The sequence below is a fragment of the Vombatus ursinus genome, unplaced genomic scaffold, assembly GCF_900497805.2.
Source record: "Vombatus ursinus unplaced genomic scaffold, bare-nosed wombat genome assembly UNPS02014847.1, whole genome shotgun sequence".
NCBI lineage: Eukaryota > Metazoa > Chordata > Mammalia > Diprotodontia > Vombatidae > Vombatus > Vombatus ursinus.
Genome location: NW_020954625.1, coordinates 12,486,751 through 12,558,839, shown reverse-complemented (window position 1 = coordinate 12,558,839; position 72,089 = coordinate 12,486,751). Strand labels below are relative to the sequence as shown.

Genomic DNA, 72,089 nt, shown 5'->3' with positions numbered 1-72,089 from the left:
CAGAGACAGTTTTCCATTTTTGTCTTCATATCCCCAAGTTAGCACAGCAGCCTCTAGTGGGGCCTAAATAAATGGCTGTTGAATGGAACATAAAGTAATAAGAACGAACCTAGCCCTCCAGTGATCTAAGATAAATAAAAAGATCCTCTCTTAAAAGCAAACCAGGAAGCCAAGATAAACCGTTTCTAAGAAGGTAGAGTAATCTGTCTCCTGAATGGCTAAGGCTGATTCTCAAAAAGGAGCAGCATTTTTGTGAATTTTTTTCCCCTTGATACCATTTCTGGATTACCAAGCCAGAAAAACAAAATGGTGGCCATTCCTATTTATTTTCCAGTTTGGGGACAACTGGTGGGGTCAACTCCACTAATTTTGTACTTTATGGTATCAAACACTGGGTCCAATATTTACCATACCAGATCCTAACAGATAAGGAATTTAAACATTAAATTAGATGAGACCATGATAGTTATTTTTGAGTTTGGATGGCTTCCTGGGAAAGCTGACACTGAAAAAAAAAAGAAAAAAGAAAAAAGATTCTGTTCCAGAGACACTTTCTCATCAGAACCTGAACATGAAGTATTATTCTAATCAGTGTATGGTCATTTCACTTGAAAAGTGAGCTTTACTCATTAAATTACTATTATGTTGATTTTTTTCTGCCCCACTCATGAACTACATTCTATTAAAAACTAAAAAAAAAAAAAAAAAAAAAATCAAATTACCTTTCCAAAATCAATTTTTTTTTTAACTTTCAATAGAAACCACCTAAGGAAAGGATCAGGGCTATACAGCACACCTTCTGTAAAGCCTCCTAAATTCCCATGCTTCTCTTCCTTCCTCCATTTTCCTCCAAAGTTGAGCAGATGTGAGACGATGGATACTTCTCTCTACTCAGCTTTCCCCTTCCATCTTTCTTTTGCTACTGCCTAGAAGATCCTCAAGTACTAGGATAGGAAGGTTTGACTCAGCCCCACCCTCTTGCATTATCTGCTTCCTACCACCAGAGGGGGTGGATGCCTCAATTTCAAGTCTGTTAGTTGTTCGTCTCCAGCTGCCCCTCAAGCTGCCCAGGAGAACTGCAATGGACTTGTCTATTTCACAAGAGGGGAAATGGATCCATAACATCCTCCTCTTGGCTCACACTGTGATGGACAAACACTCCCATCCTTTCCCACCCCATTCCTCAATTACTCTGTCCCTAGAAAAGTGCAAAGAGAAAAGAAATTCTCAAGTGTAAAGACCAGTTTGAGAGGTCACATCAATAGTGCTCATGAACACAAATCCATTGACAGACTGAAGACAACAGATGCATCTTTGAGAGAAACATGTTAAAATGTAAGCATTGTATTTAGTCATCTGCATGTTTTATGGAACTAAATAGACTTACCATTTCCGGTAATAGTAAGAGTATGGGTCCTGAAGCTGTCATCGGTATTCTCCAGGGTCAAAGTAGCATGGGCTAGCAAACTGTACTTTACACCCCTAACAGCAAAAAACAAATTCTAATAAGTATTTCAGAACAGCTCAATATACAAAGATAAAACATTTGGCTATGTGGAAAGCTGAATAGCAGGGGAACAGGGTGGTGTGGGGCGGTGCCTGATCTCATGCCAGTCAATACATGTTAACAACCAAACTGTAGTATGTTTATTTCCCTTCTGTGTTTTTAAGTAATGTTTACAAATTATTTGGGAAATTCTCTATAAAAATAGATATACAAACAACCACACAGATAGATCCGTTTCTTTGAAACATTTACTCTAGACAACTGATATTTTTTCTTTTTCTTAGGTTTAATTAGTTCAAAAGTTTTGGGCTTTCCTCCATGGCATAAGATGGTTAACTTGTTTTTAAATCCAATAGTTGTTTTCCTAATTTTTGTCTTCTGCATTTTGCTATGTGCTAAAATAGCACCCTTGTTAAAGCTTTTTAGGAATTACAGCAATCAATTTCATCATATTGCACTGAGTACACTCATATAAAATTGATGAGAAGTTAATTTTCCTGCTTTTTATTTGCACCAATTTTCAAAAATAATCAAGTTGTAATGGAGAAGCTGGCATCAGCATCAGAAAGACCCAGGTCCAGGTTCTGCTCATGTTACATTCTGGATGTGTGACCCTGGGCAAGTCATTGAATTTAGCTGCCACCAGCGACTAAGACCGTATGTTGTGGAGTAGGTATTGAAATGCATCAGTGGATAGAATTTCTTCACAATTTTCCCAAAACACACTTATTAGTCCTTCATGAACAGTGACATTTGGTATTACCTTTGACTTAAGAATCAAAGGTATAAGGGGTAGCTAGGTGGCGCAGTGGATAGAGCACCAGCCCTGAAGTCAGGAGGACCTGAGTTCAAATCCGGCCTCAGACCAAACACTTGACACGTACTAGCTGTGTGACCCTGGGCAAGTCACTTAACCCCAATTGCCTAAAAAAATGAACTGGAGAAGGAAATGGCAAGTCACTCCAGTATCTCTGCCAAGAAAACCCCAAATGAGCAATTAATGTTTTCCCAATTGTTTAGATCTGACTTTATTTGTGTGAATGGTGTTTTGATTATTTTGATGAAAAATAAGGATAATAAAATCTTCTGAAATCTTTTAGAAATCTCAAAAGTTATGCCAGAACACTTACTATGCAATTTCTAATGTAAACCTTCAGTCTTTATTTCATTTCTTAATCTGAAAGTAGCATATGATGAAAAGAGGAGGAGGCACAGATATTGATATACCACAGGTGGAGCTGTGACTTTCTGGGAAAGAAAAGCCATTAAACTGTTCATTCTTTGACCTAGTGATCTCACTTCTGAGAATATGGGGAGGAGGGGGGAAATAAGCAATTATTAAGTGCCTACTATGTGCCAGGCATTGTGCTAAGCGCTTTCGAAATATCATCTAATCCCCCAAAGAAGTCAAAGACAGGAGACAAGATCCCATATAAAGCAAAATTATTTACAGCAACACTTTTTGTGGTAGATAAAAAAACTATAAGTGGGTACCCGTCAGCTGGCAAATGGATGGATAAACTGTAGCCTATGAATGATTATAGTAAAGATAAGGAATTCAGAGAAACACAGCAAGACTCACCTGCGTGGATGTAGTTCGATATAAATGGAACCAGAAGAATATTCTATCCAATGACTAAAATAATTTAAACATAAACACTGAGAGGCAGCAGAACTATGATTAATTATAATGACCAATCTAGAGAACTGAGTAGGAAACACATAGAATCACAGGATGATAGAATTTGAGAGTCAGAAGGATCTCACAGCCACCGGTCCAAGGCATTTTGGAAAAACCCAACAAGCAGCAATCTAGCCTTTCCCACCGCCTCCTCAGGCAGTCCAATGGAAGCTTTCCTTCACATTAAACCTAAATATGCCTTGTTGCTTTTTAACCAGGTGTCCTAGCGTTGCCCACCGGGGCTAAACAGAACCAGCTTGCTCTTTCATCCATTTGATAGTTTCTCAGATACTTGAAGACAACAATCCATTCTCTCCTGAGTCTTCTTTTCTCCAAGCTAAACATCCCCAGCCCCATACCAATCCTCATGGCATGAATGCAAGGTCCTTCCCCTTCCTGGTCAGCCTTCTTTGGACATACCATCTTATCAACGTCCTTCATGTGATTTGCTTAGAATTGAACACAGTACTCCAGATGTGACAGCCTGGATGAGGTAGAGAACAGAGGACCTGTGACCTCTAACTTCTCTCCATAGAGAGAGCTCAAGATCATATGTCATCTTGATGACTCACAGACCAAGTGCTATTGATCCACACATCTCCTCCATCTTACATTTATAAAGTCAATTTCCTAATTCAAGTGTTAGGCTTTACAGTTTTCCCTATTAACTTTCATCTCACTAGGTCTATTAGGATCCAAACTCTGTCATTCCTTATATTAACTATTATTGCTAGCTTTGTGCCCTTCAAATTTAATAAGAATGCTGTCTGTGCCTTCATATAATAGTACAAGGTTAAGCACAGGTCCTTGGAGTAATTCCACTATAGATATCTTTCTAAGCTGCCATTGAAGTGGTAATGATTAGTCTCTGGGTCTATCCATTCAACCAGCCCACATGTCTCCATCTTTTCCATGAGAACAGTATGAGATATCTACCCCTACCCCTCATCTACTGATTGGGTAACCCTAGAAAGAAAAAAAAAGAAAGGAAAAGAATGAAGGGAGAGAGGGAGGGAGAAAAGGAAGGAAGGAGGGAAGAGAAAAGAAGGAAAGGATGGAAACAGAAGGGGAGAGGGAAGAAAAGGAAAGGAAAAGATTAGCCTGGCTTGTTTTGAGGAAGTTGTGGTGGCTATTTTTAGGATTGCCACTTCCTTTTATAGAGGCTTACTAAGAAGATCTTTAATAATACACTTTCCGGTGCAGCTACGTGGCTCAGTGGATAGAGCACCAGTCCTGAAGTCAGGAGTACCTGAGTTCAAATCCAGCCTCAGTCCAAACACTTGATACTTACTAGCTGTGTGACCCTGGGCAAGTCACTTAACCCCAATTACCTAAAAATAAAATAAAAGAAAAAGAAAAAAAATAATACACTTTCCCCGAAATTGAAGTTAAGCTCACGGATCTCTAGTTTACAGATTCCATTCTCATCCATTTTTTGAAAATTGGGACGTTTTTCCCTCCCCAGGCCTTCAGTCCATCTCCTATTTCCTGCCATGATCCCTCAAACAGTAGACAGTTGTTTAACACACCTGCCATCCCTTCCAATCTCTAATCACGGACACCTAAATAGCCTTTTACTATCTCCTTTTGTTTACCAACTACCAATTAACCATTTTTAGTTATCATTTAGACAAATCAAAAAGTTACTGGCTTCTCTGCTTTGAACAAAGCCCTCCAGCTAAGGTCTGGATAACTGAAGTCACCTATCGTTACTACAGCATGCCAGTGAACCAACCTTGTCATCTGTTTCCTGACCAGGTGATCTGTAATAGTCTGAGACAAAATTGCTTCCACATATTGTCCCATTAGTTGACATCCAGTCAAATGCCCTCCATATTCTCTCTCTGGTTCCTAGAATTCCTGACATAACCAGACCTGCATAATCTACAATGCCACTGCTCCCCCTTTCACCTGTCCTGTTAAGGAATGCCTAATAGAGCTACATTCCTGTCAAGGGTCTCATCCTCCCAAGCTCTGTGATACCCATTTCTTCCTGGTGCTTGTCAAGGTTTCATCTTGGAATCCTTTTGAGGATTGTTATCTCCTGTGAACTTTGGAGTCTCCAACAGCTACTTTTCCTACACTTCTTTCAATGGTCTCTAGACAGTGATTTTCTTCCTCCTTCACTAGTCCTTTGTAGCTAAAAAGTCTTTTGATTACATTTGCAAGATTTCAGCATGTGCATCCTTTCAAGACTTGGGTGCACACCTTTCTCCTCCTAGCAGAGAGGAGGTGGGATTATGTATATAGAAAGAGAATAAGTTTTACTTAAATGTTTTTCTTTGTTCAAGGGAAAGTTCAGTAGATGACAGCTGGGGTTCAGAGGAAAACGATGTAGAAAACTTTATTCTTAAAAAAGAATGAGGCAAAAAACATAAAGGTACTTTAAAATATCAGGAAAATATTTTTAATCTATGATATTGCTTTTACTTAAAGATTCTGGATATTTATATGGACACTTTCAGGCTTATAAAGCACCTAATTTTTTGATCATTACATAAGCCCTCTGGGGTGCATGCCGGATATCATCACCCCCATTTTACAGATGAGGAAACTGAATCGCACAGCCTATAAATGTCGGAGGCAATATTTAAGAGTCTCTTGAATCTAAGGCCAACACATTTTCCACTCTAACATTCATGGTGCTTCTCTATGTTAGTGACTCATTATAATTCAGTCCCTTTCAGAAAGCTTCAATGTTTTTCATAGCAGTGAAGTATTTTGATAAAAGTCCATCTCACTCTTCCTCTATGCCTCATCTGGCCTGGAAGTGACCCAAGGGGTCTCCAAAGCTACATCAAGTGAAGCTCTAAAAGGTAACCCCCCCCCAAGGTAGAAAATGGCCACAGACCCAGCCTAGCTGTAGTGGGAGAGGACACTCATGGCATGATGGATGATCTGGGAGGAAGGCACAATAATCATGAAAACCATGAGGAAGGGTCATACCAATGGAGGCAGTGTCCACTTTGACAGAATCACAGATGCTCCAATGGTTCAAGTAAGCGCCTCACTTACACACAATACAGACAATAGCTTCATATGCTTGACAAGTCCTACATAAAACCGCTTTTCCAAATTTAATCTTATTGTTAAAAGTACTAGGGCACTTGCTATTTAAAGGAATCCTAAGGTGACTCATTTTGTAAAATGATCATCTGATTGTAAAATCAGGTTTTCACTCCATGTTTGCTTAAAGCAAGGTATACCTAATACAATGAAGCAATGATTTGTTGAAATCAGACCCAAGGGACATTAACAGATAGCCTACAAAGGCTATCAGTAGGCAGCTAATTGAGGGGCTGAGAACCTAGCTAAAGTTGCGTAAGACCAAACTCCTACGTTTTGCCAATAAAAAGAAATGAATCCAATCAGGAAGCATATTAAAAATTTACCCCTAAATGTTCCATGTCTTCTTTCAAATAAAACAATGCATGTTGATATTTCAAGTTACCTCATTGTTCAAACATGACTAATTATAACAATTCTGCCAAAAATAACAATGACCTCACTTTAAAAATATTCTTGTCAGTATTCTCCTTTCTTTCTAAAACATTACATTCATTCCTTTCAGCCAACCTCAACACTGAGTTTCCAAAAATTTAATCAGTGACTATTTTTCAAACCAAATAGACTAATCAACATGGCAATTTATTGTCCAGAAAAATGTCCAGGCAAACAGAGGGGTACCCAAAAGGCATGCTGGGGAAACAACTGCCACATTTCTAAGATTCACAGAATCCCACAACAGAGCAAGGTGGGACCTCCAATCCCCTTTGGTCCTCCATTGTTTTTCTTCAGATGGGTAAACTCAGGAAGCCCAGGGAGGTGAGAGATTTACTCATGGCTAACCTGCTAGTGAGTGGCAAAAGTGGGGTTGGACTCAGCTGGGTCTGCTGACTACATATAACTCATATTGTTTATGCCTACTCTATTATTAAAAGATGGATCACAAGTTCTCATTCTAAGGAGTTCTGTCTCAGCTGTTTGTTTCCCACCTTGGATTCTGATAATAGGATGGGTGGTCAAGTAGAATAAATTCCAGGACCTTCTAGGACACCATTTTCACACTTTAGATTCCCACATAAACCATTTCTAATATCAGTAATGTTCCTCCTATACTAGAGAATAGCATTTTAATGCTGGTGTTTTCATTAGTGAAGGAGGAACAAGATGGAATTGTAGAATTTTAAAACCCTATAATTTTAGGAATGAAAAGGATATTAAGTCATCTACTTGAACCCTTTTATTTTACAGAGAGGAAAATTGGGTTTAGAGACATTCTGATTTAAATATTAACAGAAAGAGGGGCAGCGAGGTGGCGCAGAGGATAGAGCACCAATCCTGAAGTCAGGAGGACCTGAGTTCAAATCTGACCTCAGACCAAACACTTGACACTTATTAGCTGTGTGACCCTGGGCAAGTCACTTAACCCCAATTGCCTAAAAAAAAATTATATATATATATATATATATATATACACATATGTATATTAACAGAAAGAATTAAAGGGAACCTGGAGGTTTTACAGATGAGACCACTGAGGCCTACAAAGGTAACTTTCCCAAGGATAATCAGCCAGTTAGTGTCTATGCCAGCACCAGCACTAGAATTCCAGGCTTCCAATCTTTCCACAAACTATACTGCCTTCTTTTCAACTGTTCATGAATGGATCTGGACACACTTCTCCATTCAGGATGGCTGGTTAATGCCATGGCTTGTCCACACCTACTCCAAATTTCCAATATGTGATTTTGCTATAATGCTCCCTCCAGAGATCACTGCTCAGACACTACAAATTCTACTCTTCCTGAATCATGGCCATAACTGTCTCCATGTTTGATTTCATCTGGGAAGGAGTTCCTCTTGTTCTCTGACATCTCTCTTCTTGTTCTATATAAGTAACATTATCGCTAAAAAGCCAAGAAACAAGGTTGTATGCACCTTCTCAAACTGCAATAGGGCTGAGCAGCACAAAGAGGGCCTCCCCTACAGCCAAGTGGATGGTTTACTGCTGGTGCAAGGTCTCTAGTCAAATGACTCTCGGCCAACAGCCTAAGTGGGATCTACCAGAGAAGTAGTCATTTATTGTGCTAAGAAAACAGAAGGGGGGGGGGGCAGCTAGGTGGCGCAGTGGATAGAGCAGCAGGCCTGAAGTCAGGAGGACCTGAGTTCAAATCCGGCCTCAGACCAGACACTTGACACCTACTAGCTGTGTTACCCTGAGTAAGTCACTTAACCCCAATTGCCTCACCAAAAACAAACAAAACAAACAAACAAAAAAAAACAGAAGAAAGGGGATACAGCATGATAACAGCCTTTTTGTGATGCAGAGTTGGAGACAGAGCCCAGACCTGTAATTTCATTGGAATTGACAACTCCTGGATGACGGCAACTCCCCCTAGCAATGACATCTTCTTTGACCCTTATTCTTGGCGTCTTGGAGAGTTGCCTATGCCACTACGAAGTTAAGTGACTCCCCCAGGGTCACACAGCCCATATGTATCAGAGGCACAAAGATCACTCTCAAAGGTTTTTAGTCTGACTGATGAGAAGAAATGATTCCTGCCAAGAATGTATGCTTGGCCTTAACAAATTAACATATAACATATTAACAAATTAACATATAACAAATTATTTAATTCAAGACGTGTTAGTCAATGATGCAACTCTTAAAAATCCCTCTCAAAAGCATATATTGATTCTATTATTTGGTCATCACAAAATGGATTATGAATTAAGATGCAGATTCTCCATTTCTAAACCTGTGCTCAGCATTCTAAACAGTATTGCCTTGGGGTACGTTGAAAAAGTTTCTAAGGAACACTGGGGAACAAGATGGAGCAGTGATTCACCTCAACACAGTAAATGGGTTGGACAATGGGTCAGAGAGATTACAGGCAACATTTGGTGGCACCGAGTGCAGCTGGCACCCACTGGCAACCCTCTTGCCTACATGCAGGTCTGGGTCCCAGTTCCAGGGTGGAGAGGAGTGCTTGTGGTCAATCACAAGGGAGCAGTTCCAAAAGCCAAGAGGAGCAGCAGCGCTTGAGGACTCACTAAAGCAGGGGACCTAGGCACAGGTCCAGGGCCAAGAAGAGCACTAGTCTTTGCGGGTGCAGGGGAACAGGGGTCCTTCCTGGGTAAAGACCAGAGTGCCGAGTGGGAGAGCAGTTACCATAACTATCCCAGGATATCATCACCTTGGAATCACCAAAAATTTGCAGACTTTTCAGAACTCGTTCTGAAAACAGCTGCATAAAAAAGCCAGAAGCTTGGAAAAGTGTCTCTCCACCTACAGGTGAGCAAAGCCCAACTTGAAAGTTCAATGTCAAGAAACAGGTTGTTCAAATGAGCAAACAACAACAACAAAAAAAGAACTGGGGAGCAGAGAAGACCACAGAAGAAAGACAATAATATGAAAGCAGCTACAAGCAAAGCTTTAAAGCAAAATGCTATTTGGATCCATGCCCAACAAGAATTACTGAAGAGTTAAAGAGATAAAAGTGGTAGAGGTAAAAATTGGGGAAAAAAAAATGAGAGTGATGCAAAAAAAATTATGAAAAGAAAACAGTTTGACAAAAGAGGCACAAAAATACTGAGGAAAATAACACCTTAAAAAACAATTGACCTAACGGTAAAAGAGGTACAAAATTTTACTGAAGAAAAGAACTGCTTAAAAAGCAAAATTTTCCAAATGGAAAAAAAGGTACAAAAGCTCATTGAAAAAGATAATTCCTTAAAATTTAGAATTGGGCAAATGGAAGCTAATGATTCCATAAGACATCAAGAAACAATAAAGTCAAAAGAATAAAAAAGATAAGAAAAAATGTGAAATCTCATCAGAAAAAGCAACTAACCTGGAAAAGATCTAAAGGAGAGATAATTTAAAAATTATTGGTCTAACTGAAAGTCATGATTAAAAAATAAAATTTAAAAAAAGTTATAAAGGAAAGCTGTCCTGATATATTAGATCCAGAAGGTAAAATAGAAATTGATCACATCCTGAAAGATAGTCCAAAATGAAAACTCCCAGGAATATTATAGCTAAATTCCACAGTTCCCAGATCCAGGAAAAATGTTGCAAGAGTCCAGAAAGAAACAATTCAAGTTATCATAGAGCCATAGTCAGAATCATATAAGATTTAGCAGCTTCCACTTTAAATGATTAGAGGGTTTGGAATACAATATTCTGGAGGGCAAAGGAGCTAGGATTACAACCAAGAATGATCTACCCAGCAAAATTGACTATATAATCCTTCAGGGGAAAAAATACAGATTTAATGAAATTAAATTCCTGATGAAAAGACCAGAGCTGAACAGAAAATTTTATTTTCAAATACAAGACTGAAGAGAAACATATAAAGGTAAATGGAAAAAAAGAAAACACAAGCTTAAACTTAATATTTAACAAATATTAATTTAACTATTAGTATTGAACAATATTTTTAATGATATTGAGGACTTCCAAGCATTCCTGATGAAAAGACCAGAGCTGAATAGAAAATCTGACATTCAAATTGAAGAAATGAGGTAAACAGAAAAGAGTAATCATAAGGGACTCAATTACTGTTCCTATACGGGAAGATGGTACATCCTCTAGCTCCTAACAACTTCATTATTAGGGCAGTTAGGAGTCTACATAGACAGAAGGTATGAATGTGAATCAATTATGTTGGGATGAGCTCCAAAAGAAAAAAAAAAAGAGTAGGGGTGAGAGAGATGCGCTGGGAAAAATGTAAAGGGAGAGATAGAATGGGAAAAATTCTCACATAAGAGGCCTGCAAGGAAGAGCTTTTATAGTGTGAGGGAGAATGGGAGGGGTTTAGGGAGTTTAGGGAGCGGGGTGGCAGGTACCAGAATCTAACAATGTGGTTTATAGGAAATACACTTGACACAGAGTTAAAATAAAAGGCTAAGGCAGAAAATCTGTGCTTCAGTGGAAGTAAAAAAGGCAGGGGTAGCAATCCTGATCTCAGACAAAGCAAAAGCAGAAAGAAACCTAATTAAGAGATAAGGAAGGAAACAACATCTAAGACAATGAAGCAATGTCAAAAAATTTTACAGCAAGTGTCCCTAATAAAGGCTTCATTTCTCATATAGGGAAGTGAGTCAAACTTATAAAAATAAGAGCCATTCCTCAAGTGATAAATGGTCAAGGACGACGAACAGGCAGTTTTCAGACAAAGAAATCAAAGCTATCTATAGTCACGTGAAAAATGTTCTCAATAGTTATTGATTAGAGAAAGGCAAATTAAAACAACTGAGATGCTACCTCACACCTATCAGAAATGACAAATGGGGATGAGGGAAAATAGGTACATTAAAGAATTGCTGATGGAATAGTGAACTGGTCCAAGCATTCCAGAGAACAATCTGGAACTATGCCCGAAGGGCATACCCTTTGATCCAGCAATGCCACTAACTAGGTCTATACCCCAAAAAGATCAAAGAAAAAGGAAAGGACCTATATGTACAAAAATATAACAGCTCTGTTGGTGAAGCCGTGAGTTGGTTCAACCATTTTGGAGGACAACTAAGCAGATGCTCACCAATTGGGGAATGGCTATAACAGCAATGTTATCATAATGATCTACTGTGAAAGACTTGGTTACTCTGATCAATGCAACGATCCAAGACAATTCCAAAGGACCAGTGAAAAAATGCTATCCACCTCCAGAAAGAGAACTGATGAACTCAGAGTACAAATTGAAGTATAATTTTCTTGCTTGTTTGTTTCTATTCTGCTTTTCTTTTTGTGATATGACTAATACGGAAATGTTCTGCATGACTTGACACGTATAATTGATACCCTATTGTTTGCCTTCTCAGTGGGTAAGGGAAGGGTAGGAAGGAGGGAGAATGTCAAAACAATTTCTTTAAATGAAGAGCAACAGGGAGGCAATATCTGCTCTAATCCCAGCTCCACCATGACCTAGCCACGTATGCTCTTGGGCAGGCTTTCTCGCTTCTTTGGGCCACAATTTTGTCATCTGTAAAATGCCTGCTGGATTAGATGATCCCTGAGGTCCTTCTCAGCTCTCCCATTACATAAGTCCATCATCCTACCTGAAAACACTAGCACATTTAAAGTCTATGAAGTTTAATGAAAATGAAAATTACACTTCCCTTCAGAGAATATGATTCAGGAGTGGAAGGATTAGCATATTTTTCAATGATCTCCTTATTTTTTTCCTGCACTTCACATCGATGGTTTATATTAATAAAGGTTATTAATACTTCTAAGCCTAAAGACCATTTAATGAATGAGTGAAGTGGTTCATACAAAAAGTAGAAGTTGGGGTGGTAGGAACTCACGCAACAGCAGGTTAAAAGGGATTTACCAATGACTTTTGTAAAGTATTACTGGATTAGACATCTAGCTCTCAGTGGTATAAAAATCTATAAAAACCTATCTCCTCCAGGTACTATAACTGTAAGATCATGTGCTGGTATTTTTGTTTTTAACACACCTACTATAATGCACACACACTCCCTTGTCCACTTCAGAATGGTCATCTGGGAGCTTAGACAAGGCCGTTACTCCCAATGCTTTGGATTGCCTCTTTTAGCTTCGCTTTGAGAAGTGGACAGAAGCAGGAGAACACTGTGTGCAGTAACAGCAATCATGTATGAGGATCAGGTGTGAATGCCTTAGCTACTCTCAGTAATAAAATGATCCAAGAATGCCAAATGCTATCCACCTCCAGAGAAAGAACCGATGGTACCTGAATGAAGATTGAAGCGTACTATTTACTTTTTTTATTCATGGTTTTTTGATCTGCATTTTCTTTTGTAACATGGATAATATGGAAATGATTTGCATGACTGCGCATGTATAATCTATATCAAATTGCTTGCCTTTTCAAGGAGGGGGCAGGGGAGGGAAGGAGGCCAAAAATTCTTGGAATTCAAAATTTTAAAAAAAGAATGTTAAAATTTTGTATTTACATGTAATTGAGAAAAAATTTTAAGCCCAAAAATAAAAAATTAAAAAAAAAACTCACTTAAGTAAAACAAAAGATTTGCTTTGAGAATCAGAAAAAATGTTTACTCATGACAGAGAGGCAGTATGATAGAGTAGAAAGAACCCTAAATTTGGAGCCAGAGAACCTGGGCTAAAACTGTGGTCTAAGAGGTAAGTTGGTCAACCTCCCTGGGCACCAGTTTCTTCATCTGGTTGACTTAGAGCTGGAAAGAACTGAAAGGCCATCCAATCCAACTCCTCATTTTATAGATGAGATACAGAGAGATGAAGCAATTGTCCCAGGGTTATACAGCTACTAAAGGTGTGAGCTAGGATTTGAACCCAGGTCTTCCTAATTCTAAGTCCATTATACACATGGCCCCTTGTGGCCTGCCACATTCCTGAGTGCTACAATAGAATGTGGCTAATGTTAATATATGGTTTTCTAAGTCAATATTCACAGAATCCTTAATTAGCAGCCATTGTTCCTACTTGAATTTGACACCACCGCATTCCATCATGCTGCCTGACTCCCCTCTTAGACAGTCAAGTGCCTGTGACATTACATCTGGCACGAAGAGACAGGCTATATTCATGGCGGTTATTCATTTTAGAGAAAACTTGTTAAACATTTTCAGTATTGATAATTCCAGGACCTATGCCTTTAATTTATAGTGAAAGTATTGACTTATGCCAGAGTGCCATTGACATTAAACCCATCCAACTTCGCTAATAGTTTGCCAAAAAATTACAGACCTGATGGCAACTATTTGCTGGTCGACAAAGGAACATTTTCTTGAGTGACCCCCTATTAAGCTGGCTAACGGCATACCTTATAATAAAGAGGAAGCATAACGTACTTACTGCCTACTAGAAGCAGCACAGTCCCCAACCATTAAGACAGATAGCATGTAAACATGTCAACACACAGATAACCCTTATGAGAAAAGCAGACACAAAGATTCCCCAGCCAAGCCCCCTTCAATAAAACAGGCAGCTGCTAAACTTCCTGACTTCAAAGGAAGTTATCATTAGGAGTCCCCCAGTCGATTAATTATTGGGACAACAGTAGCTTCCTTTCTATATCTGGATCTCCCCCCCCCAATTTAAAATACAGATGTATACTAAACAAAGGCAAAAAAAAAAGTGATACTGTGACACACACATATATATATATATATACACACACACACATATATAGCTATATTTAATTAAACTACTTACAATTTTGCTGGATTGAAGTGAAAGTCAGTTTCAAGGTCATTTCCTTGAAGCCGACAATTGATTTTTTTCCCTGTAGCTTTACTGAAAGATGTTCTTAGTCTCTTGGCCAATGTTTTTGGTGCATTTGCTAGAGACGACTCATCAGCACAGCAACTGTAGACCTCTACCTTTACCTGAAAGTCTGGCCTTGCTTCATTACTAAAAACAAACACATGCATAACTTTAGCAGTTTCAGTCAGTTAAAAAAAAAAATGGAAAAATGACATAAAAGGCTATTGATAAGAGCCAAGAAATTTCTCATTGATGTTTTCTTAACAGATACTCTAAATCAACATTTGAGATTGGCTTATGTTAATATATGTTAATGAGTCAGATTCTCAAAGTCCTTATTATTTAGTACCTTAATAACATGAGTTATTGAAATTTTTGGAGTTTCCAAGGAATAGCTTACACAGTGAGTACCTTAGTTCAGAATAGATGCTCAAAAAATAAAAAAAAACCTACAAAATTGTAAATGGTCTGGGTAATTTGTTTTTCCCATGTTATTATTTCTCTTTGTCATTTTTATCACAGACATACTTTTAACGTATTTACATTAAATACATCATTTCCTGAAGTGACTTTATTGCTACAACACACTGTCTTTTGCTGAAAGATCCTGTGTCAATATCCCCCTCACAAGGGCTCATTTGTAGTTTTCTCCCTAAAGCCTGCCATGTTGGCAAGATTGTCCATGCCCAACCCAGCCGGCCCCTGGCCCCTGGCTACAATTCATATTTCATTATTTGGTTTAATTTGGGGTGCTCACAGGGTAGGTATACACATCCTAGAGGATGACATCATAAACCACAGAAATATGCTGAGGCCACTTTGGCCCACTCCAGATAACCTTTTCCATGACACCAGCCCCTTTACAACAGAAAAGTATAGTGTTTATAACCAACAAGAAAATGTACTTAGGACCTAAATAAGTGGATCATCAGCAGCAGATGCTGCCTGCAGATGGAAAAATGAAAAGCCTTAGAGACTTTAAAAATGCAGCTTTAGCCTTTTAAGATTTAAATGAACAATCTATAGTTTGGATAAACCCAAGAAATCACTTCCAGATATTTCTGTAGTTTATTATTTGGCAACTTTTAAACATACAGTATTCCTAGTAATGACTAACAAATGTCAATATTTAGAGGAAAAACAGAGATTCATAAATACTGAATTCTTATTAAAAGAAACAATTATCATAACAAAAAGCACATTCTAAAAAAGCATTTTAAACATTTGTCAGGATTTATTTTTTAAACAATTTAAAATATTTACCAGGATGATTGTTAGTATGCTTTTTTTTTTCCAAAATAACTCTTAATTTGCTTCTTTTCCTACAAAAGATTCTGACTTGAGTTTTCAGAGCAAAAAAAAAAAAAAAGTTTAGTGGCTATCTCACCACATTAGCAAAATATAATGAATCTCAGGATAATTCTGGCCTTAAAAGATGATAAGAAAATAATCTCAGGTAACCTGAAAGAAGATACTTAAGTGCTCCTCAACTTCCAGGCTATTTTTAGGAGAGTATTTTTCAAGGCCTGATCTGTCCAGGTAACGCCTTTGGTATTCACAGACACAACCTGGGTCACACCCATTTTTGCTACTGATTGGCAATAATGTGTTATTTCTGTGTTTTGAATTCTCTGTGTGTAAAATATAATACAGAAAGAGGATTAAAGGCCCTACAAGTTACCATTAGGACACTTGACCTTAGGACCACACATGCTGGGCCGAGTTAGCCCGTGGTCATCTTAAACACAGCAAAATCGCGTGCAATGCACAGAGCTCAAGCAAAACTTGGGTGTCCGTCTTGCCTCTTTCACTGACTATCTCTGCAATCGTAAGGGAACTCCCTTAACCTCTCAGCCTTAGTATATGAATCTGTAAAATGGGGATGATAATGCCTGTAATCAAACAAGATGGTGCCTATCACTTTGGAGAACTGTGAACTATTGTCATTCTCTAGCTCCACAGACAGCAGAGGAGAAGAGCATAAGGCCAGATTGCTAACAGCCTTTTGGGATTCTAGGAATAAATAGGAATCACATAGTGATGGGGGCTAAGAGGATCTAAAAGGGGACAGAAAAGCCTTTTGGTCAACAGTAATTTTTAAGCTTACAAAAGGCAGCCTATCTGGTCTATATTTTGACAACAACAAACCTGTGAAACAAACCTGAGCATCACAATTCTATTTTATTCTTTTGTAGTACTGGAGGCAAAAGGATCGACAGGGAGAAGTCAGTAGATCTCAAGGGGCTGTTGTCCCCCTATTTCGGCATCGTTGTGGAGGCAAGCTTACCTAATAATAATAATGATAGCCTCCTTGTTTGGGATTCAAGATGCACCTCCGTTAGACCAAAGGTGACTTATTTTTATGAACTTCTAAAGAAGGTATAATTTAATTATGGGACTAGATCTAGAAACTGAACCCTTATTAATTTTATAAACACTGGTCCAACTCAATAAAACTTTAAATATTCATTGTTTCCATTCATCCACATAAAGGATTTTACATTCAAATTTTTAAAAATTGTCTTAAATTAAATGTAGAGATGTATTCTCTCTGTAGTCATGTTATTTTCAAATTCACTTCACAGCATGTGTTCTACCTGAAAAGTATTTAAGCAGTTGAAATAAAATGTCTTATTGCCTCCCAAATAATTCAAAATCTGAATTCTTAAGTCACGTGCTATTATGCCTTCTTTAATAAGAGATTAGCCTGTCTTTAGTCTTGGAAGACGAAAAATACTCACAATATAGTTAGATTTTCAAAACATATGTCAGTGATTGTTTTATCAGCAATCACCATGTCAGTGTCAAAAATTTCAGCTCCCATTTTGAACAAACAAAAAATGGCATAGCGCTGTGATCCTAAAAAAAAAAAAAAAAAAAATTTTAGCAAATGAAGCTAAATCCAATAAGCTTGTCCTTTAAGTATGATAAACAATTTAAAGATGCAAGTAGAAATCGAAGGCATTATCCCCAAAAGTTCTTATTTTCATAAATAATACAATACAAGCAAGCCCCCAATTTATGTAAAGGGTGTGTGCTAAAGTTTCTATGTTTGAAACTTAAAGCACATTTTCCCACAGAATCAATGTTATAGGTGGCAGGTAGATTGGAGGAGTACTAAGGTTGAGTCTTTGACAAGGACTCATTGGGAATTCAGGGAAAGATCCAGCTTGTCCTTGGCAGTTATTTCACGGCATGTTCTCCAGGGAAGAATGGAAAGAGGTGGAGTAGAAGGTTGGTGATGCTTCTAGGAAGTAGCAGGGGTGTAGAAGGTAAGAATGAGCAGCAACACTGACATGCTTCCTTCTCACCAGAGCCAGGCCCTCTTCTAGAGCTAAGGGAGAAGTAGTGGGAACAAGGCTGTAGTGAGGGGCAGGTATCAAAGAAGGAAAGGGGAGAAAAGACAATGACAGAAATCAACAGGAGAGAAGTTCCTCTGGTCAGTGGAACTATGTAACGGATGAACGTTCTAAGCATGAGGGGCATATGTAATCTAATTGAATATTGCCTGTATCATATTTCACATTTTATCTTGAATTTGTCTAGCAGCTCCATCAATACATAGAAGCGCCTCACCTTTCTGGAACTTAACTATTCCATAACTTCATCTAACTGGAACACGGCTGAAAATCAGTCAAGTAAACAAGAGATCACTAAGCTGCCAAGATTGATGTTACAAAGTCCATGAACCAATAAAATACTCATGTATTTTACTCCCAGGAGAGTCACTCTGCTAGCACTCTCCTCACTTCAGACCTGTTTATGCTGATTTGGACATAATTTCAACAAGCTGAGTTATCTGGTTTCTAAACACACATAGAGGAGATTTGATGTAGCAAATCAGAAGGGAGATTTTGCTGTAATCATTGGAAAGATGATCTTCCACTTTGACACATGCTTCTTTCTAAAGGTGCCTATAACTGCTTAAAGGGAATAGAAAACTAAGCAAATTTTAGACGTTCCATGCAAAATTAATCACGCTTAATGTGATCCAGTTATTAAAGAAATATCAATCAGTTGAAAAATATGCTAATATAATATAGAAGAAAAAGTGAACTAGATAAAAGATCTTTTTTTTTTTCCTTGTGGGCTTTCTGAACTCATTGACAACAAAGGTGAATGCTACGTTGGATAACAGCTGGAAATGATTTGGGGTTAATCTCCATGACCTTGGAAAGTACATGAATTTGTAAAAACCATCCAAGACGCCATGAAATGTTGAAATTCAGAGACTAAACTGCAGATTCTTTCCCTACCCTGTGCTACATATTCTGAAATATTGGAATGAGTTATAAATAAGTAAAGCGGCAGTAAAGTATTTCTAGCTGCCAGTCCAATTATAAATATCAACTTTCTCCCTTCTCATGACTTCTCTCCTATTTACTTTAACCATAACTATAGCTTTGCACATTTTCTCAGCAACAACCAAAAATATACTAGATATGCATAATCCTAATTGGTGGGAAGTTACAACTGAGAGACAGTATCAGTCTGTTAAATAATTCAGCAAAATTCTTTCAATTAATCAAATGATATCTGCATCTTGTAGAAACAGACTGGCTTTCAATAATCCCACGTTTGATTTAAACTAAGAAAATTTTTACACATACCTTCTTTATTACTGAAATGATCAGAGTCTTTCCACATTAATGGTATTCGAATATCTAGAGGGGAAAAAAAAAAGAAATGACTATGTGTAATAATTTTCTTCCAGACTACATACCTTGAAGTAATCTTAGCCTGTGAATTCCATAATGGATACTGACTACTAATGCCAGAAGAAAGTTTATTATTTAAATATCCCAGTATGAGCTACCATTTTGCTTTTTTAAAGTGTTAAGTTAGAAACTTTAAATCCTATAGGCCTTTAATATTAATGAAAGATTACTAAAAACAACATGTCTCTTATTCAGGAAAGAACTATAATAAATTTACAATGTAACATTTGCATTTTGTGATATTCTATACTCGAAAAGTAGATCAGCTATGGGAAAACCTTTTCACTGAATTTCTATTTTGTGTAGGCATCAATAACATATAATGGAATGTAAAGGGCAGCAATATATGATTTCATAGACTCAATGAAAGCTAGAGCCTTTGAGATCGCTGTGTTCAATTTTTTTTTTACAAACAGGGAAACTGAGTCCCAGAGAGATTAAGTGACTTGAGCATCCAGGACTCTGTTGCTGCACTGTTGTTCTAGTACCCCTGACAATCATAGCACTTCCTTCTATGACTTCACAGTTCTACAGCTTGAAAGGGCCCTTGAGGCCTTCATTTTATAGAGGAAAAAGCTGGGATCCAGAGAGGTTGTGTGCCTTACGCAAGGACACATTTATAGTAACTAACAGTGCTTCTGACTCTCAGTCCAGGAGTGGCTTTGGACCTTCACTCTTCAGACTGCATCTACTTCTATCCCATGGCTCTCACCAATACACAAAATATTGATGAGAGCACCATGGGCAAACTGATAGGGCCAGAATGATGGAAAATGGCCAAAGCTATTCATGAGCAAGTGAAAAGAGGGGCCTTTAAAATAAAAGAGAAAGAATACTGGGTTGGGTATCAGCCAACAGCTGAGCAGAACCTCCTTTAAATTCTAGATATGGGTTTTTTTTTTAAATATTTCTGTCAGAGACCCTAAAACTAGGACAGGGTTTTTAAAAAATACCCCCTCCTATTAACAAGCATCTATCTGCCCCTTCTCTTTCCCACCTCTTCTTCCTATTCCCCACACTGACCCTGCAACAAACACAAATGGACAAGCAAAGCACACCCCCATGTTGGCCATGGCCAAAAATGCTTGTCTATCTCACACTGTCTCTCTGGTTGATCACCTCTCTCTCAGGAGGTAGGCAATATTCAAAGTCGTCAATCCTTTGGAATAATGGGTTGATCAGACTTAATTCTTTCAAAATTATTAGCTTTTACAATGGTGTTATTATAGTATAAATCAGGGGTCGGAAACCTGCAGCCTTAAGGTCACGTGTGGCCCTCTAGGCCCTCAAGTTCAGCTCTTGATTGAATTCAAACTTCACAGAACAAATCCCCTTAATAAAAATATTTGTTCTATAAAACTTGGACTCAGTCAAAAGGCCACACCCAAGGACCTAGTAGGCCACAAGATTCCCCACCTGTGAACTAGGAAATCCCAAATTGTTGAATTATTTGGACAGCCCTCTCAATTTTCCACTTTGCTTTGGAAGAGGGGGCCACCAGTAATTCTCCCTTCCTGCCCTCTCTGTAAGAATAATCACACAAAGTAGAGAAGCCCGTGTGGGAACTGAGTGGATGAAATGGCGCATAGGCCCCAACTTGAAGGATATAGTATTGTCCAACTGTGTCTACAGACAAAGCCAGGTGGAGGGTGAGTTTCGGCTTGAAATACCTGGAGATTTTTGCCTAAATTATCTAGATAATTGCTTCAACCTTCTACTTCAATTTATTTCCTGAGAAACTGCCTAAAGCAGGTCTTAAATCCCTACTTAAAACTTTTTTTCCCTCTATCATCACTTACCAAGTTTACACATGAAATTTTCACACCTATTAATTATGTCAGTTTTAATTAGTTACAAATCTGTATGGATTTAAGCTGGATACATTTATGAAGCGCTTCCCTTTTAGACCCCCGAGACCTTGACTGTTCAATTAGAACTTTATCAGTCTGTCATCACCACCCCCTCCCTATTATGTTGGCTTCATTTCTACTCTTCTGATCTCAACTTAGCATTGGAATTGATATGTAAAAATCGAAACTAGGAAAACAGGTAAACTCAACTAATTATTCACACTAGGAATGGATTTTTCATTTCTGCGAAAAGATTCCAAGGAAAAGCCCTGGAAATAGTAAACTACTGTGGCTCACACAAGCCATGATTCAATTTGTACAAGTGTGATTTACAGACCTATAGGAAACATATTTATTGCCATAAAGCAAGGCACATCTGTTGAATGTCATCAATCTCTGAGAATATCGAATGGCTTTGGGGAAAAAACTCAACAACACTATTCTTATCCAATAGGGAGAGGGCAGCCTTGCCGATCCTTATTGTCTGAAAAGAAAACAGAAGCCAAAACAAGGGAGCGAGTGGACAGTGAGATAGAACGTTTGACTTAAATTAGAAGGATGAATGCTTTAATTATCCATTTTGCTTTGTTAATGGAGAGCTGACTCCCTAAGTGGCAGAACAGGATTAGGAATTTGAGGTTTCCTGAATGATAATCTGAAAAAAAAATTATGAAACCTTATAACAAAATCGTCATGTGCTAATTTAAAATTCACAACATGCCCTATCCAGTGTCAAAAAGTGATTAGGTGAGGGTGAAAAAGACAATCCATTACCTAAGGTCTTTAATACTCAGACTGCAAACTAAACTTTAGATAAAAAGGATGGTGTACAGGGGAAAATATGCTTCTACATTTCACCTCTTTGTTTTTACTAACAGGGAAGTAAAAGAATATTTGCTTCTCAAAAGCCAAGAGAGTTATGTCTTTAAAGTATCTGCAAGGAAAATCCAGGTTCAAAGCAAAGTTTTTCATGAGGGATTTAGTACAACGATACTCAATTGATTGTCATTAGCTATAAATTAGTTATTTCAGAAGGGCATTAATTCTACTGAGTCACTCAAGGCCTGATTGGTAATTTATTACCCTTGTACACTGAAGGGTGCCATTTGGATAAAAGAATTAGCTCACAAGGTACGAGATCTTTCTGAAAATTTCCTTTTAAAGAAATATACATTTTATTGATTAAATATTTATTGAATTCTTATCTGTGAGGCAGCAAGGCGCTACACAGAATACCAAAATTAGCTTCTTCCCTCAAGGAGCTTACTCTCTGCTAGGAAGCTAAAGCATGTATTCAAATAATGACAATAAGAAATCTCTGCTAAAAGCTATAAGAGCAATATGAAAAGGAAGCACTACTTAAACTCAGAAAACAGCTCATTTTATCCTGGAATGATCAAGGAACTTGAGGAACAGGTTATGATTTATCAACTAAAGAAAACTTAATAAAGACATAGATAAAAATGGATGCAAGCTCAAATAATCAAACAAACAACAGTATGACAAGTTCTTTTTTTTTTTTTTTTGGCAAGGCAATTGGGGTTAAGTGACTTGCCCACAGTCACACAGCTAGTTAGCCAGATTTGAATTCAGATCCTCCTGACTCCAGGGCTGGTGAGCTATTCACCGCGCCACCTAGCTGCCCCTAACAAGTTCTTCTAAGGATAATGAGAAGAAGACATAATCACAGTATTCATTAAAATAATGTAATCAAAGTTAAGATGCTAAAAAAGTGCTTTAGTTACCAAGGAAACAAACCAAGGCAGGGATAGTACACCTATGTGAGGTGCTTAAGATAACAAGAGATCAGAAGGAAGGTGAAACCTTCAAAAAACTAATCATGTATTAGAGCATTAAAAACCTCATGAGTCAATACAGAAATATACCAAGCAAAATGTAATAAAAAATTACATTCAATAAAGGGCCTTTGAAGTAAAGATTAAAAATTAGAAACTAAATCGATCACTGTTGGTGAAGCTGTGAATTGGTCCAGCCATACTAGAAAGCATTTTGGAACTGTGTTATTAAAGTGTGGATACCCTTTGACCCAATGAAACCACTACTAGGTCTGTTACCACCATCCCCCTCCCAAGAGATAAAAATTGAGGAAAAGGAGCCATATGTACAAAAATATTTACAGCAGCTTTTTGTGATGGCAAAGAAAGGGAAGCTGGAGGGGTATCTCATCAATTGGGCAATGAATTAGCAAGTTATGACATATGAACATGATGGAATACTATTGTTCTATAAGAAATTAAGGAAATGATTCCAGAGAAACCTTGAAAGACTTGCATGAACTTACACAAAGTGAAAGGAACAGAACCAAGAGAACAATTCATATAATGAAAACAATATTAAGACAAACAACTTTGAAAGACACAAGAATTCTGATCAACACAATGACCAATGATAACCCCCAGAGGACTAGTGAGGAAATTCTGATAATCATCTCCAAATAAAGAGGTGCAGATTGAAGCATATTTCTCAACGAATGGGGGAAGAGAGTTTGGAGGGAAAAAATTTAGAACTGAAAATAAAATTGAATTGAAAAAATCTTTAAAAGAAAGATGCAACTGTAGAATTCCTATGTTAATTCTACTTTTCCACCATTGAAAATGGACTTTGTACTGGGAAGGATAAAAACAAAAATGCTTATAAGAGATTCAAAAGGCAAAAGATCACAATGGTAAGCTGACCTGGAAGAGTTCCAGTCACTGAGTCCACTTCCATTCTATCTGTGAGCACTGAAACAACTTAGAGATGTGATTACTGAATAGCTACTGGTGATTTCTGAGGAACAAGTGTGGGTAGAAGAGGTGCCACTAGCTGGGAGATGGGTACATGTTGCAATCAAAAAAAAAAAAAAGTAGATACTTCAAACTACCTGAACCTGACATTGATTTCTGGTTAATAATAAAATTCTAGAACAGATAGAGATGATTCATCATCACTTAACAAAGGAAGAGGTAACCACTAAAAACCAACCAGAATTCATTTAAAACAAGTCTCACTAGACAGGCAGACCAGGGAGAGGCCACAGACATAGTCTAGATTTTAGTAAGGCATTCTGACAATCTCTCATGGTAAGGTTTGGACTTGATGAAACTACAGTTAGGTAGGTTTGGAACTAGCTTACTGGTAGGACACAAATAATGCTGATCAATGGCCAACTGGAGAGAGGTTTCTGGGTAGTGTCACAGAATGGTTCTACCCTTAGCTTTGTTCTCAACATTTTTACAATGACTTAGATGAAGGCACAAATAATAGGCTAATGAAATCTAAGTCAGGCACAATGCTGGAAAGGACAGTTAACACATTGGCTGATAGAATATAGATATAAAAATATCAGCAGGCCAGACCAGTGGGCTACAGCTAACAGGATGAAATTTAATTAGAAAAATAAACATCAAATATTTCTGCCCAAGACAGTTTCTAGGCTCTTTTAGTCTCTTCATTGTGGTAAGTGACTTACGTTGATTAAACTTCCTTTGGAAATGGTTATAGTCTGTGTCAAAGTCTATTCTTTTATCCGTTTCTCATTATGTGAAGTTAACAGCTTGTTTAAATAGGTCAGGAAGGAGATACCTCAAATATATGCTATATCACCTTACTTTGTATTCTTTCATCTATTTTAGTATTGATTTTGACCTTTGCCCTTAGAAGCTGGTGATCTTATTATACGTAGAAAATTCAGGAATCTGAATCAAACTGAACTAGCCATTTTCATCTGCTAAAATGTGATTTTATTTAGTGTTTGCCTGGTTCTATGAATCCTCTTTTCTGAAGAACTTTCTCTCTCCAAAGTTTTCAGTGATCTCTGGTTTGCTAAATGTGATGGCCTCTCTTATCCTTAACCCTCTACTACATCAGCTAGAGTAGACCACTCTCTCCTTTTGAATACTCCACACCGAATTTTCATGACACGGTTTTCTCTAGATTCTCCTATCTGTCTGCCCATGCCTTCTCAGCCTTCTTTGCTAGTTTATCCATATCACACCTTTTAACTGTAGGGGGACCCCTCTCCCCAAGATTCTATCCTAGGTTCTCCATCTCTCTCCTATCAGCTCACATAGGTTTTAATTACCAAGTCTAAGCAGATAACCTCCAGGTCTATAAATATAGTCCTAGGTTATGCCTAAAGCTCCATTTTCACATATTCAGTTGCCTATTGGAAGCATAAAAGTTAAACTATCTCCCACAGACATCTCGAACTCAACATGTCTAAAACCGAACTCATTTTTTCCCCCAAACCCACCTTTCTTCTACTTCCTTATTTCTGTCTAGGGCACCACCATCTGTCCAGTCACCCAAGCTCACAATCTCATGTATGCCTGACTTCTCATTCTTGCATATCCCACACATCAAACAGCTGCCGAATCCTATTACTTCTACCTCCGCAACACAGCTCACCTTATCCCCTATTCTCCACTCAAATAACCTCCATGCTAGTCCAGGCCCTTATTTCTCATCTGGACTATTTAGTGCAAATACTTGTAATTATTCTCTCAAGTGCTGTAAGTCTGCCCTACTTCAGTCTATCCTGCACACTGATTTTCCTAAAACACAGCCTGGCCATGTCACTGTCCCACTCAATTAACTCCAGGGGCTTCCTATAACTTCCAGGTTTAAATATAAAGCTCTGGGTTTGGCATTTGAAGCTCTTCAAGATTTCGTCCAATCTACCATTCCGCTTTTATTAAACATTATGTCCATATGCATTATAATATAGCCAAACTGGTCGTCTTACTGTTTCTTGTATATTTGCCTCTGTGAGAGTGCTACCTCTGCCTGAAATGCTCTTTTTTCTCACCTCTGCCTTGTTTCCTTCCAGGCTCAGCTAGGGTACCATTGTAGCCCTTCCTGATGCCCCCAGGTACTAGTGCCTTCTTCCCAGAATTATCCTGTCCTTATTTTATATACTCCTCTGCTAGTGTGGTCTTCCCCAGATGGTGTAAACACTCCAGGGCATGAAATGTCTCACTGTTGTCTTTATCATCAGCCCCAGCACAGTGCATGTATATGCAGTAGGTGCCTAACAAATGAAATGCCTGCTGGGTCATTCTCAAAGCCAGTATTTAAGATATGAAAGTAAGAGGCTTTGGTATAGTCTACAAGCCTTTGGCCTTTCTCATTTCTTACTCCTGAACCATGATTTCTAATGTATTTGGGGCCATTCTTTCCCCATGCTCACTTTTGCACTAAAGTCTGCACTAAAGTTTTTAAAATTTATTTTATTTTTAATTTATGGAATAAAACAAGCATTTCCATAACACAGTATACAAAATGGTTTACACTGCAAATCTACTATGTACAAGCTGCTATTCTTTTTAAATATATAAACGTTATCATGTAATTTTTTTTTCTTTTTTCTTCCCCCTCACCACTTTGGCTACTATTAAGACACAAATAGATATACATATATATATACATATATATATATGTAAAATTATTCTATACATACTTCTAGTTATCAGTTCTTATTCTGGATGCAGATAGTGTCTTTTTTCACATGTCCTTTGTAGTTAATTTGGTTATTTATAATAGTCAAAATGACTTATTTGCTCAAAGTCATTCTTACAGTATTGCTGTTACTGTATACAACATTCTCCTGGTTCTCTTCATTATTTCATACAAATCTTTCCCATGTTTTTCTAAGATCATTGAGCTCATCATTTCTTATATCACAGTAGTATTCTGTATACCACAACTTGTTCAGCCATTCCCCAACTGATGGGCATCTCTGTAATTTCCATTTCTTTGCCACCACAAAGAGCTGCTATAAACATTTTAGAACATATAAGTTCTTTTCCTTTTTCCCTAATCACCTTTGGAAGCAGACCTAGAAGTGGTATTTCTGGGTCAAAAGGTATAGGCAGTTTAATAAATAACTCTTTGGGCATAATTCCAGATTGCTCTCCAAAATGGTTGGATCAGTTCACAATTCCACCAACAATGAACTAGTGTCTCAATTTTTCCACATCCCCTCTAACATTTGTCGCTTTTCCTTTCAATCATTTTAGCCAATCTGGTAGGTGTAAAATGATACCTCAAGGTTGTTTCAATTTGAATTTACCAGTCAGTAATGATTTAGAGCATTTTTTCATATGACTATAAATTGTTCTAATTTCTTCATTGGAAAACTGCCTGTTCATATCCTTTGACCATTCATCAGCTGGGGAATGACCCATACTCTTATAGATTTGACAAAGTTCTTTACACGAGATGAGAACTCTGAGAAACTATATAAATTTTTCCCCCAGTTTTCTGCTTTCCCTTCTGATCCCAGATACAAGTTTTATTTGTACAAAAACTCCTTTATGTAATGGAAAATTATCCACTTTATACCTAACTTTGCTGGCTATCTCTTGTTTATTCATAAATTATTTGCCTACCCGTAAGTCTGATAAGTAATATATTCCATGTTCTTCTAATTTTCCTGTAATATCTTTCTTTATATTTAGGTCATGTATCCCTTTTCACTTTATCTTGGTAAATGGTATAAGATATTGGTCTGTGCACAGTTTCTGCCACCCTGCTTTCCAGTTTTTCCAATGATGTTGATCTAATTAGTAGGGTCTTGTTACGTTCATTCTCTGAACCAAATGTCAGTGCGTAATAGACAATTATTTTCACAATGGTCTTGCTCAATAGCAAATGCTCATCTCACGCACTGCAATGGAAGATGAACAAATGTTTCAAAAAGTTGTGTTTCTATGTGCTTATCCATACAATAAAACCAACTCTTATTTGCCTCTTCAAGAGAAACCTGTGAGTCACTCATGCATTGAATGGCAAATTGTGAACTGGTTTCACATCAAGTGAAAAGGTCAAGATTTGTATGACTCACTTCCTCTGGGAATAAGTCCAATGGTTGGACACTGATAAGGATCTCTCATGAATTCAGGGGATGGTTTATGAACGCTCAGAAAGGGAGGTGATCTCAGAAAGGGAGGATGGTCTAAAAATGGTGACTTGTTTTGCTCTGCTCCCAAAAGTGGAGGAGGGGAGGGATGTGGCTACATAGAGCCATTTAAAACGTTTCTTTATGGTCGTCGGGCCCAACAATTCATCACCAAGTGGCCACACTAATTGGGAAGAGTACCTCTGAACTTAGCTAGGTTGGTCCTCAAAAACAAGATGGAGTCTGCTGCTGGGACCACTTTTCAAGCCTTTCTGACAGATGTTAGTACCTGCTGGAGCTGGTACTCCCCTGGCTAGGACTAGGGTCATACCTCTATGCTACCACGAGGCACAATGTGGCATCTAAGTAGAAAAAACACACTTGTCCTGAAATATAAAAGGCTACAATTCAGGATAAAGAATTGTCTATCTCCGGGCTGCAGGGTGGTGCAATAGGCTTGAAACAGCAAATGTTTCAAATTCTGCCTCGGACACTTCCCAGCTATGAGACTCTAGACCAGCCACTGAGCCTCAGTTTTCTCGTCTTCCAAATGGGGATATTAATAGTATATACTTTGCAGGGCTGCTGTGAGGATTAAATGAAATTTGTAAAACACTTTGCAAACCTTAATGTACCATCTACATGCTGGCAATTATTAGGATCCCTAGAGGTCTTTAGGCAGAGTTTGGGGGACTCTGGGAAAACAACATGAACAGGGTCCATGACTGGAGTAGGGGGTTTGACTAAATGGCTCCTTCCAAGTCTGCCTGTGATTCTGTGACTTGGCAAAGAGGGCGGGTGGACCACGCAAACAAGAGAATTAGCAACAAGCCCGGCAGAGGACAAAACCAGACATCCACGTGTATGGTAATGGAAAGCAGGGCTGAAAAGATAGGCCTGAACTGGGGGACGGTTGGCTCGGAGGACCAGGCTCAGGAGTGTGACCCTGTAAGACCTCAGCAAGTTGAGTGGGAAAGCAATGGGACATTGCCACATATCACATACCTGATAGCGCAATCTTTCCTTTACAAGCAGTCCATTCTTTAGTTTTGGAATCCCCACATCTGTCAAAAGAAAAGGGTGACTGAATTATTACACTCCTCACTTACCAAATGACACAATAGTGAACTGAAAAACAAAGTTTCATTGACTTCCCAAGTATATAACTTACTACCAGGAGGTAAATCACCCTGACCAGATTATATATCTTGTATGGGCAGGATTGTTTGCATACTGTCCCCCCCTCCGTCAGAATAGAAGCTCCTTGAGGGCAGGACCATGATTTTGCCTTTCTTTGTATCCTCAAGACTTAGCACGGTGCCTCATACATAGTAAGGTCTTAAATGCTTGCTGATGCGCTGTAAAATTTATGCATATTATGTGTGTATGTATAAATATGTCTATATAAACATTTATATTGTTTACAAAGCCCTTCCATCACAACAAGACGGTGAAGGAGACAGTGCAGGTATTATTGTATATAATCTAAATTATTGTACAATTGCATCATTAGATATAATCGTATAATTATCTTCATATATTTTTTATTATATTATATTCAGAGATGAGGAAATTGAGACTCAGGCAGGTGATGTGACCTGCCCATGGCTACAAAGAAAGTGTCAAACCCAGATATCCTGCTGCTTCACTGAAATATGCCACATTGATCTGGTCGGCTATTTAGAAATGAATTCAGGGGATGGTTTATGAACGCTCAGAAAGGGAGGTGATCATTAGGAGCCAACATGGGCTCACTTAGAACAAGACATAGCAGACTAGCGGATCAGTTTATGATAGATATATAATCATGCACACATCACTATGTGCATATATTATATACACATACTTCCCAAGTACAAAGCACGTACTAAAATAAGTTGAGGACTACATGAAGATATGAAGAGATGGGAAGCAAGGACTCTTACCTTGGGGCAGCACTAAATAACGTTTCTCAGGATAAACATCTAATCCTTTCTCTGCACATCCCTGACATGCTATGTCCTAAAAACCTCCAATATTTTGTCTTCTCTAACTCCTCTGGGTCAATTCTCAAATTTGTGGTGAAATGAGATTTTTTTTGAAAATGTGTATTTATGTAAGTCTTATCTGATTTTAAATAAAGGCTTTGGGGGAAAGATGGGGTCCGTGCTTAAAGGAAGAAGTCATCTCATTTATTTTCCACAGTTTAAAAATCATCTTCACTTTTCAATAGGACTGCCGAGAGAACTGTTGTTGGGAACCAACGGCCCAGCTTGCTTTATATATCTAATTAAAAGAATATACATTAACCTCCCACTTTTATCTCTCACTTCAAATACTTGGGCACACAAATACTTTGGTAAATTATTTTAGTTCATTAGGAACCCTTTCTGTTACCTGGGATACTTGAGTTGATAAGTGACATGGGAGATTTAAAAAGACACAAATCAGAATTAGAATTGCCTAGAATGAGGTGGCCTAGATGAGCTGAAATCAACAGTGGTAGAGGGTGTATCTGAGCCCGGAGACCCCAGGTCCACACATATGCAAACCCTCGCCCAAACTAGACTATAAAATAATGAGACTAATTCCGCAAGCCAGTCATCAGCCTTATTGCTTTATTATCAAATCTCAGATAAAATACATTTTATAGTACATAAAAGGAAATTCATTTTCCTTTGAAATAAAATTACCATTCATAAATTCAAACTCCTATCTTTTCCGACATATAAATGAGATTTCTTTCAAATTTCTGCAATAATAAGCAATGAGTAATATAATCCATCAAAATATGAATTTCACTGGAGATAACGGGAAGGCCTAATAAGCCAGGTAATTTAAACATCTGAGTAGATGCAATGGAAGGGTTTGTGAATTATTCTAAAGTTGAAATCCATTAAACCTAATTAAGGATGGCATCTAGATGAATATGGTATGCTCAGGTAGGTAAAGTTCAGATATTTGTTCCCTGAAGTAAACAACGGACATTACCTGCTCCTAGTTTCTTTCTCATTTCTCCTCCATTCTCTTCATCATCATGGCAGCAGAAAATAAGTTTTCTATCCTACTTTCCACCTATGTCTACCCAAATTTTCAAATACAGACATTTCAACTTATTGAATAAAAAATGTAACAAATGCCTTGGTGGGTATTGAATTCACTGTAAAATCTCACAAAAGAAACAAATTTAGTTGTCATTTTTTTTTTTAAATCACTAAGACAAATGAATCATAAAATCATAGTTAGAAGGGTCTTCAATGTCAACTGACCTAACTCCCATTTGAAGCACTAATTGCCCAATGAATGCTCCATTGCTTCTCTGGATTGAAGGTCAACAATGTTGATGTCATTAGAGACCACAGAAAACTACAATATTTTACTGTATTAGTCAGAGGCAAAAATTTGCAGCCCACCCAGCCTTCCATAGCTTCTACACGTTTGTCCTAGAGCTCTAAGCTCTGGAGCCAAGAATAAACTGACTCCCCCGTCCAATGTGAATGAATATTTTCCAAAGATAGGCACTTACAACCATGTCCCCGGTAAGTCTTCTCCCTAATTTCTTCACCTCGTACTCTACTAAACCATGGGAGGTAATTTCTTTTACACATAATACCTCACACTCTTGCTCTAGAGATTAAGAAAAAAATTTTTTTTTAATTTGGTACCTATTAAGCTTTACAAACTTAAACTTAAACTTTAAAAACTTAAAACCATGGTTTTAAGTCCTTCCTCCATCCTGACTGATCATCTCCTTCTGGACATACTCTGTCTATGTCCTTCTAAAAATTAATGCACAGAACCTAGTAAGAGAACCCAGATGGGGTCAGAGTGAGGCAGGCAGCATACCGGGGAACCAGCTCCTCTCTCATTCTAGGGGGGAACCCTCCATGACCACAAACTAAGGAGGCACTTACTGGTTTTGGCTCACCCTGAGGGTGCAATCTATTCATTTCAATCCAATGCCTGGTGCCTCTGGCCTTGAAGGTGAAAAACAGCAGCCTCTATCCTTAAGGAACTTTCAAAATCAGACAGGGATGAGCCATGAATACAAATAATTATAACATGAATATGAATGTTAATTAAGCCACAAGTTAGTGAAAAGCATTGAGCAAGTAGGCAAGGATTCCCTGAAGCTGGGCAGATCAAAAGACCTAATACAAGGGGTGTACCTGACTGAGCTGGCCCTTGAGGGCAAAGGAGAATTTCAACAGGTAGTTTCTAAGGGAATGAATTTCAGACCTGGAAGGATGCAGAGGCAAGAGAGGACAAGATGAGATCAAAAAGCCTCTTTCTCAGGGTCATTTGTCTGGAAGCGGCCTTAAAGTGTTGTGAAATGAATTGGGCAGGGCATTGAACGCCACCTTAAGTATGTTATTGATCATCTGAGCAAACACTGTGCAGCTCCTGATGGTTTTAGAGCCAGGTAATTCATCAAATGTCTCCATGAGGAAGACAGTGCCATGAGGGACAGAATAGAGGAATGAGAGAGAAGTAACTGAGCACTTAAGTCAGAAAGAACTTTGATTAACTCAATGAGCGTTCACAATTCCAGAGAATCAACGATGAAGAATGTTATCCTCCGACAGAGAGGTGAGGGACATAAGGTGTACGATAAGACATCCAATTTTAGACTTAGACATAAATATTGAGAGCACATTTGGTTTAATTATGGATGTTTGTTACAAAGTTTTAAATTTCAGTTTTTAACAGGGGAGTTGGAAGAGGAAATTTATGCTTGCTAATTTAGAAAATAAAATTAATAAAAAGTGCTATAAAGCAATTTTTAAAAAAGGTTTTCTTTAGGTCAGGCTAACTCTGCCTTTGCAGTCTCAACTCAATGATGCTGGTTCTGCCAGGCAAAGCCAGTCTGATTGTCTTTCCGTATCATATCTTCAAGTATCTGAAAACTGCGTTTGTTCCTCCTCTCCACCACCGCCCTCCCCCTCCCCAAGATCTCTTCTCTTCTCCAGGCTACCCATGCCAAGCTCCTACCAGCTCTCACGGGGCACGGTCTCCTGTGCCCTCCCCATGCTGTTAGACAATCAGACCTCCCTCATTCTGGACAGTATCCTTGTCTCAGTGAAGCCTAAACTCACCTTCATTTTTAGATATCATCCACTAAAACCCCCGATTCACCCTGCACTTATGACCTTATTTTGGTTTCTGTTAAATTTCATCTTATTAGATTACCATCAGCATTCTCGCCTCCTGAGATCTTTGGATTTTGGCTGTCATACAGTGTATTAGCTTTCCTCGCTATCTCTGTGTCATCTGTAAATTTGATAAGCAAAGTATCTCTGCCCTCATCCCAGAGAAAAGAAAAATGAAAAGCAGAAACATAGATCCCTGGGGCAATCCACAAGAGACTTTTCTCCAAGTTAAACAACATATAACCTATGCGTTGAGTCCATACATTCAACACATAACTGTCCTTCTATCTAGCCTATCAAATGCTTTGCAAAAATCTAAATGTTATGTCTACGGCATTCCCTTGATTTATCAATCTAGGAAAATGGAATTTAAGTCAGAATGAAATGACCTGCCCTTGATGAAGCCACACTGAGTATCAGTAATCACTACTTCCCTTTCTAAATGTTCACAAACCAAGAATTACGCCAAGAATCAAACTTACTAGTCTCTAGTTGAACTGTCCTCCCTTTCAGTTTTTTGGGTTTTGTTTTTTTGTTTTTTTCAAAAAAACTTTGATAGAATTCTATGAATCCTGATTGAAATAATCAGGTGGCTTGGGATGCTTTTTTATTTAATATGATTAATTATGTTGACTCTTTCCCTATTGTTAAATCAGAGGTTTCCAAACCTGTTTTTTGGCCTACTGCCTCCTTTTCAAACTAAAAAAAAAAAAAAATTACTCAGTGTTCCCCTGGAAATCTACTTTCTTTAACCTCTAATGACTCTTTTTGAAATGTGTCATTTCAAAAAAATATTTTTTTAAAAAATGACATCTAAAATTTGATAATCTACAGTAAATTTGTATTTTTCCTGCATTGAAATTTTGATGATGCAATATTGTGTCATGTAACTGTATAGTATTGTATTATAAACAAGTCATTACACATCCATATTCCTGCTGATGCATGCTGGACATCCCCATGAAGCACGACATGCTTGCCTACCAACACTTACTTGTTAAGCCTTTTGGCAGACTTGACCACTGACGCGCTGTAACTTGCATTTTGTGTGTTTATTTGGAAAACAATGGAATCACCACAACGTTAACTGTTGTTACACAACAGATGAAACACGTATGAATGGTTTTTCAAAATTCTTATCTTTTCTTTCCTTAGGCTTCCACTGCCCCCTTATTTTTATTCAAGGTCCCCTGATCGCACCTAAGGTTACTACCACCCCTCTGGTTCGTTCCAGCTCCCCACAGGGGGTGGTACTGCCCACTTTGGGAACCTATGTAAAAATCATCCCTGGTAGAAATCCAACTTGATCACCATGATTTTTTGGGATCAATTGCTGTGATATTTACCAAGATTTCATCAAAAAATCTGAATAAAATTGATTAATGATATTAGTCTCCAGACTCAATACTTTTCTTTCTTTGCTTTGTTAGTACCCTTTCATAAAAGGAGTCTGGTATGTGCTTTCTTTTTTGAGAATAATATGTATGACATTGATACTAAACTGTTCTTTAAAACTTTGATAGAATTCTGTGAATCCATCAGGCCAAGAGTTCTCCACCTCTCTTGGGTAGTTCCTTTTAGGTAGTTCTATTTCCTTTTCTAAGATTGGGTTATTTAAAAATCTCTTTGGCCTATAAGTTTGGGTATTTCATATTGTTTAAGGTATTCCTCTGTTCCTGAGGTGTTCTCAGTTTTGGTAGCATATAGCTGCGGTTAACAGGTTCTGATAATGTTTATTACTTCTCCAGGTGTTGATGGGATTTAACCTTGTTCATTTGCTACTTTTGACTTTCTACCGTCTCCTTTTTAATTGGATCGGCTAAACAGTTTCCCTCTAATCCTCTTCCTGCTCAACTTCACCTTTTGGCTTCCCTGATTTTCTTCCAATCTCAGTTAAATCTCATTTCCTTTACTGAACCCTTTACTGGCCTAACTTAATGCTAGTGCCTTTCCTCTGTTAATTATCCCCTATATTTTCTTTGTGTGTATAGTTGTTTGCCTGTTTTTCTCATTAGACTGGGAGATCCTTGAGAACATGACCTTTCTTTTGTCTTTGTATCCGCAGGGGTTAGCATGGTGGCTGGCACATAGCAGGCACTTAATAAATGTTTATTGACTGAATGACTAATTTTTAATATCTTCTCTTTTGTGTTTATTTTAATTTGTTGGGAGTTTTACATTTCTAAAATGCAAGTTCAGTTCATTAATACCCTTATTCTATTTTGTTAATGTGTGTTTATAGGGATATAATTATTTTTCCCCTGCCAACTGCTTTAGCTGAATCCCAAAAATTTGTTGATTTGCTATGGTGTTTCATCATTATCCTTTTCTTTTGCATAATCATCTTTTTAAATAAATTTTATTGATTTTTTTTATAATGCCACAATTTCCTTTGCTATCTCTCCCATTGCTTCTCCCAAAGATCTTCCCCATAACAATATTTTAAAGACAAAAGAAAAACAACCAGCAAAACCAATACATTGAAAAAAATCTGAAAATCGTATAATTACTGTTTCTATGATTTGTTTTTTGACTCATTTAAAATTTCATTGTCAATCTTCACTTTTGTCTGTATCTTTTGTTTGTGGTCCCTGAACTGATGACTATTTTTGTTGCATTATGTTCTATAAAGAATGTGTTTACTATTTCTTGCCTTTTAACATTTGCAATAACTTTGCTTGCTACGGCCAATTTTTGTAAAAGTTCTATGTGGTGCTTAAGAATATGTATATTCTTTAGTAGTACTATTGAGAATATACCATACGGTTTTTGGCTCCAGTTTATCCAGCAATTTGTTCATTTCTATATTTTTCCTTGTTTATATTTCTATTATATTTCTCCAGGAACATTAAAACGTCCTGGCCAACACTATATTACTGTAATTCAGTTACTTTTCCTTTATGAATTTAGATGCATTTGGCAAATATAAGGTTAATATTTTGTTGCCTATAGTTGCTTTCAAAATAATCATATTGAAGACAAAAAACATTGAAAACCACATAATAATCTAAATAGATATAGAAAAAGTCCTTGACACAGTACAACAGGCACTTATAGGCATAGGGGGAACCTTTTTAAAATATCATAATAATTCTCTCTAAAACCAAAAGCAAGTATCATATGTAATGGAAATACACTAGCAACTATTCCATTAAATACAGGAATAAAGCGAGGAAACCCATTCTCCCTATCATTATTTGACACAATTCCGGAGACGCTCATAATAATGACAAGAGAAAGAAATTAAAAGCATGAAGATAAAGAGGCAAAACTATCCCTATTTGCTGATGACGATGGTATACTTAGAAAACCCTAGCTAATGGGCAAAACTACTCAGACAATTAATGGCTTTAGCCATGTTACAGGCTATAAAACTAAACCTTGAAAAAGAAGTAGCATTTCTATATAACAAAATCCAAGAGATAACAACAGAAAGGAAAATTCCATTCTAAATAACTACAAAATGCATAAAATATCTGGAGATTAATCTACAGAAGTCCACAAAGTACAGCTTCAATTATAAAATGCTCCTCAAAGATAGAAAGAAGTTAAAAAGAATTTATTAAGTACCTGCTATGTACTTAACTAGGTACATTACAACTGTGGGAGGTAGATGCTGTTATTATCATTCCCATTTTACGGTTGAGGAAACTGAGGCAGACAGAGATGATGTGACTTGCCCAGGGTCACATAGCTAGGAAGTACCTGAGGTCAAATTTGAAGTCAGGTCTTCCTGATTCAGCCCAGCATTCTATTCACTGAAGTCGCCTACTTGTCTCCTGGCAGGGTTAATGTATTTTTATTTATTTATTTATTTATTTTTTTATTTTGGGGGGGGGTAATTGGGGTTAAGTGACTTGCCCAGGGTCACACAGCTAGAGGGTAACCAAACAAAAGATAGAGGCAATCACTAAAGATTAAAGTGATCACTTTTATTAAATGAAACTGAAAACCTTCTGCACAAACCAAATTAATGCACCTAGGAGTAAGAAAGGAAGAAGTGGTAGGGGAAGCTAGGTGGTACAATAGATAGACTTGAGTTCAAATCCTGCCTGAAGACACTAACTAGCTATGTGACTCCAAACAAAGCACTCAATGTTTCTGAGCCTCAGTTTCCTCATCTGTAAAACTGGAATAATAACAAGGTTGCTGAAGATCAAATCAGATATTTAAAGAACTTTGTAAATGTTTAAATGCTACAAAATACTATTCTTATTATTTCTGATATAAACAATGAATAGCTATATCTAAGACCAAAAGCCATCCCCAATAGAGAAGTAGTCAAAAGTTATAAACAAATAATTCAAAAGAAGAATTGCCAACTATTGAGAACCATATGAAATTACTAACAAAGAGAAATGCAAATCAAAACAACCCTAAGGTGTCACCTCACACACTGCAAAATGACAGAAGACAAAAGACAGGAATGGTTATTGGAAGGGGTGGAGCTGTGAAATGGTACAAACATTTTAGAAGCAATTTGGAATTATGCAAATAAGTAATACATCCATAGCCTTTGACCCAGAGATTCCACTACTGGGCTTATACCTGAAGAAGTTCACATATACACCAAAATATAGACTCTCCCCATCAACTGGGGAAGGGCACATAAATGTAAGGAAATGTAAAGAGGATGACAACAGAAAAGCATGGAAAAGATTTACATGAACTGATGCACAGTGAAGTCAGCAGAGCCAAGAAAATCAGACACAAATGACTCCAATAATGTAAACGTAAAGAGTCACAAAACTATAAAAAGTGAATGTTTGCAAAATGACAAGGAACAATCCTTCCCCCAAAAAGACAACATTCACTCCTTTGTAGAGGTGGGAGTCAACAGGTGTAAAACTGTACATATGGTCAGATTTTCCAATGTACCGATCAATTTATTTTTATTATTATGTAGGGTGGCTTTTGGGTAGTGAGGAGGGATTTTTCTGATAATAAAAAGAGAAGGTAAGAAAAAGAAAGGGGAAGGGAAAGAGTCAACATCTGCCTCTCTCCAGTCCTGTGGGACCTCTCTTCTCCACAACTGTGCAAATTTTCCAGTCCAAAAAAATAAAGGTCAAAAAAGGAAGTGTCATTGGCTTAGTACAACCCATGTTGGTTCCAAGTGATGACTGGGTCCCTTTTGAAGCACTCTCAAACCACCTATTTAATAATCCATTCAAATTTTTTTCCCCAGGAATTGGCATCTAGCAGATGAATCAAGTTCTTTTCTTCCTTTGAAAACTGAGCCATCCATTTCCATGACTCCAGTCCCCACAAACCTCTGCACTTTTCTATTACTCCACAAAAATCACATCACTGGTGACTGTTAAGCAATCCCTCTCAACAGTCCTAAGATGTAATGTGTCCAAGACAAGGAGCTTTGGGTATACAGAGGGGCCATTTGAGTATGTCTGAAATTATTTGGTTTGAATTCCCCCTTAAACTCTTGTTGGCTAAGGTGATTTAAAGGTTAGAAAAATATAGAAGGAAACTCAGCCAACTACATGCATAAGTAAGGTCTCCCTGTAATTCTGCTTTACTTATATAGCTATCTAAAGAAAAAGTGTGAATTAGCTTAAATTGGGTTATCAATGCTTTATGTATATGAGCAGCTAGGTGGCACAATGGTTAGCGACTGGATGGAGGAGTCGGGACATGAGTTCAAATCCTGCTTCAGACACATACTAGCTGGGTAACCCCAGACAAGTCACTTAACCTGCCTGGGAACCTGAAAGGGAATAATAGTACCTACCTCCCAAGTTTGTTATAAGGATCAAAGGAGATATTACTTGGAAAGCACTTTGAAAACCTTGAAGTACTTCATAAATAAATGTTATCATTATTGTGTACATTAACTTAAATCCCAAACTCTGGTGGATCCTGAGACTAAGAATTAAAATGACTTCCGATACAGTAGTTGATGGTTAAGCAAACATGAGCTTGATCAATCTCCAGTTACTATCAATAAAGAGCTCTGTGCTTGCAGAGTTAATTGGTGGACAGACAAGAAGCCTGGTCCAAGCAAAAAATCACCCTCTGGTAGTGGAATCACAGTTTGCAAATGATGTTGTGCTGAGTTTTAGGTGAATATTTGTCTTATTTTTATATACAGGAAAATGTTAAAATAAGGTTGAAAGGATTTCTGAATGTAGGTCCTGGCCTACTTGCAGTGAAGTGAAATGACCAGCAGAGGGCGCCAATTAGTCATTTTCTTTCAAAACTATTACATTGAGTAAATATTTTTACGTTTTATAGTCATCCAGGTGCAGATTAAACACAGCGGCACTTTGCTAAAATTAATAAGCTACAGTACAAACCGGCCAATGAAAGCATCCACATTGAAAGACTGGCAAAGTGCTGCCTCCTAGGCAGATTATCCAATTCTTTCGGGCCTCAGGCGTTTTAAAAAGCATTTTAAATTATGGGAGAGGGTAGGGATCTGCATGGATCACACACAGTCCTTTGGACAAGTCTGTGTTTCACCTCTTGACCTTTCACAGATGCAGCAACGGAGCTCCTTTGTTTAGTAATTGTATTTTATTGACAGTTTTCATCTTTACACATCAGTCATTCCCCAGAGTCAACCTCCTTCGTGACAAAGAAAAAAAAGTTAAGCAAATGCATCCAATTTGGAGAAGCCTGACTGGGCCCTCTTCTCATCAGAAACCAAACCACCGAAGTTTGAAGGGACCAGTTAGACCCACATGCTTCCCTTGGGCCGCATGTTTGGACTGAGCATCTCTGGCCTCCTAACCAAGGCGCCTGGGATGCTGGGAAGTTGTTTCTGGAAGAGCACACTGTATAAACAACCCACCAGGAAGGCCAGAACGAAGTCAAGCTCGTAATGAAGCTAACCCAACATATTCATAACAAAATGCAGCCCTGCCCCTGTACTAGATGCTAGGGAGGGATGGAGAGGGATGGGGACAGAGGCTCTCAGAGAAGGAAGGGCCTCTGTCAGCACAGGTCGGCACCTGTCTACACTTGACTGTCTTAGAACAAGGGGTCTCGGCATTTTTGGTGGAGCAGGCACTCTTTCCTCCTTTGAAATCTATGTGCCCCATCTCAGAATAATAAAATTAAACATGTAGGATTACAAAGGAAACTAATAACATTAACATAGTTATCAGGACATTATTAAAATTCCAAGTTTATGGACCCCCTGAAAACTATCCAGTCTATGAGAACCCAAGGTTAAGAACCCCTGTCTTAAGAGAGTTGCCTGGGGGCAGCTGGGTGCTACAGTGGATAGAGCTCCAGCCCTGGAGGTGGGAGGACTTGAGTTCACATCTGGCCTCTTGACACTTACTAGCTGTATGACCCTGGACGAGTCACTTAACCCCAACTGCCTCCCTGCCAAAAATAAAAGACCGAGGAGTCTCAGTGGCTTACCCGGAGCCACACAAACAATGTGATAGAAGTAGGACTAGAACCCAGGTCTTCCTGGCTTCAAAGTCAGACTCTACCCACTGTGGTACCCTGCCTCTCACTGTATGACAGGGTATAAAAAGTAAGCAGTTCATGCAAATAACTGTAACCAATGTTACTTTTATACAAGCATTCCTAAATAAGACAGAAAGAAGGAATGAGGACCTGGAAAAATCTGGAAGTCCCTCTGACTGCCCCCATCCAGACACCTGGACAGGTGTAAAGGCCTTGCTCACCTTTGTGCACCATTCCAATTTGGGGCCACAGAGGGACTTTCACCTATGTTATCTCAGAAGATCCAGTCAGGGTGAGAGATGGGGAAACTGAGGCACAGGAGATCATATGGCCTATGGGAGCTCCCACACCTTCATCAACTCTTCCCTGTCTCACGGAGACTCCCTTCTGGTCAAACCACGCAGAGTCGGAAGCCAGCTGACCAACCCAACTATCCTCGTCACTCTCATGTCACCCAAATGCCATCCAGTCAGGGAGACCTTTGAACTTGCCCAAGCCTGTCATGTTCATGTCAAAGGGTTCTAGTCAAAGTACCTCCCATGAGAGATGAAGAAACTGAGGCCCAGGGACTGAGAGGTCTGCTGATGTCTAGGGGACAGAGCTGGAAATCGAGCCTTGACTCATCTCCAGCCTCTTTCCATGCTGTTCCCCGTCCCTGGAATGCCAGACACTCCCTCCCTTTGACCCGACCAATTGCTCTCAGCCCTTCTAGGGAGCCAGGCACCTCAGGCTCCCAGGGCAGGGAGGAGCCCGTCCACCTAGCCCGGCACGTGGCATCTGTAGCCAGTGTGAATTCTGGTACAATCACCGAATCAGAGGGTTGAGATAATATCATGATGTCATTTTCAGGTTCTCTCTACAGTTAAATTAATTGGCAGCTGACTACACACAATCTCATTTGTATATGGTGGAGCAATTTACCAGCTTGGAATCTGGGGAAATCCTAACTTAGCAATTAACATGGTGTCCTATATACAGTGGATCTCAGTGAGATCTTGACTGCCTAACTCACCTAAGAGGAACAACGTAATTTTCACATTAACATTCTTTCCTAGCTTTGTGACACTGTCTCTTTAAGCCTCACAAATGATCTGATGTGGAATGGGTGTGGTTTTCTCCATGTTACATTCCTAACCTTTTCTGGGGGGCCTGAACCCCTCTGGCAGTTTTTGGACCTTACTCACAATAAAAAATTAATCAAATCACTGAGAATACAAAGGTTAGTAAAAATAAATGCCCCATCCAAGTTCACAGGCCCCCTGAAATCTCTATATAGATCCCTGGAGATTTATAGACCCCAGGTTAAGAACCCCCCACCCCAGACAATCACAATAACTCAGGACCCACCTATGTATGCAGAGGAGACTGAAAATCAAGAACCAAGGAAATCACTTCAATAATTCAGAAAGGAAATTTGGTTCAGAAATGGACAGATAATTGAGTAGAGATATATGTACGGGTTTTTTTTTTAATATTTAATTTTTGGTTTGTCACTTTGCTTCAGCTATCCTGGTAATTCGCTCCATCGGCCACTCCCTTTTCTACATATAAAGGCAGTCAGAGAGAAGAAAGTAACCTTCCCAACAGCATTCAGCGGGGAGCTGGGAAATCACATGTGCTCTCAGCTCAGCAGCCTTTTCTCCCTTTTCTCCTGCCTTTGTTACATAACAGACAGCCGTGCTAGGACCAGCCTTATGTAACATTTTTATAAATGAATAATTTTAGAGCAGAGGTAACACTGGATTATGAAACAGCCCCTCCCTACCTCCCTGTGCCTGAAGATTGAAGGAGCATCAGATGGGGGAGGGGAGGCAGGATAACAGACTCAGCAGCAATCTTACAAGGGTACCATTTTGGATGCTGACATCTTCCCCTCTGAGAAAGTACTGGTGGGTGCAGCAGAGAAGGAATCAGTGGAAAGGCAGACTAACCTCTTTTTCCTTCTAGATGTGTGTATAAGTCTGAGCAAGTCAACCTTTGTGGGCTTCAGTTTCCTTTTCTGTATTGAACTAGATCATCTCTACAGCCCCTTCCTGCTCTAAGATGCCGTGAAATTCTTCTGCCTACCCATTTCAATTTCCACAATTACCAGGAAAACTTCCTAACAATTAGCTGTCCAAAATGGCCCCAGGAGGAAGTGAGCGCCATCTCCCCACCTCCCATGATAAAAGTCAGGAAAGCACTTTATAACTCTAAAAGAGTCATCCACGCCCTTCTTTAGCATTCACCTTTAAAGCAATATTGGGTGCTTTGACATTTCTACTCTAAATTCTAATCTAAACTACACCGTTTTCATTGAAATGTTTAAGTTCCTTCAAAGCTATAATTTATACTTGGAAGAGCAAACTTGAATGCGTAACTCACCGTCTTTCAGCTCCATTTCCAATTTGTTCCTCCAGTTTCTGCAGTTCTTGTGTGTAAGCCATAATTCGAGCATCGCAGACCATCAGATTTTTCACTGCCTCCAAGAGTTGGTCTTTTTGAGTACTCAGTGAAAGGAGTTTGCATATTCCCTCTCGCATCCGGGTTTCAAAGTCCAGTTTTCCTTGAATGCTGCCATCCTAAAGGAAAGCAAACTGATGGTTAAAAGATTGGGGAATAACATTTAGAGAAGGGGAGGGAAGGGAAAGGATTTTAACCTTGTACCCCCAGCAGAAGGTATTGTACCTGGTAGGTCGTTCATCTACGCTCATAGAATTGAACTATGTTGATTCCACATATTTAATATGAGAATGCAAAGGGCTGATTGCATTTCCACTTACGTGACTCTTAATTAAGCTGGTGTCCTGGGGGGCTGGAGGAAGGGGGAGAGGGAAGGGATCATGATCCCAGGTGCCAACATTCAGAGCTTGTCCTAACATTTCTCTTACTAATAGTAAAATCTTCCTTCTGAACAGTTAATATAAATAAGATGATCTGAATAAAAAGGAGTAAAAGGCACAAAAACTTTTTAAACTGCTTTTTTATCTTGAAATTGATCAGAACATATGAAATTATTCATTTAGAAATTCCCTATTTTAAGGATACAAAACAGCCCTCTACAAGAAAAGGAAACTGATGGGTAGAGCACTTACACGTTTTGGAAAGATTACCAGGAGAGAGGAACACTAGATTTCTCAGCTTCACCATCCAAATGAGTGCATTAACACATGCCAAAAAAAGACATATTTATTGAATGACAGTGTCCTTTGGTGTAAGTATATACATCGCAAAACACTCTGGTGCTGTGGTAAGGTAAGCCTGAACTTACTGTGTAAATATGTCATATGGATGTAGTTTTTCTCTACCAATAATGCCTTTACATCTATTTAGTTTCAATGATCAGGGTCTTTTCTTCTTTCTAAAGACTTCTTACTAGCCCCCCAAGTAAATCCTCTTTAAACAACCAGTAAACAATTTAGTCTTGTCCTCTTTGACCGTGAATAAGTCATTTAATGCTACTGGGTCTCAGTTTCCCCCCATAAATAATGGGCACAATGTGCCTCACAGAATTAACAGGACTCAAATGCTTTGTAAATAGTAAAGCATTGTACACAAATGTGACTTGTTTTGCAGCAAGAAAAACAAAAGCAAGCTTACTCAGGAACCAGAATGTGCATGAGGCCACAGGGAGTTGGGATGAGCAGCCTGAGACTCCCCAAGGACAGCTCATGCTGCCAGCAGGTCCCACTTTGGGGCCCAAGGCCATCTAACAAGAAGCAAGCCTGAAGCAGGGGGGGGAGCTAAATTTGTCAGTAGAGGAAATGGGTTTAAATCCCAGCTGTCATTTACTACCTGGATGACCTTAGGCAAATGACTTAATCCCTCTGACATTTTATTTCTATAAAAGGAGTCAGACTAGAGCTGGGATTCTTAACCTTTTTTGGGGTGAAGGGCCTCAGTGGTAGTTGGGTGAGACCTTTTATTACTGTTCTGTCTCCAGCAAATGCTAGATTTCAACGAAAGGCTAGAGAAAAGAGTGATGTATTTTTTTCTCCATCCAACTTTACAGACTCCCTGAAGTTCATCCATGCACCCCAGGCTGGGAAGGCCTGGAGATAATCTCTAAAGTCTAAAATTCTGTGGTCCCTCCCTGAGTCATGTCACTTTGGAAAGTTGTCATACTTCACAGGCGCCACCAGATGGCGACAGCTACAAGGAGGAGAGGAGTTTTAACTCTCATGGACAGAGAAAGGTTCCCAGGCATCAAAATAAAGCACCAGGTTCTTGCCCAGGTGCCCCCTAAGATATCTCCCAACCCTCACTGCAGGTCTTGGACTTAAAGATGTCTGGGGGAAAATGAAAATGGCTAAAAACAACTCAGAGAGGAGAAAGCTACTGCGGACCTTGGCTTTTCTTCATTTGACACAGAACAGATGGGATGACTATGCAGGCTCACATTTCGGGGGACAGCACTTAAGTCTGCAAAGTGCTTGACATTTTCTCATTTCATTCTCCCAACAACCTTGGGAGGTGGATGTGATTATTAGCCCCATTTTACAGAGGAGGAAACTGAGGCAAACCAGGGGTTAAGTGGCTTGTCCACGGTCACACAGCTAGTAAGTAATTCAGATCTTCTGGACTCAACATCCAGCACTTTGAACAAAATCATCACAGAAAGGGAAAGGAGAAGAGTATACCGAACAAGAAACAGATCCTATCCTGGGGAAGGCTCGTCTTAGGCTATTTAAAGTCAAATGGATCTAGAGAGAGAGAGTGAGAGATCAAGGACCAGGAAGGGTGTGGGTCTCTGAATACATTCAAAGCCAATCTAAATATGATCAATCAGCAAATTAGTTCTCCACAGACAGACAGATGGGTAGAGATATAATAAGGTAAATATATAATAATACTAGTGACATTTATATAGAGCTTACTATATGCTAGTTATTGACTCGTTACAACTAACTCATTTGATCCTCACAATAACTTTGGGAGGCAGGTGTTCTTATAATTCCTATTTTTATAATTCCTATTTTACAGATGAAGAAACTGAGGCAAACAGAAGTTAAGTGACTTGCCCAGGGTCAAACCACTAGTAAGTGTCTGAGGCCAAATTTGATAGATAGGAGGAGAGTGTGGGGGGAGAGAAAGAGAGAGAGAAAAGAGAAGGAGGGAGAGACAGAGATACAGATACACATTATTCATATTTGTCTAACTTTACAGGCAGAAAAGACTCACTGACCTGCAGCAGATGTGGAGTAGAGACATACTTAATTCTGGTCTGTGCAGACGGAGGAAGATGGGCTCTGTAGCCTTTGAGGAGTCAAAGGGGCTTGTTACCAATAGAAAGTGTATCGGGGGAGGAGAAAGATGCCTGGTGATTTTGCTCATGGTCATGGCCATTCTTGGATAACTGAGTGCAAATCCAAGTGTGTCTTTAGTCAATGGTGTTTGCTAACACCATGGAGGGAAGGAAAGAGTCCTAGAGGAACCCTCTGCTACCACCTGTGGCTGGTCTCCCTGCCCCAAGGCTCGGCTCCTCCCACTCCTGCCCATCCTCCACTCAGCAGCCAAAGGCATTTTCCCAAAGCCCAAATCTGACCATGTCACCCTCTGTCCCTACGCAGTAAACTGTACTGGCTTCCTATTACCTCTAGGATCAAAAGATCAGATCCTTTCTTTGGCCCTGGCCCTTCCTACCTTCCCATCTTCTTACACTTGACTCACCTCCAAGCCCTCTATGATCCAGATTCACTGGCCCTGCTGCTCCTTGGACACATGCCTCTTCACTAGCGCACCCCACCTCCTGTTTCCCCTTATTCCTGGGGTGTTCCCCGCCCTCATCTCTGACTGGCTGGTTTTTGTTAAAACTCAGCTGAAATCCCACCTTCTCCTTAGTCAGGATCTGCTCTCCCCACTCTGTCTGCCTTCCCTCCAGAGTATCTTCTATTTACACTGTGTATGGTTTGTACGTACAGTACTTTATGTGAAGTTTCCCCATTAACATGTAAGCTCCTTGAGAGCAGGGACTGTGTTTTTATCTTTCTTCGTACCTCCCCAGTGCTTAGTATGGCACACAGTAAGTGCTTAATAAATGTTTGCTGCAAGGATATGAATAGGCAGTTCTCAGATGAAGAAATTAAAGCCATCTATAGTCATATGAAAAAATGCTCTAAATCACTATTGATTAGAGAAATGTAAATCAAAACAACTCTAAGTTACCACATCACACCTATCAGATTGGCCAACATGACACAACAGGAAAATGATAAATGTTGGAAAAGATGTGGGAAAATTGGAATACTAATGCATTGTTAGCGGAGTTGTGAAATGATCCGACCATTCTGGAGAGCAATTTGGAACTATGCCCGAACGGCTATAAAAATGTGCATACCCTTTGACCCAGCAATAGCACTTCTAGGGCTACATCCTGCAGAGATCATACAAATGGGAAAAGGACCCATGTGTACAAAAATAATCATAGCAGCTCTTTTTGTGGTGGCAAAGAATTGGAAATTGAGAGGATACCCACCAGTTGGGGAATGGCTGAGCAAGTTGTGGTATATGAATGTGATGGAATACTATTGTGCTATAAGAAACGATGAGCAGAAAAACCTGGAAAGACTTGTATGGTCTGATGCTGAGTGAAATGAGCAGAACCAAGAGAACACTGTACACAGAAACAGCCACAGTTGTGCTATGACTAATATTAATAGATTATGGAGTTTGAATGCAGATCAAAGCATACTATTTGCTATTTTCTTTTCTTCTATTGTCTTTCTGGTGGTTCCTCCTATTGGTTCTAATTCTTACTTACAACATCATTAATGTGAAAATATGTTTAATAGGAATATATATGTATAGCCTATATCAGATTGCACACTGTCATGGGGAAAGAAAGGAGAAAAAATTTAAAACTCAAAAGCTTATGGAAGTGATTGTTGATAATTCGAAATAAATTAACTAAAAAAAAAAAGTGTGCTGCCTGACCACCACAGCCACTGAGGCCTGACCTGCCTTGGCAGTCATATGATGGCCAGCAGCCTGCTTTTATCCTTCCCCAGGAGTCCTTCAGACAAACTGGAAGGACAAGGGACCACAGGAGGACTCCATCTATGGTTGCCAGGGGCACAGAAGCTGAAGATGCTGTGCATAAGAGCCCGCTGGAACCCAGGGCAGAGAGCGGCCTCTGTCACCAGCCACAAGGACCTGAGAGCCGAGCTGCCTTCAAACCGCTGAGGGAAGGAGCTTGGCCGTCGCACTGAGGGAGGACTCACTTTAGGGAAAGGGAAGCTGGGGTGTCCAGCTCATAGTTTTAGGGCAGGAAGGGCCCTGGAATCCAACCCCCTCATTTTGCAGATAAGGAAACTGGGACACAGAGTCAATGACTTGCTCCAGGGTCGCCCAGCTAGGATGAATCTGGGGCAGGATTTGAACCCAGCTGCTTCTGTAGAGAAGGGTGAGGAGCAGGGGAGGCCTACAGGACAGCTCCCACTATCCCTAGGTATCCTTGAAATGCCAAAATATCCAGTATAAAACCCCACAAATGCAGCTACGGGAGATTTACATGGGTACTCACTCCAAGGGCCCTACTAGGGATTACCCACACTGATGAAATTGTAAATCCAGCTAAGAGAATGAAGCTATGCTAAATGGGGGTAGGGGAGGCCATGTATTAACCATTTAGGAAAAGAACCTTAACACACCTGCCATTCATGTGGCTTTAACATCATTAGCTCATTTGAGCCCCATAACATCTCTGCAGGAAAAGGTGGGAAAGGGATTAATTACCATTCCCATATTACAGAGGAGACCCCAAGTTTTCTAACACTGTGGATCTCTAATGTACATGAAGTACACTCAATTTCCAGGAATTATTTCAGAGCATTCTGGGGAATTTAAAGCTATTACCTGCATTTTACATTTGCAAAATAAAGACAACACTTTTACCCAAAGGTGCAGATGATGATGGATGGAACCCTAGCCATTATGATGTGAAGGGTGCAATGGATTCTATCCCCTACAAGGCCACAAAAGCATTCCTGCAGGTATTTATATTAAATTTCCAAATGTATTAGCTCCCTGGATACTGGCAAATTTGCACTATGGCAACTAGGGTGTCAAAGTGGGTACAATGTGTAACACTTGAATTCAGGAAAGCTATGTTACTGGGTAAGCTGAGGCAAGTCGATTAACTTCTCTGTGCCAGTTTCCTCATCCATAATATGGGGGTAATTAAGGCATCTACCTTGAGGAACTGTTTCGAGGATAAATTAAATTAAGTAAAGGGCTTTGCAATCCTTAAAATGCCATATAAAGGCTAACCATTATTATTATTTCTAGATTTTGATGATGTAAGTGGCATTTTGTCTGTACCTCCCCCTGTTAAAGTTTCATTTCTTTGGGAAGCAATAAATAGGGTATAGTGGAGAGCAGCTAAGTGGTGCAGTGGATAGAGTACCAGGCCTGGAGTCAGGAAGACTCCTTTTCCTGAGTTCAAATGTAGCCTCAGACACTTACTAGCTGTGTAACCCCGGGCAAGTTACTTCACTCTGTTTGTCTCAGTTTCCTATCTATAAAATGAACTGGAGAAGGAAATGGCAAACTGCTCCAGCATCTGCCAAGAAAACCCTTAAAGGAGTTGGACACAACTGAAAAATGACCAAACAACAACAAGGGGGATCTGGGAAAGAACATGGCCCTTGGAATCAGAGCCTTTAGTTGAAGGCCAGCTGACCTTTACCACCTGCATGACGACTGACACATTATTTGTCCATTTAATTCATTTGTGTCTATTTAATCACTGTGCCTCAGTTTTGCTATCTGTAAAATGGGAATAATATTTGCTCTTATGGACTTTCCAGCTATAGTAAGGAAAGTGCTTTGTAAGCCTGAAAGCATTGTAGAAATGTGAGCTATGAGCTCACACTACCCCATCCCTAAAGCAATGTGCCAAAAATCACTGCCTGAATAATGAGCAAGGACAGGACCCACTGGACAATCTGGTCCAGCCCCGACACCCTTGGGGGAAGAGGAGGGTGCTAGGGAATCTTAAATTATACTAACAACCCCACCTTGAATTTGTGTGGCATTTTACAGCTTAGAAAGCCTAAACATCCTCTCCAGTGATTTTCAAAACAACCCTATGAGGAAACTTGGAAATCCTCTGGCATTCTGTTCGTGGTGGGTTAAGATAGCTATAAACCACTTACAAAACACTGAAGGTATTACAGCATCTCAGGTAAGATAGACTTCAGGGCTTTTCCCTAGTAGTTTCTATCAACCAACTTATTAAGCACCTAATGTGTGCAGGCACTGGGAATACAATACAACGAATGAAATGATCTTACATTCTACTGAGAAAACTTGGGGTTTCTAAACCAAAAGGATGGATCAGAAACTAACACTAAGAGTCAGAGATGAAAATACAAGTGAAAATCCGCTTTGAAAAGCAGCAGTTTTTGCAAGGTTCTAAAGGGGCTGGTAGACAGACACCTAAGGAGGTTCCAAAAGCTGAATTTTAGTTACCAGGATGGATTCATGCATGGAAATGTGGAAAGTAAACTGAACCACAGACAGCTAAGAAGTCAGAAGGCTTGATTGAAATTCCAGCCGACCCATGCTGTAATTAAATCATCGGAGCAAACAGTGGGATCCCAAGGAACTACAGCGTTGATCTATGAACTAGTTCATAGGAGACCCTCCAAGTGATGTCTCTTGCCCAGGGTCACACAAGGAATGAGGGACAGACCCCCAACATGGTGGACCAAGTACCTTCTCCTCTCTAGAATTATGCTCATCAGTAGAATGAGGATACAGAATCAGGATTCCAATGAGTTGAATCACAGTAATACAGAAAGGACCTGTTGGAAGGTCCTGCTGAAAAGGCCCTTGGAAATCATAGAGACCGATCCCCACGGAAGAAAAGGAGGTCTGAGCTGAAGAGACTTGCCCAGGTTCATACAGGTAAAAGCAGCAAAAAGGCAGGTTTTGAACCCAAAACTGAAGACGTCTGTTATATTACGCTGTCCTTCTCTGAACCTGTTTATCTGTAAAATGGGGGAATTGATACTTTTACCACCAACACATCGCCAAGCTATTAGGCATGTGTTAAAACAACAAAACAACCTTAAAACAACACTTAGAGAAATTATTGAGGAAAACTTCTGTTCAAACTACAGAGTGTCCCAAAAGTCTTAGTGCAGTTTTAAGCTTTTAATAGCTTTAACTGGATCTACTTTCACCCACCTGTCGAACAAAAAAGAGTTTTCCCTCATTCAGTGACAATTCAGTGAATTGTTCACCTGACGTATAAAAGGATTACAAGTCCCCATTTCAAACTCTGGGCTTTCTCTAAAATTCCAATTGTGAACTGTCTAGATAAAGATGTTGGCACCTTTCTCTCCTGTTCTGGCAGACATATCTGCTGAACAAAAAGCCTTTGCCCCGACCAACCAGCTTCCTTTCCCTGTTGCACCTTGGGTTAATTTCAATTGAGTTTCCACTCAACTTCATCAATGGTGAGTTTCCAATCAATTTCATCAATAGGCAGCTCTTTGTTCAGTGAGCTGGGGTGGGGGGGGTAGTGGCGGGCTGGGGAAACTCCTGCTACCTTTCATTTAGTTTTAAGTGAAATACTCTGGGAGGGGGGGGGGTTAGCAGTGGAAAGGGCAGGAGAAATCTGGACTTAATTCTCGGAGCTGGGTGCCCACGAACAAGCCCCTGAACCACCCTGAGGTGCACACTAGCAACAGTCCTCATCTTGGGGCTGTTGTAAGGAAAAGTGCTTTGTAAGTCTGAAGGTGCTCTAGAAAGGCATTTCTATGAGTAGGAGTATTTCTATTTTAGCATTACATTTACATTATCTTGTTATTGTCTTATTATTTATTATTAGTCCATTTGAGGTTCTCTCTGAGCTCTTCAACTACCGCTAAGACTTAGGGGTGGAACGCATCGGGGAAACAGATATAACCCAAGGGATCTAAGAGGGATAAGCTCCGGAAGAACCCCCAAGTAGGCTCAGGGAACTGGGTCCTAACCCAGTTACAACATGGATGACCTTAGGCAAGTCATGCCCTCTCTCTGGGCCTCAGTCTTACCATCTGCAATGTAAGGCAACCGGAGTAGATAACCTCTAGGTCGCCCGGAGGACCCCTCCCCACTCTCATTACCTATTATAAAAGTTTCACCACCCGGTAGGGATTGTCCCTATAGTCCCAGAGTTTAGCAAGTCTTGGCAGTAGGTACTTAATAGACGTTGGCTGATGCCTGGCGTAGGCTAGGTGGGACTGAAACTTGGACGTCTATATTAAGGACCCCTTGATACGGGTGTCCCAAAAATCTTAACGCAATCTTAAGCTGTCAGAGCAGCATTTGAGATACCAGGTGCTCACCCCAAATTTGAGAAGCAGTAATGGTGATGACGACAATAGAGCAGTAGCTAACATACGCAGGAGCCGCTTTACCAGTCTCACTGGACACTCAAAGGCGGAGGGCGGTAGGGCTACCATTATCCCCATTTTACAGATAAATGGGCGGGTGGATTTCTGATCCTGCCACTTACTCTGGGGGGGGGGGAAGAGGTTCCCTAGCCTCAGTTTCCCGACCTGTGAGATGGGAGGGGTGTCAGCCAAAACGGCCCGGGGTCCCTCCCGCAGCCCCGCATCTGTGCCCCCGCTAAGGCTTCCAGGCAGGTGCCTGGAGGGGCAGCGGGGCATCTCCCCTCCCCGGCCTCAGTTTCCCCGTCTGTAACGAGAGGTTCCTTTCCAGGGCTACCCGGAGGATTCTGGGGCAGGAGGAGGCGACAAGGGAGCTCCTTCCAAGGTCCGCCCGGCCCACCCGTCCACCTGCAGAGGGAGAAACTGAGCCCCGGGGCCAGCTTCCCGCGTCCGCGTGGGGACAAAGAGGCCGCCCTCCCGCACTCACCAGCTGCTGCGCGGGGTCCCCCGCCGGACGGTCCGGCGGCTGCTCCATGGCTCCGGCCCCGGCTCCGGCCACTGCGCACCCGCGCCCGCGCTCCACGCTCCAGGCCATCCCGCAGTGCCTGGGTCCGCTCGGGTCCGCTCGGGTCCGTTCGGGTCCGCTCGGTCCGCTCAGTCCGGGGTCCGTCCGCGCTCCGCCGCCAGCTGCCCGTCCGAGAGCGATTTGAAAATCCCGCCCCCTGGCTCCGGGCCTGGCCACCGCGCGGGGGGCGGGGGGAGGCGGCCAACCGCTGGGCCGTACCAAGTCGCGGAGGGGGAGCTTGGGCGGTCCTGCGCGTGCGCAGCCCAGGCTGGGGCGGGCTTAGCGGAGCCAGATGGCCTATGGGCGCTCAGGGAGCCACGGAAGGGGCGAGGCCTTTGCTGCAGGGGCGGAGCCAGGGCGCTGGAGGCGGGGCCCGAGGGACCGCTCCTGCCCTCCGGACAAAGTGTCAGCCTTTTGCACCTGCCCCAGACTGGAATTTAGGCAGGTTTCGGTGCCCCACCCCTGCCCCGGAGCAGAGGCTTCCCACCCCACGCCCTGGGCATTCTTCGGGAGTCTGTGACTTCATCCCCGTGGGCGCTTCTTCCAGCCCAGACCCGGTTCGGTCCCTACCTCTGAAACATGAGGCTGGGCAGGACTGCTCCCTGTGCAGAGCCTCCGTGTCCTTATCTGTGGCGTGAGGCTAGGCAGACCTGCAAAGAGCAAGGAAACATCAAGCGCCTACCGTGTGCCAGGCACTGTCCCAAATGCCTGCGCCGGCTCTTAGAGAGCGACCGAGATAACGTATGCAAAGAGGGCTGTGAATGCACCTCAGCTATTACAAAATCACGAAGTCCACGAGCTTCTATTAAGCGCTTACCGCGTGCCGGGCGCTGCGCTAATCAGCCAACCTCTGAGTATCTAGTCCGCTTCAGGCTTCCTAACAGCGGAGTGTTTTAAAAGGGTTTTAAGTTTACAAAGAGCCTTGTATACAAACGCTCACAACAGCCTGGGGAGTTCTGCAGGTATTGTCAGCGTCCCATTAATCAATAAATCAATCAACCAATCAGTCAATAAAGAAAATGTGTTAAATGTGAATGGAAATCCCTAAATGTCATAAACATACACGTAGCCCTTGAAACTTTACAACGTATCTTCTTCCTGAGAACTCTGGGAGGCAGGAACCATAAACAAAGTGGTTAGATGCATTATATGCAGCCATGCTAGCTGACATCTATCACTTCATGGTTCAAAGTCCTAGATGTCATTATCTCCTTTGAATTTAAAAATTGACTTGACTGGTGCCTCCCACAACTTCCATTTTAAAGAGGAAGCCCAGACCAATCCTGACTTCTCTTCTGCCATACCCCTGTGCTGGGGCACCCCAGTTCATCCCCACCCTCATCCCTTTTCAGCTGCCTTTTATGTGTTTTTCACTATTAACATGTAAGCTCTTTGAGGGCAGAGACTTCCCAGTGCTTAGCACTGTGCCTGGTACATAGGAAGGACTTAAAAGCTGCTTCACTTGACATGACTGTATGAGATGGGAGTAGGGATTTTCTCTTTCTTTCTTTCTTTCTCTCTCTCTCTCTCTTTCTTTCCTTTTTTTAAACTTTGTATCTATTCCCAACACTTTACACAGTGACTGGCACATAGTGGGAGTTTAACAAGAGTTTTTTGATTAATTGAAAAGACAAGTTGTATTCCCATTTTATAGATGAGGAATACAGAGGGCAAGTGGCACAGGCACACAGCTGTATGGCAGAACCAATAATCAAAACCCAGTCCCCCTGACAGAGCTGCTACTTTTCCCAATTACACTTAGATGCCTCATAGTAAAATGTAGTACGTGTTATTATTGTTATTTAAAACATAAGGAAACAGAGATGAAGGAACTTACCCAGAATCACTCCCAGCCCTAAGTCTCAGAGCTGGGACTTAAATGCATTTTTTCTGCCTCCAAGACAAAAATTCTTTTCAACTTTGCCTCGATGACTCACAACAGTAGCCTGCAACCTTTAGGATAACTAATCATAGAATCATAAGATTTGGATTAGAAGGGACCTTAGAGATCGCCTAGCTCATGAATTATAAAAACTCAGAGCTGGAAGGGATCCCTGAAACACATTTACCATCCCTCTCCCACCAACTCACCTCCAAAGTCTCAGATGAATAGTCAGAACCAGGTTCCATTTGAATACTTCTGGTGACAACATCCTCTTATTACAAAAAAGTTCTCTACCATACATTAAGGTTTTAAGATCTCTTTCCCCACAACAACTTTGAGCAGTGGGGCAGTGCCCACCTCCTAACTGAGGTGTGAGAGAGATGAGAGACACACTGAGACATATATCTTTGTACATGGCCAATGGATGGGTTTATTTTGCTTGACCCTGCTTACTTGTCACAAGGAAGGTTTTTTTTTTGTTTTGTTTCATTTTGGGTTTTTTTTTTTAAAGAAGTGGTTTTGGATGTGAATGATAATGAAGTGTAGAAAAAAGAAGAGTGAGTGGGAAAGAAAAGGGTCCTTGGAGTATTAAAACACACATAGAAAAGAACAGCAGGCAATTTGGAAGGATACACAGATTAAGGGATGCAGCTTTAAAACTAACGAGTTGAATTTATTATATGCTTTTTAAAAGCGGACAAGCTGTTTGCAATGAAAATTCATGGTGTCATGTCTTTTCCTGTTATCCACTGCATACAGAAATGAAAGTGTTAATTGGAGTTTGCCAAGAATAGGACAGGGACATCTGATGGACTTGGTATTGCATTGATATAGGGACCTACCAGGAGAGAAAGTTTCTCTGCCAATGCAGGTTGGCATCTTCTCTGCAATTTATAGTCTCAAAAGAGTTGCCTAGAGGGAGGTTAAGGGAATGGAATAACAAAAAGGAAAAAGATTAAAATAAAAAAAAAAGTAGCTAGCACAAGGATCCATGATTTCAGCAGGTTCCCATATCAATAGAGACCCATCTAAGTTAATACAAAATAAGTCTAAGAGAATTGTTCAATAACATCTAGTGAATACTAAAGGTAAGATTTGAATTCACCTTCTCCTCACTTCCAGTCTAACATGTAGCTCATGACACCATTCTAATTCTTACTCAAGGATTATTACAGGCAACATGGCAAAGAAGAGAGTGAGCTGGACTTGAAATCAGGAAGATGGGTGCAAATCTTGTTTCAGGCACTTACTAGCTGTGTGACCTTGGGGAAATCACCTAACTTCTCTTAACTTCAGTTGCTGAATATGTAAAATAGAAATAATAATCAATCAACAAACATTTATTAAGTGCCTAGTACAAGTTGGGTGCTGTCCTAGGTGCTGGGGATACAAAACAAAAACTGTCCCTGCTCTCAAAAAGCCTACATTCTATCTAGGAAGGAGTATGTGCACATATATTACAACTCTGATGCACAGTAACTCAGGAGGTTAAGAGAGCTACTAGGAGCTTGGAAGATGAGGAAAGGTTTCAAGTGGGAGGTAGCTCTTGCCCTGATTTTCAAAAGAAGCTAGAGGCAAAGGTGAGGATGGTGCACAATCCAGGCATGGAAGACAGCCATGCAAAGACAGAGATGAAGGTTGGAATGTCATATATCAAGTCCAGTTTGACTGTACTGACAAATAGGTGAAACAGAATAATGTGAAACAAATCTGGAAAGAAGGATTGGAGCCAGGTTGTGGAGGGTTTTAACTGACAAACACAGGAATTTGTATTGGGTCCTAGAGGTAACCAAGAGTCACTGGAGCTTGGAGAGTAAGGATGTGACTGTGTCCCTTACCTCATAGGGCCATTTCGAGGATCAAATGAAATAATGGATAAAGTGCTTTGCAAACCATAGCTATATATAAGCCTGGGCAGGAACAAAGGGGTCAAGGGCTTATATGGAGATGCCAGTTATTAACAGTTTCCAACTCACACATAAGGAATCTTTGCCCAAGGTCACACAACCAACGTGGAAAAGACAGAAGCACAATTCAAACTTAGATCTCCTACCTCTAAGAACATAGCGTTCTCCATGGTACCATTTTGCCTCCCATTACCTTGGGTCTTTCACAGTAGTTATGAATAAAAGATTTATCCCCTCTCTACCAACCTAGTGAGGAGCCTCAGAACTAGACTGGTCCTTGTATAAGGGCTACATCATATACCAAAAGCCTGTACTTTGAGTAACAAATAGCTGTTAAGAGCCTGCTATGCTCTGGGTAAAAAAGTCTGATTCTGGGCCTGAATCTTGTCTCAGCCAATTAGTAGCTCTGTGACCTCTCTAGCCCTTCTTTCTCATTTGCAAAATGGGGACAAATACTTAGCTTCTTAACTTCTCCCAGCCTTTCTGCTTATCTAGAAAATGGGGATAACTACCCATCATTGTTATGATGACCAAATAAATGAGATAAGGTATGTAAAGTGCTATATAAACTTGAAGCTTTTCTTGTTTGGTAAGAGTTCTGCTGACTAGCCTTCAAAAACCCAGGAGAACCTCCAGAGTCAATGAGGAAGACTTGAGTGGAGTCCAGGTTTTGGAAAAAAGGCACAAGTTTTGTCAAAATATGGGCATCAATTTTTGGCTCAGAAAATACGGTCATAGGATTCTAGCTTGAGAGCTGGAAGAATCCTTTTCTCATCCAACAAAAGAGGAAACTGAAGCCCAGAGAGGAGAAGTTACTTGGCTAAGGTTGAACAGGTATAAGAAGTGAGGGTCCGTATATGAAGCAGGAAATATGTGCTTGTAAGAATCCTCTAATGTGAGATAAAGTGGTTTGGAAAAAATGTGCAACTCAGGTGCAACAATCCCAAGCCCACATTCAGCTCATTGGCACATTTCCTTATTAATTCCATCCCCAGGTTCAAACACGGTCTCAGGGATGTTCTGTAACAGGAGCAGAATTATCCCAAATCTCAAAGGCTCTTTCTCTAATCAGCTTGTAGGCTAGGCCTGGGTAAAGCTCTGATTTTTCCTTTATCTTGAAATCATGGAATTCAAAGGTCTAGTAAAAAAAAATCACCATTGGCAATTTATTAGTATGTTAATATCATAGAAAGCCTGGATATACAACCAAAGTAGAGCATGCTGTGATGTGACTTGAGATCAAAGCTGACTTTTTTCCTTTCCTCTCTACTGGTGAGAGTGGGGTAAAGAGGGTGAAGCAATGGGGCTATCAAGCTGTAGTGAAGCAGAGATAGGCTAGGGGGAAAGACCAAGGCATGAGATTTTATTTCTCTGCTTTCACTTCCAGTCTGCTGGCCCAGCCTGCTCCAATTTGTCCCCTCTTTCTCTTCCCTTTCCTTTCACTCTGGTTGTCTGTCTTGCTTGCATCTTCTCTTTTCTTCTTTTGGAAAGCTCAGCACCTCACTTTCACTTCTAAAGTGATGGTCTCTGTGTTTCTCTGCCTTTGGCAAAAGTAAGACCTTGTACCTATCCCAAGCTTCCTGTCAGGCTTAGTTGGAAAAGCACTGAGCTGGACGCATGCATATCCCCAAACCACACTCCAGGCTACCATGTTTCTATGGCAATATTTCTGGGGAAGTGGAGGGTTACACAGGTAATAAGTAACAAAAAATCCAATTCTTTTTCTGTGTCATTCTTGCCTATTACTCCTACACATTCACCCATGGAGGTCCATCGAAGGTTCCTCATTTTCCTTTAGTATCAAAAGGTAGCATTACAGCCCACAGGCTATCCATTGGTTATCCTTCCCTCTTGCCACATTCATACATGCACACCTGAACATTCATACATCTTCATTTTACATTCTTGGGTGACATCCACTATCTAGGCTCCAATCTTAGTTCTGTCACTGACTACCTGTAGGACCTTGGGAAAAAAATCACTTTTGTTCTCTGACTCAGATTCTACATCTCTAAAATGAATCAATTGAACTAATTGCCCTCTGAGGTTTTATAATTCTAAAGCTACACATCACTCTTCTTCTCTTACTCTATGGTCCAGCCATCGGGTCTACACAGGCTATCTCCCATGTATATGGCTTAAAAAACACAGACTAGATTCCAAATGAATATAAGTATAAGTATATATGATACAAGTATAATATAAGTATAGAAGCAGTAACAACTGGGGAACCCAGGAGAGGACTTGTATAGGAAGTAGAATTCAAGTTAAGACTTTTACGGAAACTAGGGTTTTCAATAGGCACAGCACTATGAGCATGGATGACAATCTATCAATCGGTCAATAAGCATTAATTAAACTTCTGCTACGTGCCAGGCACTGCTAAGTGCTGGAGATACAAAAAGAGGCAAAAGACAGTCCCTGCCCTCAAGGAGCTTGGGGGAGGCAACACGCAAAGAAATATATAAAAAGCAAGCCATATCCAGGACAAATAGAAAATAATTAACAGAGGAAAAGCACTGGAATTAAGAAGGGTTGGGGAAGACTTCCTGGGGGGCAGGCCCGCGTCTTTCAATGTGGGATTTTAGTTGGGACTTAAAGGAAGCCAGAGAGTTCAGCAGTCAGAACAGAGCAGGGAGGACATTTCAGGAATAAGGGTTGATCAGAGAGATGCAGTGTAGACATAAGAGCAGGAGATAAAATGTGGTTTTTAGTGAAAAAAGTAGGTCATTTTGGCGGGGCCATGGAGTGCATGATGTAATTAGACTAGAAAGAGAGAGTGGGCCCAGACTATCAATAGTCAATAAATATTTGTTAAGGATCCCAGGCACTGGGGATACAAACATGGTAAAAGAAAGACAGGACCTGTCCTCAAGGAGCTTTCAATCTAATTAAGGAAGACAATACACAAAAGCAAGGTGAAAAGGAAGGGAAGTGTCCTGCTAGGTGGGAAATGAGGAGATATCAATCCTGTTTTCCTGCTCAAATGGAGGTGTCTGTGACTCCACCCTCCAGTCAGAGGGTGCTGATGAGGCCAGAGCAAGAAGGCTAATGGCTTTTTCAGGATGATGAGATTTCCCAAGGATGAGTTAATGGGAGCATGGTAGAGACTGGAAAGTCCAAAAGGAGTGCAGCTGGGTGGAAAATAAGAAGGCCTGGATTAAAAGGGGCTGTAAATGCCCAACACAGAAGTTTGTGTTTTGTCCCAGAGATAGTAGGGAACCATAGAATCTTCTCGATCAAAGGTATGACAAATTAATAGCATCTCACATTTGTTTATCACTTTAAGGTTTGCAAAACTCTTCACATGTAATATCTCATCTGATCCCCACAATAACAGAATGAGACAGGTGCTACAGTTATCTCCATTTTTAGATGGGGAAACTGAGGCAGGGAGATGAAGTGATTTGCTCAGGATCACATAGCCAGTGTCTGAGGCTGGATTCAAACCCAGGTCTTCCTGGCTTTAAGTCTGGAACTCAATTCATTATATCATCTAGCTGGCTCAAGGTCAAACCTATGATGTAGGAATTAGAATTTGGCACCTGTGTGACTGTAGTGAGCCTGACTGATGCATACATAGTTTTTACATTTAATATTTTAGAGGGGAAAACATTGTTAGCATCCACATTTCACCTCAGAAATCATGTTCTCATTGGGTTCTGCAGAACACAGCTTGAAAGCTAACCTAGGAGTGGGCACCTGACTTGGGCATGCTCAGGCTGCCTGTCCTAAATCACATCAAAGGCTTAGAATTGGGAGTAAAAAGACCTGGGTTTAATTCCCCTGTTTGCGCTTCACTATGTGTAGGACTTTGGCAGGTTACTTGAGGTTTCTGTGACTCAGTTTCCCCATCTGTAAAATGAGGAGTTGGATTGGATGAGCTTCACCTGACGTCTCTCCAAGCTCTAAATTTATTTTCCTACCCTGTAGTTCAAGTGTTGTTGACTTCTTTCCCAGGTCCCTCCCCCTTTGTTCTTATTGGTTTCAATCACTTGTGATCCTACAGTTTTTCTTCTTTCTTCCCCATTATAACACATGGAAACTAGCCAGAGGTTAAAAATTTCACACGCAGTCCTTTGTATGATTTGAGCAATTCACCTACTTAGCAATGCCTTTTTCCATATGCTTCTGCAACGCCCAGAAAATAGGTAGGACATGCAGCCTTTTTTTTTTTTTTAAACCTTGCAACCTCTTAAGAACTAAGATGTGGGCATCTCTTCCTCTCTGTTTCTCTCTGATTCTCAGTTTTGTGTCTGTCTATCTCTGTCTCTGTCTCTGAGACCTCTACATCTTTCTCCCCTACCCCTTACTCTTTCTCTGTCTTTGTTTGCTTTTTCTGTCTCTGCCTCTCTGTCTCTGACTCTTCCCCCCTCCTCTTCTCTTAAACACACACCACTCTTTAATTGTCCTGTTAGATTTTTTTTTTTGAATAAATAAGGGTTATCAGAAAACAAAATTTCATCCTTGGAAGGGACATCAGTGACCATCTAGTACCATCCATGGGCACATCATAATCCCCTCTACAACACTGCCAAGGGGTCATTTAGCCTTTGCTTGAAAACCTCCAGAGCGGGAGAAGCCCTGCTGTCCGCAGCAGCCCATTCCATTTCTCAACAGCTCTAATTTTTAAAGAGGCAGCTAGGTGGTGCTGCAGTGGATGGAACGCCGGGACTAGAGTCAGGAAGACATCTTCCCGAGTTCAAAGCTGGCCTCAGATACTTAAATAACTGAGTGACTCTGGGCAAGTCACTTACCCCTTTTGCCTCAGTTTCCAAATACCTCAAATGGGGTCAGGAACAGTCCGAGAGGACTAAATAACAACAACAAAAATTTTAAAGAGGTTTTCCCTTTACATTAAAGCCTAAATAAGCCACAGTTGAACTCAGGAAGATGAGTCTTCCTGACTCCAGGCCTGACCTTCTGTCCGCTGTGCCTCCTAGCTGTCCTCAGCTATTATGTGAACCATCTTTTATGTTAGACTAAATACCTTCAACCAATTCTCCTATGGAATATGTGATTATTTTACTCTTTGTATTTGTACACATCCCTTCTGCCCCCTCTTCCCTCAGTGTCTAGCATAGTGGCTGGTATAGAGCAGGTGCTTAATAAATATTTATGGATTGAATAATTAATTAATAAACTCAGATTCATCAATAATCCCCTAAAAGCAAAGATGTATATAACCTAAAAAATTCACCCAAACAGTTGGGTGAGAAATATGAGAAAATGATTAAAAATAATAATGATGTTAATATTGCTAGCATTTACATATTATTTTAAGGTTTGCAAAGTACTTTACATATATTATCTCATTTCTTCCTCCCAAGAATCCTGGGAGCTAGGTGCTATTATTATCACAATTTTACAGGTGAAGAAACTGAGGCAGACAAGGGTTAAGTGACTTGTCCAGGTTTGCAGAACTTATAAGTGTCTGAGGAAGGATTTGAACTCGGGTCTTCCTGACTCCAAGACTCTATTGTGTCGCCTACCTGCTACTGTCATTCTTCTTATTAAATGTACCTACCTACTCTGCAAGGTTGGGAAGAAAAGGGCTTTGGAAGCCTTCAAGCCCTGTATTAATATAAATTATTTTTGACAAGGGGGAGGAATCCATTTCTGTCTCAGTAACCTGGGACAGGCACTAGAACATCGAAATATTTATTCTTCTCCTACATTCAAAACACATAACCATCCTTTGAAGCTGATGCAGCATGCAGCTGGGACCAGCCTTCTAAATAAATCTTTCCCTAAAGACGAGAATCCTTCTTTCCCTTTGTTCTATCATATTCTTTCCTTTTCCCAAAAGAGAGGCAAGAGGAAAAAGAAATCAACTCAACATTTTTGCATCAATTTTTATTCGTTTCCAAGAATTTTGATTATGAGTATCTGTGAAAGTATGTGCCGCACCAGCAATGGTTAATTATGAAAATGTAAATATCCAACTCAGATCTATATATATCATCTCCAGAAGGGATTCCCCTGATCACTCTTATCACATATACATATTTAAGGTTTACAAAGTGCATTAATCTGGGAAGAACCTTACCGATGGGGGAGATTCATAGCAGCCAATATGCACCTTTAAAAGTTGCTGAAATCTCTCGGTAAGAACATTAAAAAGGGGCTAAGACATTAGGTTTGAAATATACCTACTTTGGATAGGAAGCTGCACCTGGGAGCTGGGAGGCAGGTGTATACAAGGCCAGGATTCTATTCGTAATCTGGGGCTACAGACCCTCAAGGAGTTTATGGATAGATTTCAGTTGGTCCATGAATTTGAATAAAGAAAAAAAAATGCATTTTTTTTGACTAACCTCTAACAGAAATTTAGCATCTCCTTCAGTTATTTGAAAACATCTTTCTGAGAAGGGGTCCACTAGCTTCCCTGGACAGGTAAAGGTGTCCAGGATAACAAAAAAAAAGTTAAGAACCTCTGATCTAGGGGGGTGATATGCATAAGGTTTTCTCTGGAGTTAAAATGCCAAGGCCACACTAAATGGGAGAACCTCTTGAGGCAGCCTTTTTGACCAGATTGGGCATATACTGTACTTGTGGAATGGTTTAAGGATTACAGTTTACTTTATAAGTGTCTTCTCTTTTGAAGGTCACAATTCAGTGAGGATAGGTACTACTAGTATGTTATGTCCATTTCATAGAGGAGAAAACTGAGGCTCACATAGTCCTTTGTAAACCTTCCTTGGGGCAACTAGGTGGTGCAGTGGTTAGAGTTCCAGTGCCTAGAGTACAATATTTCCAAGTGACCATCTAGCCTTTGCTTGAAGATCTGCAGTGAGGCAGAAACCTCAGCAGCCCATTCCATTTTTCAATAGTTCTAATTTTAAAGAGGGCAGCTAGGTGGTGCAGTGGATAGATCTCCCAGGCTTAAGTCAAAAAGACTCATCTTTATGAGTTCAAATCCGACCTCAGACACTTGCTAGCTGTGAGACCCCAGGCAAGTCACTTCACCCTATCTGCCTCAGTTTCCTCATCTGTAAAATGAGCTGGAGAAGGAAAAGGCAAACCCCTCCAGTGTCTTTGCCAGGAAAACCCCAAATGGAGTCATGAAGAGTCAGACATGACTGAAAACAACTAAACAGCAGAAATAACCTTGGGTTCAGACAGCCCTCAGTGTCAGAGGCTGGGTTGGAGTGTGCTGGATTTGGAGCCAGAAGACCGAGTTCCAGGGCCTCCTCTGTGACCAGCTCTGTGTACTTGGAGTATTATCTACCATCATCTGAACATAGAAACCCAATTCTCTCCTGACTTCAAGGCCAGTATTCATTCCTTTGAGCGTCTGGGATAAATATTCAGTTTATCCACTGGGCTTTTAAAGTCCTTCCTGGTGAGGCTCCCCGTTTCCTTTCCAGACGTATTTCCCATGACTCTTCTGTAACCGCTCACCAATCAGGCCAAACTGACCTACTGGAGTTTTCCTGAACCTGGTGCCCAAGTTCCCACCTCCTTGCCTGTTTAGGGGTTGTTGGCCATGCCTGGAACAAACTCCCTCCTCGCATCCCCCTTTTACAAGGCTCTCGCATTCCTTCCAGACTCCACTCAGATGGACCCTGTCTGTGGGAAGTCTCTCCAATCCCCTTCTCTGTCGGCCTCTCCCCAGCCTCAGATCAGCTTGTGTTTACTTGTGTCTGCCCATGTTGGGTCTGCCCCAATAGGACACGAGTTCCTGGAGGGCAGAGATGCCGCTGATAATGTGTGGGCATCCCCAGTGCTTAGCTCCTGCTGTGCCCAGGGAATGGGACATTTAGCAGCAGAAGGGATGTGAGAGGCCAGATGGCCCAATCGCCGCATTTTAAAGGCGAGGAAAATGAGGCGTTGGAAGGTTGAGGATTTGCCCAAGGTAGTAAGAGGCAAGGCTGAAATTCAAAATCAGGTCCCATGACTCTAAAATCAGTACTCTGACCGCTGTACGGGCACTGCTTTCACACTTGGGGCTTACTAAATGTGTGTTGGTTTGAATTGAATTAAACCACCTGGGCTTGAATTTCCTCATTTCTCAAATGAATGAGTTAGACTAACTTGCCTCTAAGGACCCTTTCAGCTTTAAATCTCATCGTCTTAGGACCCTATGAACATTTTCTTCTGGGATATGTGGTTTCATTCATATGGTGCATGCTCTCTCTCTCTCTCTCTCACTAGATCCTAATCCCTTTGTAATGTGGCTGATGGTTTTTGAAAATTACCTGGCCAACTGAGTCAAATTTATAAGCATAAAAGTCATTCCCCGATTGACAAATGGTCAAAGGATGTGAACAGGAAGTTTTCAGATGAAGAAAATAAAGCTATCTATAGTCATATAGAAAAAGTGCTCGAAATCTCTATTGATTAGAGAAATATAAATCGAAACAACTCTGAGGAACCACATCACACCCATCAGATTGGCTAACATGACAAAACAGGAAAATGATAAATGTTGGAGAAGATATGGGAAAACTAATGCATGGTTGGTGGAGTTGTAAATTGATCCAACCATTTTGGAGGGCAATTTGGAACTATGCCCAAAAGGCTATAAAACTGTACATACCCTTTGACCCAGTTATACCACTTCTAGGACTGTATCCCAAAGAGATCACAAAAATGGAAAAAGGACCTACAAATAGCACCTCTTTTTGTGGTGGCCAAGAATTGGAAAATGAGGGGATGCCCATCAATTGGGGAATGGCTGAACAAATTGAGGTATATGAATGTGATGGAGTATGGAAATGTAATACTATTGTTCCATAAGAAATGATGAGCAGACAGATTTCAGGAAAACCTGGAAAGACTTACATGAACTGATGCTGAGTGAAGTGAGTAGAACATTGTACACAGTAACAGCAACACTGTGCGATGACTAACTTTGATAGACTTAGTTCTTCTCAGCAATGCAAGGATCTAAGACCCACGATGGAAAATGCTATCCATATCCAGAGAAATGACTATGGAGTCTGAATGCAGGTTGAAGCATACTCTTTGCTCTTTTTTTCTTCTGTTTTGTTTTGTTTCTTCTTGTGGTTCCTCCTATTGGTTCGAAGTCTTCTTTGCAACATGACTAATGTGAAAATATGTTTAATAGGAATGTATTTGTAGAGCCTGTATCAGATTGCATGCTGTCTTGGGGAGGGGAGGGAGGGGGGAGAAAATTTAGAACTCAAAATCTTATGGAAGTGAATGTTAAAAATGAAAAAAAAAATTAAGGAATTAATTAATTGGGGTGGGGGGAAGAAAATTACCTTGCCAAAAGCTGTATTACCTTGCGGTCAATTTGGTGGATCTCTGAACTCGTCTGGGCTCGTCTAAGGTCAGACTGTATTCAAAGCAGTTCTGGCTTAGTAAGACTTGCCAAGTCTTTCCATCCATTGGCATAACCCTGGAGAACCCAGAGCCATCATCATGTTACTATGAGGTATCAGAAGAGGACTTTGGGGAAAGTCTGTCTGTAAATTTATTTAATGCTTACTTTCCTTTAAATTGTAGTAAAAACTCTTTTGAAGGAAAAAAATCTCTGTTTTAGTGCAAAGCTTGGCACATGGTAATCACTTAAACAATACTTAGAGACTTGACTTCTGATTAGAAGGGGAGGCAGGGCTTAGACTGGATTAGGCAAAGTCTGGAAATAGTAGTGGAAAGCTTCTATATTCCAGAAAAGCTGGTGCAGACTTCAGCAAGTTTTCAGTGCAGCAGAGAAAGAAAATCTGGGATATGAGGCAGGGGCAGGGAGGGGGGAGAGGTGAGTCTGAGCAATAACCATTCCCGGCCTGGGGTCCTGATTGTTGGAAATGCCATATAAAATCTGACATAATAAATGCTTTTTGGTGATATCAGCAGTAGTCTCTCTCCTGAACTCCAGCTGATTCAGTTTCCTGTATCTAATCTTGTCCACCAGACCCTGGGGAAATTATGGTAAGTCTACAAATAGAATCATATGAAAATTAAATGAAAAGCTGAATACATTTAGCATGTCAAAGCAATGATATATTATTCTATCTCATATTCATTTAGTGAATTGAGAGAGAGCATGGTACACTGGCCAGATGACTGGGCTTGGAGGTAGGAAATCCTGGGTTCAAATTCCTTCTTTGTAAACTCAGAACAAATCACGTGACATCTCTCAGCCTCAGTTTCCTCATTCAGCAGATGGGACTAACCATACTTATATTACATACTTTACAAAGTAACAAAAGTTATCTGCCAAACTTAAAGGCAGTATGTAAGTGTGATTTCTACTCACTGGACCCTCTACCTTGGAAAGGAGGAATAACGGAGTCTTTCTATTGGAACATCCCTCACAATTATCTTTCAGTTTGCCTGAAGATGAAAATGGGGACACAGCTGCAGTTCTTGTTGTCAAACCAGGCTGGTGTCTTGAATAATGTCTGCCTGGCTGTTTGACAGCTCAGAGGAAGAGACAAATGACTGCGGAAACTGTGTGTCAGCCAGTGCAAAGTAGCATCAAGGCACCCCATGGAGAGGACGGTTGTTTCTGTTGTCGTCATTTGCTGGTAGCTAGATGGCAAGATTAGTGGACAGGGAGACTGTCTTTATTTGTGCCATAAAGTACTCTGCTCAGCAGAGCCAGCTCAGTAATAATGGTAATGACTGATGAATAATTACAATTGAAACACCGAGGCCCCATCCTCTTTACATGCTATGTTTTAACTGATTCCATGTTTCTTACCCTTGCCAGTTTACAACGGTCTCCCCGCTTCAAGTCACTTCCCACTTAAACCCTTCCTTCACGTAGCTGTCAAAATGAAGGTCGATCTGACCATGCCATTACTCGGTAAGTTCTGGTGGCTTCCTGTTATCTTTAGGGCCAAATGCAAACTGCTCTGTTTGGCATGGCCATTCACAACCTTGCCCTAACCTATCTTTCCATCCTTCCCACATGCTATAGTCCAGCCAAATTCACCTCCTCCTTCTTCTTCACACACGGTCTTCATTTCCCATTTCCATACATTTGCATTCGCCATCCCCCATGCCCAGAATACACTATCTCTTCTATCTCTTAACATCCTTACTTTCCTTCAAGACATAATTAAAGCACCACCTTCTACACAAAGCTTTTCTTGATCCCTCTAGTTTCTGGTACCCTCCCCACTATCACTTTGGATTGGGAATATGCATTATGGACCCATTTAGTTGGACTAAGATCAACATGGACCTGGCAAGGACCCTGTAGGTCATTTAATCCACCTCCTCTCAGATTTTACAGATGAGGAAACTGAGACCCAGAGAGGTCAAAATGACTTGTAGATATACAGATATTTGTTGGTGAAGCACTTCAGGGTCCTCTGACTCCATATCTAGCCCTCTTCCCACTATACCACATTGCCTCTTTGAAGTGAGATGAGATTTTGATGTCTAATAAAGGATAACTTTATAACCTGGCTTTATGACATCCCCAATATTTTAATTAAAGGCTGTGAATTGGTTGGTAGTATCGGACCACCCCAATTACTCTTATTTTTTTCCATAATTTTAAAATGGCTGAACACAGTATTGGGAAGGGCTTTCTCAAGACCCATTATTCTCAAATGGCTGTCTCATTATGTTCATAGACTTAATGATATAATGATGTAGCCTATGCAACAGTGTTCCAAAAACTCTTGCAGAGGTTGGCATTTTTTTTTTCGCTTGTGCCATTTGGGAGGCACAGACAGCTCGGCAAAAGAAAAAAGATGGTCATTGCAGTCAGGCAGCCTCACTGTGATTTTTGTATTTTTGTCTACCCTGCACAATCGTCAGGATTTATATGAGATTCATAAATCAAGGAGGAACCCTGTGGTTATGACAGTGGCAATATCCTTTAAATAAGATGCTACCCTTAGCAATCCATGACAGCATCATGGCACAGATATACCGACTTTGCAACCAACATATTCGTTCATTGATCAGAAAGGAATTTTCCCCCTTGCAACAGCAGTATTTTGTCCCTTCAAGAAACAATGAAATCCAGCACTGATACTCAGTTGTCAGCTTTAGAGTGGTAAATTAATTTTCAGCCATTGGGAGGGTGGGTGTGGGCACAAGCACGTCTTGAGAATTTGATCAACTCAACCAGCCTTTGTAACATCATCTCTGAGGTCACTCTCCTGCTCACTCACAGGTTGAAGTCTCCATGGGGTTCGGCTGACTACTTTTACTCTTGAGATTCTAGAGATTACACTGAAGGGCTCTGGATTCTAGCATTTGAGCCCCAACTTATGTGCTTCCTTTATTAACCAATTAGCTTTTAGAAAAGACCTTGACTGAGACTGTGTAGAAAAAACAGTAGTTACGGAAGCATGGTCCTCCTCCCTAAACCACGGGCACACTCTCCCCTTGCCCATACCACATCGCTGGGAAGGATGGACACAAACTTAAGTATGAAGATAGTAAGGCATGTGTGTAGAGAACGTATGTCAAAGGAGTATCTCCCAATCCTGACCTGTCTTTATGAAACTCCCCTTAGGTGTGGCTCTCTGTTCTGCTGCAAGGGTCAGTTCCTCTGTGAAGTCCACAGACATTGCTTCTTTCTACCATGAGAAATCTCCCACCCTGAGGTTGTGATTTTTCCCAGTTAGCTATATTTCTTGTTGGCCATCTTTATTATGGCAGCCACTTCTATTACCTCCAGTTGCTTGGTGGAACCTCAGGATTTGTGGGTCTTCTAAATTTGCCAGGTTTCCTGGGTACTATGGCTTTGCTATCACCTGCAAAACTTTCATCATGATACTGTATCTTAGCCCTTAGCCTCCGATAGCTAGATTATCTTTATGAAAATTTCCACAAAGTTAGATTGAACTGAAACCAGGTATAGAAAATTTATGCTTCAAGTACTGTTTCCCTACCCCTAATAGTCCAACCCAGCTCAGATAGACATTTATTAAGGACCTACTATGTGTAAGGCTTTCTGCTAGGTGCTGTGGATACAAAAGTACAAAAATGAAAAAGCCTAGTTTTCACAGATCTCATATCCTATTGGGTGATGTGACATGTAACCCAATAAATAAATTCAAAGTAAGTTGTCCTTTCCACATCACAGGAGTTAGGGGTGCAGCACCCCTGTGATCTGGAAAATCCACATAAAATTTGTCGGCCCTCCCTTTGTATCATAGAAGAAATCCGAATTTTTTCTTTTTCTTTTACGTGATGTTTACAGTACTTTATTGTAAAATTTGGGTTCATTTTTTGCTCGTAGGTTCTATGTCGTTTGCTGGTCTTTGTGTATTGTCTGCAGCTTCCACAATATTCCCCCACAATTCCCATTTAATTTCTTAGGCAGACACACAATACATCAAAACCACAATGGGGAAAGTCATGATGTGGAAGGGATAACTATAAATAGAAAATAATATCACGAATAAGAAAGTGCTACCAGCTGAGGTAGGAGAAATAAGGTGAGATCTCAAGTAGAAGAAGATGGCACCTGAATTATGCTTTAAAGGAGGCTAGGTAGTCCAAGGGGCAGCTAGGTGGTACAGTGGATAGAGTGCTGGGCCTGGAGTCAGGAAGACCTGAGTTCAAAGCCGACCTCAGATACATACTAACTGTGTGACCCTGGGCAAGTCCCTTCGCCCTGTTTGCCTCAGTTTCCTCATCTTTAAAATGAGATGGAGAAAGAAATGGCAAACCATTCCAGTATTTTTGCCAAGAAAACCCCAAATGGGGTTGTGAAGAGTTGGACATGACTGAAACAACTGAACACACACAAAAAAAAGGAGCCTAAGGGGGTGGAGGTGAGGAGGAGGCGAATTCTGAGCAAAGGCAGGAGATGGAATGCCCTGGACAGGGGAGCCCTTGAAGGCTAGTATGACTAGGACAGAGACTTTAAAATGACTGGAAAGTGAAATAGAAGCTTAAAAATCAGCCTGAAGAGTTTAGGTTTTGTCCTCTAGACAAAGGGAGCTACTGAAGAGTTTTGAGGGATGGAGTGACACATCTATGTTGTAGGAATCTGGTTTTGGTGGCAGTTAGGAGAATTAATGGATTGAGGGTGGGAGAGATTCAAAGTCTGGAGACTAATTAGGAGGCCATAGTAATAGTCGGAGGGGCGAGATACCGAGGGCCTGAGTGAATGTAGCTGCTGTGTGAGCCGAGACAAGGGGACAGATACAGAACAGATTGTAGAAATAGAATCAGATATGGAGGTGAGAGAGAGGGAAGGGTCAAGGATGAAGGAGACGTTAGAAATCGGAGAGTCATCCCATCCACAGAAATAGGGAATTTGAAATGAAAGATATAAAATTGATCATTGCAGGCAGGCAGCCAGGCCGTGGTTTTTGTATTTTTGTCTACTCTGCATATCTACAGATTAACCCTAATTAATATTTCCCTCTTCTATCAAGATGAAGGAGGTAATCTAGACATATTTCCAATGTCCCTTCATGCTCTAAATATAGGATCTTATGATCCTTCCAAATAGACTTATAGCCTCCCTGAATCATAATAATAATAATAATAGTAATAATAATAAGGATGATGATGATGATGATGATATCAGTTGGCATTTATATAGTGCTTTATGATTTGCAAAGCCTTTACATGTGTTAACTCATTTGATCCTCATAACAACCTGGGCGGGGGTAGATGCTATTTTTATCCCCACTTTACAAATGAGGAAACTGAGGCACAAAGTAGGTTAAGTGACTTACCAGGGTCACATAGCTAGTAGTGACTAAGGCAGGATTTGAATTCAGGTCTTCCTGACTCCTGGTTCTTTGTTTTCTCTATCCACTGTGCTACCTAGCTGCCTCTTGTATCAGCCCTAAAATATTGTGAATTCAATTAAACTAAAATAAATGAAGATTCTATGTGTTAAATTAAACACTTACTAAGAGTTAACCAAAGCCTATTTCTGTGGATGAATAAACACTGAATTAAGAGACTTAAATCAAAACCATCAAAATCCTTGAAAAAATACCAGACACTGGGGAGTAAATAGAATCCTAGACATTCAGCAGGGAGGGATCTCAAAGATCCTCAAAGATCTTGCGGATGCATCATATGAGGCTCAGAAAGAGAAAGAGAGGTGTCTGAGGTTTCACAGGGAGCCCCTGGGGTTAGGATTTGAATTCAGGTCTTGAGATTTCAAATTGAACTCTTTCTACACGGCCTCTCCAAAGCCAAACCAAATGCATGTGACTCCATGGCTGAATATCTTATTTAGGATTCACATTTATCATTAGATCAGTAAATTTATTCATCTCAGGATATTAACAAGATGTCTTTCATGTATCATTAGAATAAATTATGCCAAATACTCCATTAAATTATTGAGCTATTTTCATTATTAATGACTCCATTCAACTGTCTAGCAAGACTAACCAAAGTTAATTAATGATCAATTAGGACAGATTATTGTGTTTGACTCGCATTTGCTTTCCTACTCATCAACTTACTTTTCTCTAAACCAGGTCACTGTAAAACAAAGCCTGATACTTTCAAACTTCTATTTTCTAACAGCACAGACACAAATAAACTCTCTCTCACACACACACAAACAGTTTAAGAAACTGGTGATTTTTGTAGGTCACTGATTGATCGGTATGGAATGGAAATGCATATGGCACCCATAGGTCCTTCCCCATTACAGGACTTATTACCAAATGCTTCATGAATCAATGGATGAATTAATGGCCTTCCCTTTTGATTCCAGTACCAGATTAGGATGAGAAGATGTTTTAGTGATGCTGCTTGGGTACCCACCAAAAAGAAGCTGCCAAGACACTATAAGAATACTGAGCAGGCTTACAGATGCCCAAGGAAGCCATCCCAGGCACTTATATTGACAAGAAGTGTTTCTTCTTCACTGGGGACATGTCTAGCAAGATAAAGATGACTATATTTATCTGACTATCAGTCACTGGGACTGTTGGCGTTAAACCCAAAAGTATAAATAATTTAAGAGGAACCATGAGAACATGTTGGGGAG

General features: G+C 40.2%; 1 protein-coding gene across 1 annotated transcript; it reads right to left on the bottom strand.

Moving 5' to 3' along the window:
* Positions 1-17,164: 17,164 nt before the first annotated feature.
* Positions 17,165-52,361, bottom strand: RTKN2 (rhotekin 2). The gene is made up of 5 exons (XM_027840521.1): positions 52,307-52,361; positions 42,824-43,020; positions 28,902-28,960; positions 19,038-19,091; positions 17,165-17,286 (listed from the first exon to the last, which is right to left on the bottom strand). The coding sequence occupies exons 1-5, from the start codon at positions 52,352-52,354 to the stop codon at positions 17,165-17,167; spliced, it is 480 nt and encodes a 159-aa protein (XP_027696322.1). The 5' UTR covers positions 52,355-52,361.
* Positions 52,362-72,089: the final 19,728 nt, after the last annotated feature.

Bases quoted from the DNA above. Each gene is read 5' to 3' on its own strand.
- RTKN2 (XM_027840521.1), bottom strand. From the start codon at position 52,354: ATGGAGCAGCCGCCGGACCGTCCGGCGGGGGACCCCGCGCAGCAGCTG. The intron at 43,021-52,306 runs GTGAGTGCGGGA...GCTTTCCTTTAG, and splicing joins GGGACCCCGCGCAGCAGCTG to GATGGCAGCATTCAAGGAAA. The intron at 19,092-28,901 runs GTATGTGATATG...TTTCCCCTCTAG, and splicing joins AGGAAAGATTGCGCTATCAG to ATATTCGAATACCATTAATG.